The sequence below is a fragment of the Monodon monoceros genome, unplaced genomic scaffold, assembly GCF_005190385.1.
Source record: "Monodon monoceros isolate NGI ecotype Baffin Bay Population unplaced genomic scaffold, NGI_Narwhal_1 Super_Scaffold_11, whole genome shotgun sequence".
Lineage (NCBI taxonomy): Eukaryota > Metazoa > Chordata > Mammalia > Artiodactyla > Monodontidae > Monodon > Monodon monoceros.
In genome coordinates this window covers 137081696-137153784 of record NW_021703767.1, presented here as the reverse complement: position 1 = coordinate 137153784, position 72089 = coordinate 137081696, and positions in this window count along the sequence as shown.

Sequence of the window (72089 nt, the reverse complement as noted above, 5' to 3'; positions counted from 1 at the left end):
CTCCCTAAAGGGAGCTGAAAGGCATTGGTGTTATGTTCTTCCAAAGTTCACCTATAAATTATACAACTCTGTAAAAATTCACAATTCTGTTAAAGAATACTCTTTCATCAAGATGGCAACCCAAATATGTTTGTTTTTTTTTTTAATCATTTTTCTCTCCTAATAGCAAAGATTCTTTTAGAGAGAAGCTCCAGTGTTGACATCCATCCAATCAAGGAATAAAGGATGCATGAACTGCTATTCCACACACACACACACATCCAGGGTTCCTTTTCCTTCCTCCGTTCAACAGGCAAAGCCAATTTGGTCTGCATCTGATGCCTCGTTCACATTTCTTTGGAAGGCATAAGCGAAGACATTACTACCAAATGTTCTGAGCAGCTGTAGAAAATCATTAACCCAAATTGCTCATTACACCTTTATAGACACTGAGCCAAGTCAGCCTGCTAAACACATATATAAATATAATGGGTAATAATGGTGATGGGACAAGATAAAACTAAGTGAGGCTGAAGGGGTGGAAAATAGCTGCAGAAGGAAACTCTCCCTATTTCACATTCCTTGGCCATAAACGGTACAAAGCTTCAATTAAAGGAAAAAAAAAAAGGTTTGGAGCAAACTTACCTCACCACACCTCAATCAGAAGCTTGGCTTCTTTTCACAGACTGCATTATTGTACACTATAAAGAGGAAAAATCTTATTTGGGGCAAAAGAACAGATTAAAGAGAAGCTTTTTTGCAAGCATTCAGAAAAATTGAAAGTAGCTGCCTTTTTATGGCTGCGAAGTTATCTCCAGCAAACAGGACAGACGTCAGCAAGGGTGAGGGGCCCTGCTAGCGTTGCCTTTCTGCAGAAGGACCTTGAACGAAGGATTTGCTGCCAGTTAGAACGCAATTTGATCCAGGCTAGCTTTCCATCTCTGGAGCTGCTCTGAGCGGCAGTTTGAATTGCCCTGCCAAATCCCTCTGCTTTGCTCTTTCTAAAAAAGAAAATGGAGAAAGATGTGGCAAGTCAGAGCAACTCCACGCCTCAACAGATTGCTCTGCCACTGCAAATGTTAATATTTTTTAATGTCAATGTGGAGGCTCCTGTTTGAAATTCAATGGGGAGCTAAAATTAATGTAAGCCTGCTTAGGAATGTCAAATGAGTGTTCATCATATTCCAGAGAGTGTTTGTGCAACAGGAAAATGATGGCAACGGAAAGTGGAGGGCTTATTTTGATAATCATAGTAAAATTTTTTTTGAGAAATGAAAGCAAGTACTTGAAGTTCTTTGTGAAAAAAATATAATTTGTGGGAGAAATTGTTAGAAGAATAGGTGTGCTTCTTGCTGGGAAAACCGACAGCTTATGAAAAAAGTAAAGAACACATGCAAAGACCTTATCCAATATTGGGAAGTTTGATTTGGGGACAAGAGTATTTTTGAGGAAAAAAAAAAAAGTACCCCAATTCTCCACCCCTTCCTGTCTGCACATCCCTTGAAATATAACGTGTATCTCTTCCCATCAAGATTTGGAGTCTTTTTTCCCCATCCTTTGAATTGGACTGGCTCTGTAACTGGCTTTGGCCAATAGAAGCAGTAGAAGTGACCCTATGCCAATTGCAAGCCCAGGCCTCAAGAGACCTTGTGTGTTTTCACAATATCTCTTGGAATCTCTCAACTGGCACCGGAAAAAGCTTAGGCTGCCTGCTGGATGACACCAGAGCTGAGTCACCCCAATTCCTAGACCAGCCAGCTCTCAGCCAAGTGACTGCAAGCACAGGACTGAGGAAGGTCTGTATCAGTCAAGCCCAGCCCGCATCAGTGGAACTGCCCAGTTGTGCCATAGATTTTGAGAAATAACCCTAGACTTTGAGAAATAATGAACAGTTGAGGTTTTTAAGAAACTAAGTTTGGGAACATTTTGTTTTACAACGACTCTAACTGAAACAGTATCTACCTATAAAATACTAAACTCAGCCTTAGGTAAATTCCTGAGGAAAAACTAGACCCCAGGGGTACAGGAATAGAAACAACCCCTCTTACATAACAATTCTGTGGTTATTTCTTGGCAATTGGAGAGGGACATGAATGTCTATAAAAGGTTATGCCATATAGTCAACACTAATCTATGTCCTTTTGCAACACACAGTCTATCTTCTTCCTTCCGTAGTTAAAAGTTCAAATCTAATTTAAAGAGTAGGTTTTCTCCTAGAAACCCAGCCGAGGCCTGAACAGGACTTAAACTGAAATGAGGTCTCACTTGGCATTTTAAGGTTATAATTTGACATAATTAGCCATTCTTCTTGATGTCACGTGTCATTGCATCCAGATCTTGAGTAACTGGTAAAAGAGAATTTATGAGGTTCTTCAATGTTCTAAATAGGGCAGGGGTGGGAGGGAAACAAAATGAGGAGTGAATACTAACAATGAAAACCAGAGCTTACTTTGCTCTGTTGAAATTAGCTGTGAAAATTTATTTGCCTTCTGGCCTTCTTAAACTTCTTAAAGACAACAAGCCCTCAGTTTCCTTAATTTACCTTCTTTAAGGAGAACCTTAGAATTCTTACCTACTAAGAGCTAAATGAATGGAAATCTAAGTCATTGTTTCCTTATGAAAAACCCAACCCCTGATATAAGCACACTCTTCCTCTTTCTTCCTCCTTAAGTTCTAAATCATCCATTATATGTAAAACAGATGTATATTTAGCGTCATAAGAAAATGTGAAGTCTGGTTTTGTCACTTGGTTAATAAAGTGATGTGGGTCATGCCTCAGAATGTGAATTGAAAATTATATATATGAAATTATAATTCAGTTCATCTATTTCCCAGCTATCAAATATGGTTTTCATCTTAAGAGACAGAAATTCCTTTAAAACAAATTGTGGAATAAGAAATTGCTCTTATGGGAAATTTCAGTTCACAACAATAGCGTTGGGTTTTGTGCTCACATGTTTTGCAGTTGAATGATATCTTCCAATTACACTGCATTTTAAAATTTACAAAATAGAGAGTGTTTTCCTTCTGGTGGGCTAGCACCCTCCCAGGTGCAAGGTCAGCAAATTCCGTCTCATCTCTGATGCTTCCTTCCAGTCCCCATAAGCAATCAGTCAGCTGTCAAGTTGTTAGGGGCTATAGATTTTTTAAAAATGTATGATGGCAGGTATCCATCATTATGGTATGATGGCAGGTATCCATCATTATGGTATCATACAGAACATTTTCACTGCCCTAAAATTCTTCTCTGCTCTGCCTACTCATCCCTGTCTCCCCACAACCCCTTTCAACCACCGATTTTTTATTGTCTTATGTACCACAGTCTAAGAGTAAATAACCCATTCACCAACTGAAGGACATCTTGGTTGTGTCCAAGTTTTGGTAATTATGAATAAAGCTTCTATAAACATTCTTGTGTAGTTTGTATAGACATGAGTTTTCAAGTCCTTTGGGTAAATACCAAGGTGAACAACTGCTGGACTGAATGGTAATAGAATGTTCAGTTTTGTAAGAAACTGTCAAACCATCTTCCAAAGTGGCTGCACCATTTTGCATCCCACGGTGATGAGTGAGAATTCCACTTGCTCCACATTCATTTGGTGTTGTCAGTGTTTTGGATTTTGGTCAATCTAATAGGTGTGTAATATTATCTCACTGTTGGTTTAATTTGCATCTCCTTGATGACATGAAGTGGAGCATCTTTTCATATGCTTATTTGCCATCTGTATATCATCTTTGGTGAGGTGTCTGTTAAGGGTTTTGGCCTAAATTGAGTTGTGTGTTTTCTTACTGTTGTGTTTTAAGAGTTCTTTGCATATTTCAGTCCTTTATCAGTTGTGTCTTTTGCAAATATTTTCTCCCAGTCTGTGGCTTGTCTTCTCATTCTCTTGATGGTCTATAGATTTTGCCTCCACAATATCTGTCATTTGGGGGGCTTTTTCTTTCTAGTCCCACTGTCTTTGTTCAGCTCCTAATTTCTCTCCTCTTGTACAGACAGGAATTCTGTAAAAATGGGAAACACATAATGCAGAAATATTATCTTAGAACAGCAGGACAGACTCTGATTTCTCCTCAAGATAATGAGGTGGCCTTGCTCATAGTTAAGTTTAGCTCAAGAACTGGTCTGAATTGATGAATGCGAACATCCTCTCAAACAAAAGCACCTAGAGAGTATGGTCCTCAGAACCCATGAATTAGAATTAGACCAATACAGGATCTTAGGCAACATATCACATTGTCAGATTCTCTGGGAGGAAGGGCTCAAGAATCTGAAGTTTTGCAAGTCCCTACCTGCCTCTCTCCATGACTCTGAAACACACTGCAATTTGAGACCCATTCACCTAGATTGTGAGTAATAAATTCCTAAGGAAAAGCAATGTTAGCCCCATCGTATGAGGGCAGTGGGACAGCAGTGCCAGCTTTACTCAGTGGGGCAGGCTCCTACCCAGATGGAGACTTACCTATTTATAAACCACCCCCCACCTCAGCAGCACAGTCTTTAGGGAACCAGCAGCCAATCAAAAATCTGCCAAAGCCTAGCACATCTTGTCTTTCTTGTACATATTTTACTTCAATAAACTTTCTGTCTTGTCGTAGCCTAAGCAATTACAAACTTAAAGCATTTCTGGGTGCTTTTCTCTTGGTTAGAAAACTGACTTATAGCTCCATATATCTAGAACTCAGATTTTAAAATTGATTCCTAACTGGTCTCTCTCCTTCCTGATCAACTGAACACTCGATCCAAATTTATCTTAGAAAAAAGACAAATTAAAAGTTATATGAATGGGAAAGGAAGAAGTAAAATTCTCTTAATACACAGATGATATGTAGAAATAATATAACAACATGCATGGAAATTAAAATCACCTTTGTTATAGTGATGATTTACAGGGAGAGCAATGATATCTAGGAGTCAGGGAAGAGATTCTGGAGATTCCATAACAGTAATATTTTATTTCTAAAAATAAAACAATCTTAACAATGTATATAGCAAAATATAAAAAATTGCTTTGTCTGGCATTATATAATTTTTTAGAATTTATCTATATTTTGAAATAGTTTCACAATAAAAAGTGAAAAATAATTGTGTGCTTTTATATACATATTATTTTTCTAAGTAGATTATTTTTATTAAAATACAGTTGATGTACAATACTAACAATATGTTAGTTTCAGGTGTACTACATGGTGAGTTGACATTTGCATACATTACAAAATGATATCCACGGTAAGTCTAGTAACTATCTGTCTCCATACAAAGTTATTATGGTATTAAAATAAGCCATGGTATTTATTTTATAACTAATAAGCCATGACATTTATTTTATAACTAGATGTTTGCACCTCTTAATCCCCTCCACCTATTTAGCCCCTCACAGTACAAGCCTTCCCTCCTCTGTATCTACGAGTCTGCTTTCATTTTGTTTTGTTTTTTAGATTCCACATCCAAGTGAAATCATTCAGTTTTTGTCTTTCTCTATCTGACTTATTTCACCTAGCATAATACTCTCTAGATCCATCCATGTTGTCAGAAACAGCAAGATTCTTTTTCTTTAATGGTAAGTAATATTTGATTGTATATATATATCACATCTTCTTTATCCATTCATTTTTCTGACAGGCACTTTGATTGCTTCCGTATCTTAGCTATTGTAAATAATGGTGTAATGAACTTAGAGCTGTATATATCTTTTCAAATTAATGTTTTTGTTTTCTTCCAGTAGATACCCAGAAGTGAAATTGCTGGATCATATAGCAGGTCTATTTTTAATTTTTTAAGGGACTCTCATGCTCTTTTCCATAGTGGCTGCACCAATTTATAATTCCACCAAGAGTGCACAAGGACTTGTTTCTCTCCACATCCTTGCCAACACTTATTATTTGTTGTCTTTTTGATGATAGCCATTCTGACAAGTATAAGGTGGTATCTCATTGCAGTTATGATTAGCATTTTCCTGATAATTAATGATGTTGATTATCTTTTCATACATATGTTGGCCATCTGTATGTCTTCCTTGGAAAATGTCTACTCAGATCCTCTGCTCATTTTTAAATCAGGTCGTTTTTTGATATTGAGTTTGGGTGAGTTATTTGTATATTTTGGATATTAATCTCTTATTGGATATGCAATTTAGAAAAGTTTTCTCTCATAAATAGGCTGCCTATTCACTTTGTTGATGGTTTCCTTTGCTGTACAAAAGCTATTTAGTTTGATGTGGTCCCATTTGTTTTTGCTTTTGTTTCCCTTTTCCTAGAGAAACAGAGACAAAAAATGTATTGCTTAGACCAATGTCAAAAGAGTTTGATGTCCATGATTTCTTCTTGGAATTTTATGGTTTCAGGTCATACATTGAAGTCTTTAACTCATTTTGAGTTTAGTTTTGTATATAGTGTGAGAAAGTAGTCCAGTTTGATTCTTTTGCATGTAGGTGTCTAGTTTTCCCAGCACCATTTATTGAAGAGGCTGTCTTTCCCCATTGTTATTTTTGTTCCATTGTCATAGATTAATTGACCATATATGCATAGAGTTATTTCTAGGCCCTCTACTCTGTTTCATTGATTTATGTGTCTGTTTTTGTGTCAGTACCACACTGTTTTGATTACTACAGCTTTGTAGTATAGTTTAAGATCAGGGAGTGTGACACCTCCAGTGTTGTTCTTCTTTCTCAAGATTGCTTTGGCTATTTAGAGTCTTTTGTGTTTCTATGCACACTTTAGATTTGTTCCAGTCTGTGAAAAATACCACTGGTGCTTTGATAGGCTTGCATAAATCTGTAGATTGCCTTGGGTAGTATGGTAAGTTTTAACAATATTTATTCTTCCAATCCATAAATGTGGTATACCTTGGGCTTCCCTGGTGGTGCAGTGGTTGAGAATCTGCCTGCCAATGCAGGGAACATGGGTTTGAGCCCTGGTCTGGGAAGACCCCACATGCCACGGAGCAACTATGCCCGTGAGCCACAACTACTGAGCCTGCACGTCTGGAGCCTGTGCTCTGCAACAAGAAAGGCTGCAATAGTGAGAGGCCCCCACACCATGATGAAGAGTGGCCCCCGCTTGCCGCAACTAGAGAAAGCCCTCGCACAGAAACAAAGACCCAACACAGCCAAAAATAAATAAATAAATAAATAAATTTAAAAAATAAAATAAAAGCATCTTTAAAAAAAAAGTGTGATATATCTTTTCATTTGTTTGTGTCATCCTCAATTTTTTTCATCAAAGTCTTATAGTTTTCCGAGTACAGGACTTTTACCTCCTTGGCTAAATTTATTCCTAGATTTTTTTTTTTTTTGATGAATTTGTAAGTGGATTGTTTTCTTAACTTCACTTTCTGATCGTCTTTTGTTAGTATATAGAAACACAGAAGATTTCTGTATATTAATTTTGTCTCCTGCAACTTTATTGAATTTATTTATTAGTTCTAACAGTTTTTTGGTGGCATCTTTAGGATTTTATATAACGTTATGTCAATGGGAAACAGTGACAATTTTACTTCTTCCTTTACAATTTTGATACCTTCTCTCTCTCTCGTTTAATTACTGTGGCTCATACTATGTTGAAGAAAAGTGGAGAGAGTGAGCATTTTTGTCTTCTTCCTGTTCTTTGAAGAAATGCTTTCATTTTTTCACCATTGAGTATGATTTTAGCTGTCATGTATGGTCTTTATTTTTGAGGTATGTTCTTTCTATGCCCACTTTGTTGAGAGTTTTATCATAAATGGATGTTAAATTTTATGAAAAGTTTTTTTCTTCATTTATAGAGATAATCATATGATTTTTATTCAATTTATTAATGATTGATTGGTGGATATTGAACCATCCTTGCATCACTGGGATAAGTCCCACAATCATGGGGTATGATCCTTTCAATGTATTATTTAATTTGCTTTGCTACTATACTGTTGAGAATTTTTACATCTATTTTCATCAGTAATATTGGCCTGTAATTTTATTTTTTGTGGTGTCTTTCTCTGGTTTTATTATCAAAGAGATGCTGGCCTCTTAGAATAGGTTTGGAAGCATTCCTTCTCCTTAATTTCTTGGACTAGTGTGAGAGATAGGTGTTAACTCTTTTTTTTAATGCATGGCAGAATTCACCTATGAAGCTGTCTGGTCCTGAACTCCCATGTCTTTTGGGAGTTATTTTTATTGCACATTCAATTTCATTACTTATAATAGGTCAGTTTATATTTCCTATTTCTTCCTGATTCACTATTAGGAGATTGCACATTTCATGAAATTATCCATTTCTTATAGATTGTCCACTTTATTGGTGTATAATCATTCATAGTAAACAGTTATAATCCTTTGTATTTCTGTGGTGTTGGTTGTAACATCTCTTTCATTTCTGATTTCATTGATTGGGCCCTCTCTCCTTTTTTCTTGATGAGTATGGTTAAAGGTTTATCAATTTTGTTTGTCTCTTCAAAGAACCAGCTGTTAGTTTCATTCATCTTTTCAATTTTTTGTTTCTATTTCATTTATGTCTGCTCTTATCTTTCTGATTTCTTTCCTTCTATTAACTTTTGGTTTTATTTGTTCTTTTTCTAGTTCCTTTAGGTATAAGGTGAGATTGTTTGATATTTTTCTTGTTTCCTGAGTTAGGCTTGTAGCACTATAGACTTCTCACTTAGTATTGCTTTTGCTATGTCCAATAGATTTTGGATTGCTGTACTTCCATTTTCATTTGTCTCCAGGTATTTTTTTAATTTCCTCTTTGATTTCTTCAGTGACCCATTGGTCATTTTGTAGCATGATGTTTAACTTCTATGTTTTTGCATTTTTTGGAGCTTTTTCCTTGTAGTTGATTTCTGGTTTCATATCATCTTGGTTGAAAAGATGCTTGCTATGATTTCAACCTCCTTAAATTTATTGAGCCTTATTTCATGGCCTAGCATGTGATCTCTCCTGGAAAATGTTTCATGTTCATTGGAAAAGAATGTGTATTCTGCTGCTTTGTGATGAAATTTACTGTATATTATTATATTAATTCCATCTGGTCTCATGTGTCATTTGAGAGCAGTGTTTCCTTATTGATTTTCTGTCTGGATGTCCTGTTCATTGATATAAGTGGGGTGAAAAGTCCCTTACTACTATTATATTACTCCAAATTTCTTCCTATATGTTTATGAATACTGCTTTATGTATTTAGGCACTCCTATATTTAGTGCATACACACACACACACACACACACACACACACATATATATATATATATACAATTGTTATTATATCCTGTTGTTAGATTGATCTCATGATCAGTCAATAATACTGTTCTTTGTCCCTTGGGACAGTCTTTGTTTTAAAGTCTATTTTGTCTGATATGAGCATTGCTACCCCAGTTTTTTTTTTTTAATTTCTATTTGCGTGGAATACCTTTTTCCATTCCCTCACTTTCAGTCTGTGTGTGTCTTAGATCTGAAGTGAGTCTCTTGTAAGTAGCATGTATATTGACCTTGTTTTTTGATCCATTCAGCCACTCTGTCTTTTCATTGGAGCATTTAGTTCATTTACATTTAAAGTAATTATTAATAAGTATGTACTTACTGCCATTTTGCTCATTGTTTTCAAGTTAGAGAAGTCCACTTAGAGAAGTCCCTTTAGCATTTCTTGTAAAACAGGTTTAGTGTTGCTGAATTCTTTTAGTTTTCCTTTGTGTGTAAAACTCTATCTCTCCTTCACACCTGAGTGATAACCTTGCTGGCTAGAGTATTCTTGGCTGTAAGGTTTTCCCTTTCATTACTTTGAATATATAGTGCCACTTCCTTCTGGCCTGCAGAGTCTCTGCTGAAATGTCAGCTGACAGTCTTATGAAATTTCTCTTTTACATAACTAGTTGCTTTTCTCTTTCTGCTTTAAGATTCTCTATCTTTAATTTTTTGACATTTTAATTATAATGTGTCTTGGTGTGGACCCCTTTGAGTTCATCTTTGGGACTTTGGGACAATCTATAAGAAATGGATAATTTCATGAAATGTGCAATCTCCTAATAGTGAATCAGGAAGAAATAGGAAATATAAACTGACCTATTATCAGTAATTTGGGACTCTCAGTGCTGTATGGACCTAGATTTCTGTTTTCTTCTGCAGGTTAAGGAAGTTTTCAGCTATTATTTCTTCAAATAAATTCTCTGCCCCTTTCTCTCCATCTTCTTTTGAAACCCATATAATGCAAATGTTAGTAGACTTGATGTTGTTCCAGAGGTCTCTTAAACTATTATCATTTCTTTTCTTTCTTTTTATCTTTTTTCTGAAAAGCTTTGAATGATTTCTACTACTTTTTCCTCCAAATTGTTTTGTATCATCTAATCTACTATTGATTCCTTCTAGTGTATTTTTAATTTCAATTATTGTATCCTTCAACTCTGGTTCTTCTTTATAGTTTCTGATTCTGCTGAAATTCTCACTGTGTTCATCCATTTTCTTCCAATTTTAATGAACATCTTTTATGGTCATTACTTTGGATTTATTGAGTAGATTGCTTCTCTCAGTCATTTAGTTATTTTTCTGAAGTTTTATCTTGCTTCTTCATTTGGAACATGTCCCTCTGTCTTATCATTTTTCCCAATTATTTGCATTTACTTCTATATGTGTTAGGTAGGTTGATTACATTTCCTGATCCTGGAGAAGTGGCCTTATGAGGAAATGTTCTATTGGGCCCAGTAGCATGCCTGTCCTTCAGTCACCAGAGGTATATACTCTAGGGTGTCCCAAATGCTGCATGCACCCTTCTGTTGGGCAGGACCAACTATTGTGGGTGGGTGGTAGGTGGGTCTGACCGCCAGCCCAGTTGGCTACAAGGCCATGCCTTGTGCAGTGGCTATGGGCCTGCTGGATGGTGGGGTAGACCCCTTGCATGGTTGGCTGTGCAGCCCAAGTGTGTGGGGTGCAGACCTGCTGCCAGCCCACTGGTGGGTGGGGTGGGTCCCTGACTGGCTGTCTGCATGCCTCAGGTGGTGGGGGTGGACTTGGGGATGGATCACTGCACAGCTGTGTTCATGTTCCAGGACATGGGTGCTCAGGGCTGGGTCCCTGCATGGTTGTTTGTGCAGCTTGGGTGGAGGTGGAGGGTGAGATCTTGGAGCCAATGCTGACCCATTGCTGGGCAGGGCTGTGTCTCCAGCACTGATAGGCTAGAGGACAGATTCCAAAATTATACTCACCTGCACTTGTGTTATTGCAGTAGAAGAAGCTCTCAAAAATGGCTTCCACCAGTCTCTCTGTCCCCAGGGGGAGTCTCAATTGGCCCCTGCCTCTCTGGGAAGCTCTCCAACATCAGCAAGTGGGTCTGAACAGGCTCCTTTCAAACTACTGCCTCTGTGCTGGAACTCAGAGCATGTGAGATTTTGTGCATGCCCTTTAAGAACTGAGTCTCTATTTCCTATTGATCTCTGGCTCTCCTGATCATACGTCTCTCTGGCTTTCAAAGCCGGATGTTCTGGGGGCTCCACTTCCTGGTGCAGAACCCTCAGACTGGGAAGCCCAATGTGGGGCTTGGAGACTTCACTCCTTGGAGAGAAGCTGTATGATTGTGATATTTCTCTGGTTTGTGGGCTGCAACCCTGGGGTGTGGATACTGACTATACCAAGTGTCTACCCTTCCCACCCATCTCATTTTGGTTCTTTGTTATTGTCTTTAGTTGTGGACAAAGCTTCTCTTCTTGTCTTCAGGTCATTCATATAGATAGTTGCTCTGTAAATAGTTATAATTTTGGTGTGTCCCTAGGAGAAGGTGAGCTCAGAGTCTTCCTACTCTGCCATGTTGGCCAGCTCTCTAAGTAGATTATTGTTATGTTGTAAGCTTCTTGGGAAATGGAAGAAATAAATTTGTGTTGAGCACCATTTTGTGATAGCCTCACACTAAGTGCTTTATATAAATTATCTCATTTTCGGAGTCAACATTTGGCTCCTGAGGGCAAAGATTTCAGTAGAGACTGACTCTTAAGGAATTGAAGAATAACTGCCCACTCCTTAAGTGTGGGTGGCAGGTAATAACTTCCTTCCAAAGAAGAGAGTATGGAAAGGAGGATAAAAGAGTAACCTTACAGAGGAGAAACCTGACAAACAATACCCCAGCCAGGTGATCAAGCTTAACTTCATCATAATAAGTCATGTTAATAAGAATGGCACTTTACCATCTGTGGTCTTCCTCCCCTGAGAACCTATTATTCCAGTCTAGTCATGACAAAGCCATCAGATAAATCCAAAGTGAGGGACTTTCCACAAAATACCTGACCAGGGTTCCTCAAAAAGTGTCATCAAAAATAAAGAGAGTCCAAAAAACTGTCCCAGAATAGAGAAGTTGTAGGGAACATAATGACTAAGAGTAATGTGATATCCTGGGACAGAAAAAAAACGTTAGGTAAAGCTAAAAAAATCCTAGAAAAGTATAGACTTTAGTTAATAACAGTGCCTCAGTACTTGTTCCTTAGTGGTGACAAATGAATGCTACTAGAGTAAGGTGTTAACAGTGGGGGAGCTGGATGTGAAGTATATGACTATTACTTTTGTCATTTTTCTGTAAATCTAAAGTCATTCTAAAAATTTAAAGCTTCTCTTTAAAAAGTAGGGAGTAAAAGATACACAAAAAAGTAAACATGCAACTTATAACTGTTGAGTAAACGAACAAATGAATGAATGAATAGAAGAACAAATTAGTGAATAGTGGCCAGAGCCAAATTTTAGCTAATGTCGCCAGTAGTTTAAAATCATTTTGTGATCAATTTTGTGACAAATAAACAGAAACACTTCTGCTTCTTTAACTGAGTTTTGGGAGCTTTAACTAAACAATGGAATAAAAAAAATAACTCCTGAGTTTTAAAGATTTCTGCTTATTTTTTCAAGGTGTGATATTAGCTGAATATTTATAGCTATGTCAACACAGAGTTTCAATGATACATAAATACATGGGTAATGTATATCTTGTATATGCAAATTTTGAAGGTTTTTATAAAAGTGAAACAGAATTTAAAGTTAGAAAAGGAACTCAACGTTGTTGAAGAAGTTAGAACAATACTTTTTATGAGAGAGGGATTTGATTGTCTTTCATGTGCACATCTGTTCACATATAAGGACCACACAGGCTAATCACAAGCATCACTTTTATTTTTGACACTGCCAGAGCCTACAGAGAAGCCACAGAAATACTATTTACCCTTCCCATGCCCCATCTGTCAATTGGATGTGGTAGTCATTTCTACTTGCTATACTAAGAGTTTGTAGTTTAATTTCTTAAAAACTGCTTGAGAGATATTTTAAGATGCTTGATTCAAAGCCTGAGTGTGCAGTCAGTTTCCAAAGGCAGACTCAAATCAGCTGTTCCAATTGTGAAGGATACTGAAATCCTTTACTATTCTCTGCATCTCCTTCATATCAGATTCCAATAAATGTTAAGTTTTTCTTTATTTTAATTATAAAATTAATCTGTGCTCAAGTGGCATCTCTCTCTTCGTACTCACATGGCAACCTCCATTAGCCTGGGTCTTCCTCTCACCTGGTACCATTATTAAAGTCCCAATAATGGTCTTAAAACAGGTCCACAAATATTGACACCCCTCTAGTAATGAGGTGAGGCCCAGGCCCTCTCCCTTGAAATCTGAGCAGGCTTGTGACTCATTTGTAACCAACAGAATGTGGTGACTTGCAAGACCAGGCCAGAAAAGGTACAGCTTCTGCCTTGCTTTCTGCAAACATAGAACTTGGAGCTCTGAATCACCATGTAAAATATCTCTTTACCTACAATGTGAGGAAACCAAGCCAAGCTACAAGGAGAGGGCATGTGTGGTCACTGGCATTAGCTGACCCAGTATCCCAGTCCCCCTGCTCAAGCAACAGATATGTTAGTGCACAAACTTGCAGACAATTCCAGGCTCCAGCCATGGAGTCACCCCAAGCCTCAAGTCATTTCAGCAGAGTCCCAGACAAGCTGGACCAGAGGCCAACAGACCCCCTGTGCCTCATCTGAATTCCTAGCCCTCAGAATCCAGCATCATAATACAATTGTGGGTTTATGCATTATTAATGGTCACCAATGTCTCTAAATTCCAAGAACAGTTTTTCAGTCCCCATCTTTACTTGACCTCTCAGCAACATACCACAAGGTTAACCCCCTCCCCTTTTGGAATATTTCCTTCTCTTGACTTTAGGAAAAATCAATTTTCCAAGTTTTCATCTCTTCTCTCTAGTCCCTTCTTCAGGTCTCTTTCCTACCTCTTCCATCTTTATCCAATGGCTATATGTTTGAGTTCCCAATGGGTAAATTAGTTCTGTTGTTACTTTAAATTCTCTTAAGCATCTCATCTATGGTTATGTTTCTATGAATCATGTATACTCCAGTGATATATTTTCAAAGTGATGCCTCCAGCCAAACCTAATTTCCAGAGATCCAGCCTCACACATTCCAGCTATCCAATGGACATTTCCACATGGCAACCTTAAAGCTATTTTAAACTGAACATGAACCAAACTGAATCTTTGGTCTTCTCCTTCCCCAGCCTGTACCTGGTACAGTGATTCCCACCTCAGCCCCTTGGTTGCCCATGTTAGAATCCCCAAAACCATTCCCACCACCTCCCAATCCTCATTAACCACAACCAAACTATCACTAATTTTTGTAAACTCTTCCTCCAAAATATGGTCCAATCCATCAGCGTTTCTCCATCCCCACAACCCGTTCTTAATCCAAGCCACCATAATCTTTTGACTGGATACCTTTAATATCTTCCTGACTCAATTTTTTCCTTTCATTCTTGCACTCCCATAATCTCCTACACCCAGAATGTTCTCCGTAAAATACACATCTGACTCTGTCTCCACCCATTTTTATAATCATGCCACGGTTTTCCATTTTATTTAGGGTAGAATCCAAAGTATTTGCCATGGGCTATAGGCCTCTGAATTGCCTTTGGTCTAGGTTTTCCACTAGCTTAGTATCACTCTTACTTCCTGGGCCCCAGTATCTCTGACCTTCTTTCTCTTTCTTGAAATAATCGAACACTTTCCCACATCAGAGCCTTTTGTCATGCTGGTTCACCTGTGAGAAATGCATTTCTTTTACATTTCTTCACCTGGGGAGACTCTACCTATCCTTCTGAATTCAACTTAAGTACCATTTCCTCAAGGAAGCCTTTTATGATCACCTCCCCAGACTCCACACACACCACATAAATCAATTCCCTGTGCTATAACATGCATCCCACACATCATTTTCCCTTTTAGCTTTATCATAATGTGTAATTTTATATTGATTTTTGTGATTGTTTTTCTCCTTCTTTAAACTGTAAGCTCTATGAGAGCAAGAATAGTGACTTTCATTCACAATTGTGATCCTTACACTTAGAATATTTCCTAACACATTTTAGATATTCAGCAGATATTGTTTGAATGAATTAATCCATGAATAGGTCAATAAGACTGGCTACTTGCAGAGTAGCTAAGTTATTAGATTTTAGGATAGCATCATATTAGTGCCTGAATATGAGAGACAAAGTCAATTAGAAGAATCAAGAAGAAATGCAAAGAAGTCCAAAATGTCTTGTTAAATTCATATGCCTTATTTGAATATTATTTTAAAGTATTTTGAAGAGAAAGAACACAAATTATCAAATTTAATTGGACCACATTATAAGAAGAAATTTTGGTTAAAAAATCAAATATGAAATGTGTTGGTAAAAGGCTGACCAAAATGCATTTTAATAAGACATCTAAGCCTTTGAAGAATCGAGTCCCAGGAGCGGGGGTGGTGAGAAACATTGAGGTCTTCTGCCCTGGGTCATGGATAACTCTTTTCTAGAGTATTTAAAACTATAAATATTTCACCACCAAAAGGATTAGTTTTCTCATCCTCTACTAATGATTTATCATTAGCTCTCTTTTCATTTCTTATATCCTGATAATCTTTCTCTACTTTTATTTTCAAGTTTTCTAAACATTTTTTATTGTTTGTCTCATGTTGACAACATATTTTAGGGGTCCTTTTTTTTTTTTTTTTTTGCGGTACGCGGGCCTCTCACTGCTGTGGCCTCTCCCGTTGCGGAGCACAGGCTCCGGACGCGCAGGCTCAGCGGCCATGGCTCACGGGCGCAGCCGCTCTGCGGCATGTGGGATCTTCCCGGACCTGGGCACGAGCCCGTGTCCCCAGCATCAGCAGGCGGACTCTCAACCACTGCGCCACCAGGGAAACCCGGGGGTCCTGTTTTATTTAAGCTAATAAGAAAAATCTTTATCTCTGAGTTGATTAGTTTAATCCATTGTTATTTATTGGAACTACTGTTATATTAGGACATGTAAATAATTTTAATATCTAATTTCACATTTTCCACTTACTGTACTTGTATCTTTTAGGGACAGATTTTTTTTTTAATCTAACTAAAAAGTTACACACTGTTTCTTTGTTCTTATGGCAGTTGCACTTAAATGCTTGCACTTATGTTTATGGACCCCCACAGAATTTTGAACTTTTTAATATGTATCTTCTCTAACACAAATGCTAATATGATCTCATGGACATGTGATCACTGCTTTCATGTTGATCATGTCTAGAGTCAATTCTGTATCTATTTCTGCCTTTTTCTCCTTGCCATTATATCATTATTTATGCATATTTATTTGTGACTTGATCATCTCTACTGCCCAATCTCTTGCAGAATCATTTGGACTACGTTTCCTTCTTATTCAAGTTTTTCTTTCCAGAGTTCTTTCAATGTGGTATTCAGAGCAGCAAACAGCCTGAAGTATGGCACATTCAAGGATATTTTTATTATCCCCACAGATTTAAGTGAAAATTTGACTTGTTGTTAAGATCTAAATCAAAGTTCTTTCCTTCAGTACTTTATTTATTTATTTATTTTAATTAATTCAATATATTTATTTTTGGCTGTGTTGGGTCTTCATTGCTGTGCAGGCTTTCCAGTTGCAGTGAGCAGGAGCTACTCTTCCTTAAGGTGCATGGTAGTCTCATTGCAATGGCTTCTCTTGTTGCAGAGCATGGGCTCTAGACACATGGGCTTCATTAGTTGTGGCGCATGGGCTTAGTTGCTCCACTGCATGTGGGATCTTCCCAGACCAGGGCTCGAACCCGTGTCCCCTGCATTGGCAGGTGGATTGGCACCACCAGGGGAGCCCCATTCCTTCAGTACTTTAAAAACAACATTTTTCTTGCATCCAGGGCTCTTGTTGAAACGTTTAACAGATATATAATTTTTGCTTTTTTAGTCAATATTCTCCTTCTCTGGCAATGTTTCAGGACATTCTCTTTATCTTTGATAGCCTTGCATTTCAGTATAATGTGTCTAGGTATAGGTTTTCATTATATCCCCACTGGGTCTGTTAATTTCTTCCAATTTATGATCTTCATTTACCTTTATTTCTGAAAAATTTTTTGCCACTTTCCATTTAAAAAAAAATTCTTTCAAAACTTATACAGATGTTGAATAATTATTTAAATCCTCCATATTTTTAGCATTTCTCTTATGTTTTATATGATTTTCTTCTTTTTGTGCTGTTTTCTGAGATACTTTTCAATGTTATCTTCCAATTCATTAACTCATTCTTTAGCTATACCTATTTTAATATTTATCCTAATTACAGCATTATTTCTCCTCTTAGAGTTTTCATACCAAAAACATTATCTACTTTATACTTTTTCCTGGAGATGCTTATAATATTTATTTACCTCTTTAAATACATCATTTTAAATCCTCTGCCAGCCTGTTCAGTTGTGCTTCTGATTAAATATGTTGTTCAATACGTTGTCTTTCTTTGTAGAGGTCTAAATAGTTTAGCTTCTGGGCTCCTGTTCATGGGGAGCTATCAGGTACTTGGTTTAGTGACATGTATTATGACATACAATGAGAAAAGCCCCAGCCTACATCAGCCTTTTGTGTTTATAGAAAGAGGAAGGACACCATGGAAACCTTGGTGATTCCTTATGCTTGCTGTCTCCTTGCCAGGCAATCTTACAGTTTACCTTTTAAATGCTTACCAAGAAGTATCTTTGAAAGGAGAAGGTAGACTCTCATTCTGAAGCTAAAAAGGAAAAAAAAAAAAGGAAGTAAATGTTTGAGGGTGGCTTGTCAATTCACACCTGTTTTCATCATGTCTTTGCCACCACTTTCATCAGTAAATGGACAAGCAAAGTTGTTCAGGGCAATGCAAGGAAGATGTCAAAAGCAGAAGATATAAAGCTTTCCTCCACTCTACCTTCTTCCTGCTGTCCCTGGCCATTCTGTGTTCCAGACTTCACCTACCCACAGCTCCCAACACACACACACACACACACACACACACACACACACACACACACTTCACCAGTTCAAGGCAGCCTTCAGCTTTATCATGATCTCTGCTTGTTCTGTGTCCATGGCCCTCTCTTTCTTCAATAGACTTTCCTGAGCTATTGTGGAGCAGAGAGAAAGCAGCCGGCTCTAATATATCATCTTGACAAGACACTGAATTTGCTGTTTTATTTCTCTAACCTAATATTCACTCCCTCCCGTATTGGTTTATATTGGAAACTTCTTCACATTAAGGTGGAAAAAGAAGAACTTTTTCCTATGCTCCAGAGTAGGTAGAGAATTGTTCAACTTATCACATATAATTCTAAGCCTAAGTGAAATGTCTCTTTTATAAGTGAACTTCAAGATATAGGTTTAACAGAAAGCTTCTGATGAGGAACAAGATGGTTTCTCCAATGTCTTTTGTTGGTTGTGTAGTGACTGGTCTCTGAATCACTGTCTGCCCTCCTCCTCCATGCGCTGCATCCTGGAAAGCTGACTTCTGTGGACAGTATCAGTGATGTTCCCTTGTCTGCTGACATCTGGCTGAGTTTTGCTAATGGAGACACTTATAAGAAGTCAGAGCAGAAGGAAAGAAAGAGGTTTTTTATTTCCTTTTTTCCTTATTGGCAGTGGCTGTGTTCTTCTACCAAAGGCCACAGCTGCCCGGACAAACTGCCCTACTGCTACAGCTTTCATTATTCTTAGTAATGACTCCTCTCTTTGGCCCTCACCCTTGGGGTGGTAACAGCATCCTACTAGTACCCACAGTGGATTATTCCATTCTGTTTTGTGGGTTTTCCTTCACCCTGCCCACACTTGCAAATAGTCCATTCATTAAATTAACCACCCTTTTTGAATTGCCCTCTGCTTTTGGCTGGGCAGGCAGGTGTACAGCATCTTTTTGTTCCCTCTAAGAGTGTGGATAATTAGAGAATCATGAAGAAAATCTTCAGTGCCCAAAGGTATGAAGACAAAAGTTAAATGCTTATAGAAAAACCAACTGAGGTAATAAAGCATCCTCAAAATAACTTATCCCAAAATGGTACAACAGACAGTCTAAGGAAGACTTTTAGTTAGGTTAGGATTCTGGCTCACATCTAAGCTAAAAAACCTGGTGACAACCTGATATATCTCTTCTACCTTATCCCAAGATGATTTTTTTTTTTTTTTTACTTTTGGTGGCAATCTCTTTCAGTTCTGTCGTGTACTTCTTTTTCATCCATGATCAAAGGCCCAGAAGTCTACTCCTCAGTGCAGATTTCAGGAATTCCACAACATCCTCAGTTATTTTTTTTCTGTATTCAGACAATTCTGAAAAAGATTGCACCTCTCCCATATACCCAAGCTGATCTAAAAAGAAATAAGGCAGCCACATGAGGGAATTGAAATAGGGGGTGTGGGGAGATGGGGCTCTCTAGTATGAGGAAAATTCAGAGAAAAACCACAAGTTTCAAAATTCCTTCCAAATACTGGACCATATAGGGAAGTAAAGAACATGGAAATCAGTCCAACTCTGAGGAGGTGGAGGTGAAACGTCCATACCCTCCAAATCATCAACCTTTCAGGTGGTGACTCCACTCAGGGAAAGAAAGGTGGTGGGGGAAATAAATTAAAAGCAAATATTTAGAAGCACAAACAAAAATTTACAAAAGCAAGTTCTCCTCAGTAATAAACAAAAATGCTCTCCATAGCGTGCCACATACTTCTGAATCCTTTCTAAAAATGGGTGTTTCTATATCGTAGAGACTGCTTTGTTACTGTGATGTCCTTGTCTTGAAAACTTAGACAACCCAGACTGGGCAGAGGGCAGGTTTTGGTGAAGAGACGAAAGAGAAAGAGATGTTTCTGTAACCGAGCAGGACCCTATGAGGCCTTCCCAGAATAGACCACCACCCATGTCGTCCACCTGCCTTTTGTCTGTAGAAAAGCTTTAGTCAAAGAATAAATTTAATCAGAGAAGTGGGAAAATGCAGAAAGAAAGGAAATCAGTCAAGCAAGACAAAATATTAATAGTTTAGCGATTTAAACAGAGTCAAGGACCTTCCTCAAGGACTATAGAGAATATTCTGAGCCACGTCTTTTGAGTTGTTTTGCAGGTACTAAACCCCCACCAGGTGGGAGAAGTTAACTGTCTGCTGCCCACAAGCATGTAGACCCCAGACCAGTTGGAACCAGAAGGTTGACGATGCCAACTCCCCATTACCTCACCACCAGCCAATCAGAAGAATGTCCACGAGCTGACCACGCCCTGCTCTTGAACATTATAAGACTCCTCACTACCCCCTCCAGGGCGGGGCACACAGCTTTGAGGGTATTAGCCCGCTGTGTTCCCCTTTGCCTGGCAAAGCGATAAAGCTATTCTTTTCTACCTCACCCAAAACTCTGTCTCCACCTTTCTATTTGGCACCAGTGAACACAGGCCGAGCCTCAGCAGCAGTTCTCCATAAGGTTGGAAAGTTGTCTTCCAGCATCTCTACAGAGATTCCTGGATCTCTGTGTGGTTATGTTTCTGGTGTTGAAGGGAGTAACTGCTAGCCACACAGGAGAGAAAGGAGGGTAAAGAAGAGGAAAAGAGAACTAATGACGTGGTAGCAGCCAGGCTGGCACTCAGCTCTGGAGCAGACCCTGAGGGGAGCATACCAAAGCCTTCCTCAATAGAATCAGAAACACACAGAACACAACACCGCTGATTACTTTTTCATTTACTTTGCTCAAAAGATATGGCCCATGGAGACTCTTTTCCTCTAAAAGGGCCTTCCGTATTCTTCAGAGATGTTAGTAACAGCCCACAAGAACAGCTGCTCAGAGAATTTCTCTTCACTGCTGACCCTCAGAATAATGAGAGAGAATAGAACCAAGAGGGAGGGAAGACATGGAAGAAAATAGTGAGAAAAGAAGAAAGGGAGAGGGAGAGATGGTAAGGAAGAAGGGGGAAAGCTCTAGAAGGAAAAGAGAGGGAGAGGCAGCAGAAGAGGCCCCAAGAAACAGAGCAAGTCTGACCTTCCCGATGTCACTGCTGTTGCAGCTGTTGACATGTATTCAGCTCAGGACACATAATCTAGTGTCTTCATCCAACTTGGCTCTTTCAGAAGCACCTTGGATTTTCAGTGATCCCCAAGCATTCCATAAATAAAAAGCTAATGAACATTATGAAAGTAGTTTTTAATATTTAGTGCATATATACTTCTGCCACTATTTCTTTTTGCCTTTCCCTAACTATGGGTAGAGATTCATCCTGAGAGATGGTACAAAATGAGAGCTGAACTAAGAGAATGGGGACAGGTGGTGGCCGGGCAGGCTATGCCACCTCCACAGGACCTTGTGGAGTTCCTGGGTAAGGTGACCAACTGGTCCCTGTTTGCTGAGCACATTACTGTTTTTAGCACTGAAAGTCCCACATTCTGGGAACCTCCTCAGTCCTGGGCATATTGGGAAGGCTGGTCATCCAACCTGAAGAAAAGCTAACTTTCTTCCTCCTTTAGATGAGACAAGAAAAGTGAAGAAATGTAAGACCTGAATGTCCTTCAAGGAGCACCAAGAACATATTGCCCCCAGTGAGAATAGAACCTCAGAGATACCAGAACATCTGCCTAAGCTGAAGTTCAAAGAGATCTCTTCCTTCCCAAGCATAAATCTGAGTGAGATCTAATCATGCTGTGAGGAAAGGCTAATACCCAAGGAAGTAGAGTAAGGCAGAATTTTTGCCTTCCAGGAAAGTCAGGTCAGGGCCAGTGGGAAAGGGGATGGGAAAGGGGGTGGGAGGCTTCCAAATGTGAACCTGCTACAGCTGTATCTTCACTCTGAACTAGGTCTCTCCCATGTGTACCAGACCAGGGGTTCCTAACAGCCTGCCCTGAATGACAGCCAGTTTGTCCTATATTTTGATGTTATATCCTTCCTACATTTGGTGCTAAATTGCCCTTAATTTATGAAATAAATGTGATGCCAGTAAGTTATTATGCCCATAACTGCACTGAAAAACAGGAAGAGGCCACAGTAAACTAGAGAGAGGAAGCTATGAAAAAGGGAAAATAGAAAAAAATCCTATTGGAGGAAACCACTGCCTAGAAGATGACTGCTACAAAAGATGAACGTAGCATCCAGATAGTTATGGGCCTCACTCGAGGTGGCCAAGAGCAAGTGAGAGGGACCAATTAGGGTGTCTCATCAGGAGCAGCCAGGGGCTCAACCCTTCCCTGTCTCTCCCCACCTTGGTTAGGTCCACAGCAAACAGGAGTTGCCTCTAGGCATTTGCATCTGAGGACAGAAACGATTTGGAGAAGCTTCGCAGTGCTCCTGGCTAAAGAAATCTGAATGAAGTATTACCTTAGTTAATAATTATGTATCTTTGTTTTTTCTTTAGTTGTGACAATGTGTCACACTAACAAAAGATGTTAACAATAGGGGGAACTGGATGCAGGGTAGACTGGAACCCTCTGTATTATCCTTGCAACCTTTCTGAAAATATAAAACTCTTCTAAAATAAAAAGTTTGTTTTAAAAAATACCCTCCACTTACTCCAGTACAATCTTAAAATCATTAAATGATATGCCTCATTTCCAGATAACGCTTGGGTCAAAGCAGGAAAAAAAAAAGAATAAAAGAGAAAAAACACTATCTTACAATTTAGAAACGATGAACACTAGAACCAAGTACAAAATACTGCAGGATACAGCAAACCAGTTTTCAGGGGAAAATGCAGAGGCTTAAGTGTTTTTCCTAATTTCTTTCCTTCCAGGTTTATTGAGATACAATTGACATACAGCACTGTATAAATTTAAGGTATACAGCATAATAACTTGACTTACATTCATCATGACATTAGTATCACAATAAGTTTAGTGAATATCTATCATCTCATACAGATACAAAATTAAAGAAGTAGAAAAAAAATTTCCTTGTGATGAGAACACTAGTATTTACTCTCTTAACAATTTTCATATATAACATACAGCAGTGTTAATTATATCTATCATGTTGCACATTACAACCCTAGTACTAATTTATGTTACAACTGGAAGTTTGCACCTTTTGACCACCTTCATCCAGTTCCCTCTCCACTAGCCCCCCACCTCTGGTAACCACAAATCTGATCTCTTTTTCTATGAGTTTGAGTGGTTTTTTGGTTGGTTTTGAAGTATAAATGACCTACAGCAGTATGTTAGTTCCTGTTACACAACATAGTGATTTGATATTTCTATACATTTCAAAATGACCACCATAACAAGTCTAGTTATGATATGTCACCATACAAAGATATTACCTATGTATTGACTATATTCCCCACATTATACGTTTCACTATGTCATTTGTTTTGCAAATGGAAATTTGCACATCTTAATCTCCCTCACATACTTTTTTCCTCCACCCACATCCCTCCCTCTGACAACAACCTGTTTGTTCTCTGTACAGATAACTGTGTTTCAGTTTTGTTATGTGTGTTCATTTGTATTATTTTTTAAATTCCACATAGGGTGAAATAATACAATATTTATCTTCCCCTGCCTGACTATTTCACTAAGAATAATACCCTCTAGGTCCATCCATGTTGTCACAAATGGCAAGATTTCATTTGTTTTTATTGCTGAGTAATATTCCATTATAGGTATACCACATCTTCTTTATCCATTCACCTATTGGTGGAATCTCAGGTTGCTCCCATATCTTGGTTATTGTAAATAATGCTGCAATGAATATTGGGGTGCATGTATCTTTCAAATTAGTACTTGATCATGGTGTATGATCCTTTTAATGTATTGTTAGATTCTGTTTGCTAATATTTTGTTGGGGATTTTTGCATCTATGTTCATCAATTTTCTTTTTTTGTGGTGTCTCTGCCTGGTTTTAGTATCAGGATGATGCTGGCCTCCTAGAATGAGTTCAGGAACATTCCTTCCTCTGCAATTTTTTGGAATAGTTTGAGAAGGATAGGGGTTAATTCTTCTCCAAATGTTTAGTAGAATTCATTTGTGAAGCCCTTTTGTCCAGGACTTCTGTTTGTTGGGAGTTCTTTTTGTTACTGATTCAATACTATTACTGGCAATTTGGCTGCTCATATTTCCTATTTCTTCCTGGTTCAGTCTTGGGAGATTGTACTTTTCTAGGAATTTGTCCATTTCTTCTAGATTGTCCATTTTATTGCATACAATTGTTCACAGTAATCTCTTAGCATCCTTTGTATTTCTGTGGTGTTGGTTTTAGCGTCTCCTTTTTGTTTCGGCTCTTATTGATTTGGGTCCTCTTTTTTTCTTGATGAGTCTGGCTAAAATTTTATCAATTTTGTTTATCTTTTCAAAGAATCAGCTCTTAGTTTCATTAATTTTTCCTTTTTTTGTCGCTATTTCATTTATGTCTGCTCTGATCTTATGATTTATTTTTTTCTGCTAACTTTGGGTTTTGTTTTTAATTTTTTCTTTTTCTAGTTCCTTTAGGATTATTTATTTGAGATTTTTCTTATTTCCTAAAGTAGACTTGTATCACTATAAATTTTCCTCTTAGAACTGCTGCTGCTGTTTCCCATAGATTTTGAATTGTGTTTTTGTTTTCATTTGTCTCCAGGTAATTTTTTTAACTTCCTCTTTGATTTCTTCAGTGATCTACTGGTTGTTTAGCAGCATATTGTTTAACTTCCACATGTTTGTGTTTTTTGCAGTTTTTGTCTTGTAGATCTCATAGGCTTGTGGTCAGAAAAGATGCTTAATATGATTTCATTCTTCTTAAATCTACTGAGACTTGTTTTGTGACCTAGCATGTGTTCTATCCTAGAGTATGTAGGTATATAAAACAAATATACAGAGGGAAAAACTCTTAAGTTCAGATGCATTTTAATCACCCTTCATTTTTACTCTCCCCACCACGTTTATCTTTTCTGACATCATATATTTTTGCTTTGTGTATCACTTTACTACTTACTGTGGTTATAGATGATTTTACAACTTTTGTTTATTAATCTTCCTTCTAGCTTTACATGTGGTTGTGGTTGATTTACTGCTTTTACTGTATATTTGCCTTTACCAATGACATTTTTCCTTTTGTAATTTTTATATTTCTAGTTGCAGCTTTTTTTTTCTGCTTAGGGAAGTCCCTTTAACATTTCTTATAAAACTGGTTTGGTGGTGCTGAACTGTTTTTGCTTTTGCTTGTCTGAAATTTTGACGTTCCCAACAAATCTGAATGAAAGCCTTGTCAGGTAGAGTGTTCTTGGTTGTAAGTTTTTCCCTTTCGTCACTTTAACTATATAGTGCCACTCTTTTCTGACCTTCAGAATTTCTGCTAAAATGTCAGCTGATGGCTTTGTGGGGGTTCCCTTGTACATAATGTGATGTTTTTCCCTTGCTGCTTTTAATATTCTCTCTTTATCTTTTATTTTTGCCATTTTAATTACAATATGTCTTACTGGGGGTCTCTTTGGGTTGATCCTCTTTGTGACTTTATGTGCTTCCTGAAACTGGATGTCTGTTTCTTTTCCCAGGTTAGAGAAGTTTTCAGCTATTATGTCTTCAAATATGTTCTTTGCCTCATTCTCTCTCTCGTCTCTTTCTGGGACCCCTATAACGTGAATGCTAGTACACTCGATGTTTCAAAGGTCTCTAAAATTGTCCTCATTTCTTTTCATTCTTTTTTCTCTGTTTTACTTCATTAATTTCCACTACTCTGTCTTCTAGCTCATTGATCCATTCTTCTGTATCATTTAGTCTACTGTTGATTCCTTCTAGTGTAATTTTCATTTTAGTTATTGTATTCTTCATCTCTGTTTGATTCGTCTTTATATTTCCTTTGTCATAAAAGTCTAACTTTTCATTCTGTTCATCCAATCTTTTCCCAAGTTCTTTCATCATCTTTATGATCATTATCTTGAACTCTTTATTGGGTAGATTACCTATCTCCAATTCACTTAGTTCTTCTTTTAGGATTTTACCTTGTTCTTTGTTTGGAACATCTTCCTCTGTTGCCTCATTTTGCCTAATTTGCTGGTTTTATTTCTATGTATTTGGTAGGTTGGTTCAGTTCCCCAACCTTAGAGAAGTGGCCTTTTGTAGGAGATGTCCTATGAGTCTCAGTAGTGCACTCCCCTCTGGTCACCAGTTCTATATACTCTAGGGGTGCACCCTATGTGGGTTGACTGGGTCTTTTTGTGTGATGGGTTGACTATTGTGGGCAGTCTTTTAGATGTGGTTGGTTGCCAGGCTCCGCCTGTGCAGAGGCTGCTAGTGGGTGGGGCCAGGTCACAAGACATCTGGTTGTGAAGCCCTGGGGGATGCCAGAGCTAGTGCTGGCTCACTGGTAGGTGGAGCCTGGTTCCAGCTTGGGATCCTGAATCAGGTGTTGGCCTGTTGGTGGTGAATCCAGTTCCTGACACAGCTGGTTGCAGGATCTGGGGTGTCCCAAAGCTGGTGTCAGCCCACTGGCAAATGGGGTTGGATGCTAGAGCTGCTGGCTGAGGAGTCCAAGATGTCTCTCAGTTGGTGTTGGCCTACTGGTGGGCAGGATTGAGGCCTACTCTCTCTGGCTGCAGGACCCAGGAACTCCCACAGTTTGTGTGTCAGCCCACTGGTAGGCAGGGCTGAGACACAGGAGGTTCTGGGGCAGTCCCTGTGCACTGGTGGTGAGTCTGGTCTTGGGGTTAGTGCTGACCCACTGGTAGTGGAGCTGGATCCTGGGGTCTCTGGTTTCTGGGCCCAGGGGTGTCCCCAGGCTTAGTGCCAGTGTACTGGTGTGCACAGCCAAGTTCTAGGCCCTGTGGTGGACAGGGTCCTATCCTGTGGTGGCTGTGGTTTAAGGGGAGTCTTAATGCAGCCAGCCTGCTGGTTAATGGGAATGTGTACCTACTCAGCTACTTCCTTGGCCTGAGGTGTCCCAGTACTGGTGCTGACAGTCTGGTGGTTGGGGTTGAGTTCTGACACTAAGAAGCTGGAGGGAGGATTCCACAATGGCACCTGCTAGCTCCAATGTCCACGTGGTAGAACAAGCTCCACAAATGCCTGCTGCCTGTGTCTGTGCTCCCAGGGTGAGCTCTGTTTGCCTCTTGCCTCTCTGGGAGGCTAAGATCAGCAGGTGGATCTGACCCAGGCTCCTGTCAATTTACTGCTTCTGCCCTGGGTTCTGGAGTGTGTGAGATTTTGTGTGTGCTTTTTGAGAGTGGAGTCTCTGTTTCCCACAGCACTCTGGGTCTTCTGAAATTAAGTTCTGCAGCCCTTCAGTGCCAAACATTCTGGGGGCTTGTCTTCCTGGTACAGGATCCCCTGGTTGGGGAGCCCAACATGGGGTTCAGACCCCTTGCTCCTTGGGGAGAACCTCTGTAATTGTAATCATCCTCCCATTTGTGAGTTGCCTGCCTGGGGGTATGGGTCTTGACTATACTGCATCTCGCCCCTACTACCCACCTCACTGTGGCTCCTTTTTATTTAAATTTTTTTAACCACAAAAATGGACAAGATGGTCAAGACTAAGTCAACAAAGGAAATTTATAAGACAATGTCATTTCTGAAGATAGATGGAAAACCTCAAACTAATGATAAGCAAATGAATTAAGCAATAATAAACATTAATAATAGCAATACATAATATATATGCATATATAATGTAATAATAAAATTTACAGAGTTTAAATTAGTATATCTATCAATGTAATCACTTTTAATGTATTAAAGTAGATAAAGCTTCTCATTGCCCTAATAGATACTGTGAAATCTTTAAATAAACTAGAATAGCAGCATGGTTTTGGTAAATAAATAGCAAATAGATGAATAGACCAAGATAAAGAGTACACATAAAAAGAAAACTGATGTGTCTATGGAGAACTTGGTATATAATAAATGCCATTATAAGTCAGTGGGGAAAAACAGCCTATTCCATAAATGGTATTGGGACAATGTTACCCATGTGAGGAGTATTCAAATCTCTGCCTCATACTGTAATTTCCAGAGAGATTAGAGACCATCTGGAGATCCATCAGAAGAAATTGGAGGTGAATACATTGTTACTTTATGTTGCAAATATTTTCTTAAACAAGGTTTTAAAAAAAAAACTAGTAAATAATAAAGTTAAAAATAGGGGAAAGAAAGACAAGTTTCACTACATAAAATCTGAAATTCCTAAATGATAAAACAAACAATAAAGTTATAAGGCAAATGATGGTTTGTGTAACCTATTGGGAAAATTATGGTAGATGGACACTATGAAGCACATGTGACACCAGGTAGATGAACACATAGTAACATGAATGGATCTGAGAAATATATTCCTGAGTGAAAAAGATGAGAAATAGAATGATATGTGTAACTCATCTCTATCAGTTCAACTGGGAAAACTGAAAATAGACTCATCTACGTGGCAGAATCTCTCAAACGCTCAGGAACTGGTAATGTGTACTTCTGGAGGTGGTGGTTGCTAAAATAAAGATTGGCTACAAGTTCTTTAAGAGATAATTTGTTCCACATATCACCTCTTCTTCAGCAGCCAAGCCACAGAGTATGATCCCATACTCTGACAAAAATAGCAAGTTTAGTCTCTGGAGAAGATAAAATCAGAGGGTGGCTGAGCTAGAAGACACTATAATAGTGTTAAGGTGACTATCATATTGAAAACAGAGGCATTAGTAAATATGTCAATAAGCAACGCTTCCTAGAGCCTTCCCTCACTCAGCTCCTGGAGGGCTGGAGAGCAGGCCTTATGATACTCTGGCTAAGAGCCAGGAGCTCTCTTTTCTGCAGAGTCTGGGCATCCCAAGAGGAAAGACCAAAAGATGTTGCCCTTGGAGACTGCACCACAAAAGAGCCAGAGCAGGCTCAAGGTTGGCAAGCCCCTGCTCTCAGCGAACTAGGGGTTTACAATTGCCTTTTTCATTGGCACATTCTCAAATACACAATTTCTGAGAAATTTTTTTTAACATGGAAGATCCAAGCAAGCAAGTAGCCAGAGACTGTTCAGCTTAAGGAAAACTTAACAGCGTGTGTGTGTGTCTGTAATTTTATGTGTTGAGAGAGGTATTTTAACCATGAAACAGACAAGCTGCCATATGTTTTTAAAAATGTGGAGGGCAAATATCTGTTAGATATTAAAATATGATAAAATATATAAACTCAAAAGAAAGTTTGGAAAATAAGATGAGGAACTGTCAAGAAAGGAAAGCAAAAAGTACAAAGATGGAATATAGAGGAGAAACAACAAGAAAACTGGTAAATATCCAATCAGTAAGAGTTCTAGAAATTGAGAACATTGAAAACCAAACGGGAAGTAAAAATAAAACAAATCACAAACAATCAGGTATCAAAATGCCTTGTAATTCTCAACAGCAACAATGAAAGCTCAAAGACAGTGAGGTAATGCCTTCCAATTACTGAAGAAAACTAGTTTTCCAACAGGAATTCTGTACTCTACAAAATTATCAAATGTCAATACAAATAAGATATTTTCAGTTTTCAAGTTTTCTAAAATGTTTCCTTCCATTCACCATTTCTTAAGAAGCCAGTGTGCTCAAGGAAAATGAAAGAATAAGGCAAGAAATGGGAAGGAACTAGGAAAAGGAAGTTTCAACAGGGTAGCAAAGCAAAAGAAATCCCCCAGGATGCTAGCTAATCGCCTGACACAGGGGAGAGTCATTCGATATCAGAGTAGGTCAAAAGACTGTAGGAAAGATTTCTCAAAAAATGAGTTTGATAAAATTCCTGATGCAGCCAAAGTCTTACTATCTAGACAACTTTTGGAGAGTATAAATTGAATTAATGCTAAGTATGGAAATTTAAAATCAGTGAAAAAAGAAGCCAGTATTTAATTTTATGCAGCAAAGGAAAGTGTACAGGGAAAAAAAGGTTTTGTACTATTACATGATTCACCCTTTAAAAAGTGCTTACAGAATAATAAAAAATGCAAGCGCTGAATACGGATGTATTCAAAATTACTACATTGGGAGAATGGAAAAATGTGAAAGATTTAAGTGTGACATGGGAGTGAAGTTGGGGGAAAGGAGAACTAAATCCTCATTACTGTAAGAGGTTAATTCAAACATGTTGTTTAAGTATGTGAAAGTAAATACCAAAATAAATGGTCAAGGACTTGGATGCGGTTTCTGGCAGGGAGGGAACCACGGGGAAAGGAAAGCAGAAGTTTGACTTCCTTAAAGATTACACACAAGGATATGTGTAACCCTCCTTATATAGCCCTTTATGATTATGTATAGTTCAATAAAACGCTTAAAATAAGAGTAAAGAAAAGTTGGTCTAACCTCATTTGTAAGGAGAGAAATGGCAATTAAAATAAGATACTATTCTACCAATCAGATTTTCAGAGTGAAAAATCTTTGAAATTATCAAGTGCTGGTGAAGATTTATGGAAACATACATTCTCATAAACTGCTGTTGAAGGGATAAATACAGGCACATCGGAGAGCATTTGGTGATATTAAAACAAAACTGAAGGGCTTCGCTGGTGGTGCAGTGGTTAAGAATCTGCCTGACAATGCAGGGGACATGGGTTCAAGCTCTGGTCCGGGAAGATCCCACATGCTGTGGAGTAACAAAGCCCGTATGCCACAACTACTGAGCCTGCACTCTAGAGCCCGCGAGCCACAACTATCGAGCTCGTGTGCCACAACTACTGAAGCCTGCTCACCTAGAGCCCATGCTCTGCAACAAGAGAAGCCACCACAGTGAGAAGCCCACACACCACAGTGAAGAGTAGCCCCCACTCGCCACAACTAGAGAAAGCTCACGTGCAACAGCAAAGAGCCAACGCAGCCAAAATAATAATAATAATAATAATAATAAATAAAATAAAATTTTAAAAAACCTGAAAATCTACTACTCTAACATTTAATACAGCAATTCTACTTTTAAGTATATATAAATACCTAAAATACTTTTCAGTATTTACTCCAACAAAATCGTTAGGACAAATATACAAGAAGACGTTTGTTGCAGTATTTTCCATAAAAGAGAAAAAGGATAAACAGTTTAAATATTTGTCAGTAGGGAAATATTCAATAGATAAATAGAATATAGCATGTCGATATTATGGAATAATCTGTCAAGGACAAAATTAGATTGCTACAGAGAGAAGGCTTTCAAACTTTTAAATTGTGATTTACAGTAAGAAACACATTTTACATCATGACTTCTGACACACACACACACTTTTAAACAAATGCCTCTTTATATTTTCCATTCTATATTATTCTATTCTAATTTACTTGTTTCTCTTTAATAAAAATAGTGTTGGTATGACTCACCAAACTGATTTCCTAATAGAATTGAGAACAGGTTTAAAGATGATCCAGGTCAAAATATACACTGAGGTAGCCACTAGTCACCTAAGGTTATTGAATCCTTGAAATGTCAGTTAACCTAACATTTCAGCTAATCTGTTTGAGATGTGCTGTAAATGTAAAATATTCATCAAATTTCAAAGACGTCATTTAAAAAAGAGAGAGATATAAAATATCTCAATTATTTTATATTGATTATAGGCTGAACTATTTTAACTATATTGAGTTAAATAAAATATATTAGTACATTTTATTCACCTATTTCTTTTTACTTCTTTAACATGCCTATTAGAAAATTTTAAATTATATATATGGCTTGCATTATATTTCTATTGGACAATGAGGGTCTGGGGTGATATGGATACTGTCTCCCCAGTTTCCTTTGCATTATATGATTGTAAATTTACCAACTTTAGTAGCCACAAAGGAATAAAATATTTAGACTTACAGTCCAGAAACATGGAACTAGAAAATGCTACCCAAGCTACATTCTGATCATTTGGTTTCCCATAAAATTGTCCCCAGGGAAAGAATGTCCTGATTAGAATGACATGAATTTTTAGTTTGCCTGAACATTTCTGGTTTTGATTCTAAATCACTTAAATAAATTTTTTTGGTCAGCTCTTTGTGAGATTTGTTAGCATGAGTCATCATCTCTGAATTAACTCTAAGACAGACTTTATGGGCTTGTGGAGCTCACGTCAAGAACATGGGTCACAGTAAAATCATCAAAAACTGACTCTCAAGCTTTAACATGTATAAAAATTACCTGAAGGGCTTGCTGAAACAGATTTCTAGGCCCAATTTCCAGTAGGTCTGGGGTAGGGCCTGAGAACTTGTGTTTCTAATAAAATATTCAGGTGATCATTTTGGTCCAATCAATACAAGTTAAGAACTACTGATCAAGGTAAATGTCATTTTTTAAGAGGGACTACGTGGCCAGTCAACCTTACTCACATGTTGACACCTCTGCAGTATAGTATATCTTATTTAAATTTCTGTATCACTAATTTCTGTGAGTTTTTGTTTGCTTTTTTTTTTCTAAGTCATTTAAAATCACCAGGACTAATTTTCCTCACAAAATGTGGGATTTCTTCTATATGCAGAAAGTTGTCTCTCCCAAAGATCCATTTTCCTCTTCCTCCTCAGTAAAAGAAACCCATTTCAACTGGGTACATTGCCAATAGTAGTACTAGTCTCTCTTGCCTGACCCCAGACCTACTGAATCACAGGCAAACAGAAATGTTGCATGGGACCCCCAGGCAGGCACATACAGCTGGCGAGCGACTTTCTTTTTGTTTCTCTGACATTTTTTTTTTTTCTTAATCATGAAGTGATTTGGAGGATTGAAGCCATGCACAGGAATGGTACAGAAAAATAGACTGCTGTCTGAACATGCTGTAGAGACAAAGCTCATCTCTGGAATGCACCTCTTCAGATTTACCTTACATTAGAGAGAAAAGTGTCTCAATCTAATCTAATTTAAATTATTGTTTTTCCTCCTTTAGGCAGCTAAACCAATTCAGGAAAACATGCTATGAACAGGTCAGCCAATGCTTTCAAATACAATTCTCCTATTACAGAATGTCCATTAAACCTGGTAACATTGATAATTCTAATTTTTTCCTACTGATTAAAGGTGTTCTTGATGGCATTATGTATTCACTTGTGTTTCCAGAGTTTTTAGACATCCTCTATTTTACGAGGCATTCCCAATACACTTTGTGTGCTTTGGCTACAGAGGAAAGTGAGCCAAAAAATGTGGGCGTTTAACCCAGCTGAATTAAGATCCGGGAAAGGGCTGAATTTCTGCACAGATTCTATTTTTTTTTTAAACATCTTTATTGGAGTATAACTGCTTTACAGTGGTGTGTTAGTTTCTGCTGTCTAAAAATGTGAATCAGCTATATATACACATATATCCCCATATCACCACCTTCTTGCGTATCCCTTCCACCCTCCCTACCCCACCCCTTTAGGTGGCCACAAAGCACTGAGATGATCTCCCTGTGCTATGTGGCTGCTTTCCACTAGCTATTTATTTTACATTTGGTAGTATATATATGTCCATACAACTCTCTCACTTTGTCCCAGCTTACCTTTCCCCCTCCCTGTATCCTCAAGTACATTCTCTACTTCTGCGTATTTATTCCTGCCCTGCCCCTAGGTACCTCCGAACTTTTTTTTTTTTTTAAGATTCCATATATATGTGTTAGCATACGGTATTTGTTTTTCTCTTTCTGACTTACTTCACTCTGTATGACAGACTCTAGGTCCATCCACCTCACTACAAATAACTGAATTTCGTTTCTTTTCATGGCTGAGTAATATCCCATGTAAATATGTGCCACATCTTCTTTATCCATTCATCTGTCGATGGACACTTAGGTTGCTTCCTGTCCTGGCTATTGTAAATAGAGCTGCAATGAAAATTGTGGTACATGACTCTTTTTGAATTATGATTTTCTCAGGGTATATGCCCAGTAGTTGGATTGCTGGGTCATATGGTAGTTCTATTTGTAGTTTTTTAAAGAACCTCCATAATGTTCTCCATAGGGCAGTGTCAATTTACCTTCCCACAAACAGTGCAAGAGGGTTCCCTTTTCTCCACACCCTCTACAGCATTGTTTGTGGATTTTTTGATGATGGCCATTCTGACAGGTGTAAGGTGATACCTCATTGTAGTTTTGATTTGCATTTCTCTAATGATTAGTGATGTTGAGCATCCTTTCATGTGTATATTGGCAATCTGTATATCTTAATTGGAGAAATGTCTTTTTAGGTCCTCCACCCATTTTTGGATTGGGTTGTTTGTTTTTTGATATTGAGCTGCATGAGCTGCTTGTGAATTTTGGAGATTAATCCTTTGTCAGTTGTTTCATTTGCAAACATTTTCTCCCATTCTGAGGGTTGTCTTTCCTTCTTGTTTATGGTTTCCTTTGCTGTGCAAAAGATTTTAATTTTCATTAGGTCCCATTTGTTTATTTTTGATTTTCTTTCCATTTCTCTAGGAAGTGGATCAAAAAGGATCTTGCTGTGATTTATGTCATAGATTGTTCTGCCTATATTTTCCTCTAAGAGTTTTAAAGTGTCTGGCCTTACATTTAGGTCTTTAATCCCGTTTGAGCTTATTTTTGTGTATGGTGTTAGGGAGTGTTCTAATTTCATTCTTTTCCATGTAACTGTCCAGTTTTCCCAGCACCACTTATTGAAGAGGTTGTCTTTTCTCCATTGTATATTCTTGCCTCCTTTATGAAAAATAAGGTGACCATATGTGCATGGTTTTATCTCTGAACTTTCTATCCTGTTCCACTGATCAATATTTCTGTTTTTGTGCCAGTACCATATTGTCTTGATTACTGTAGCTTTGTAGTATAGTCTGAAATCCAGGAACCTGATTCCTCCAGCTCCATTTTCCTTTCTCAAGATTGCTTTGGCTATTCGGAGCCTTTTGTGTTTCCATACAAATTGTAAAATTTTTTCTTCTATTTCGGTGAAAAATGTCATTGATAGTTTGATAGGGATTGCTTTTAATCTGTAGATTGCTTTGGTTACTATACTCATTTTCACAATGTTGATTCTTCCAATCCAGAAACATGGTATATCTCCCCATCTGTTTGTATCATCTTTAATTTCTTTCATCAGTATCTTATAGTTTGCTGCATACAGGTCTTTTGTCTCCTTAGGCAGGTTTATTCCTAGGTATTTTATTATTTTGTTGCAATGGTAAATGGGAGTGTTTCCTTAATTTCTCTTTCAGATTTTTCATTATTAGTGTATAGGAATGCAAGAGATTTCTGTGCATTCATTTTGTATCCTTCTACTTTACCAAATTCATTGATTAACTCTAGTAGTTTTCTGGTAGTGTCTTTTGGATTCTCTATGTATGGTATCATGTCATCTGTGAACAGTGACTGCTTTACTTCTTCTGTTCCAATTTGGATTCTTTTTATTTCTTTTTTTCTCTGATTGCTGTGGCTAAAACTTCCAAAACTATGTTGAATAATAGAGGTGAGAGTGAACATCCTTGTCTTGTTCCTGATCTTAGAGGAAATGATTTCACTTTTTCACCACTGAGAATGATGTAAGCTGTGGGTTTGTCATATATGGCCTTTATAATGTTGAGGTAAGTTTCCTCTATGCCTACATTCTGGAGGGCTTTTATTCTAAATGGGTGTTGAATTTTGTCAAAAGCTTTTTCTGCATCTGTTGAGATGATCATATGGTTTTTCTCCTTCAATTTGTTAATATGGTGTATCACATTGACTGATTTGTGTATATTGAAGAAGCCTTGCATTCCTGGATAAACCCCACTGATCATGTACTGTTGCATTTTGTTTGCTAGTATTTTGTTGAGAATTTTTGCATCTATGTTCATCAGTGATATTGGCCTGTAGTTTTCTCTTTTTGTGATATCTTTGTCTGGTTTTGGTATCAGGGTGATGTATGACCTCATAGAATGCATTTGGGAGGGTTCCTCCCTCTGTTATATTTTGGAAGAGTTTGTGAAGAATAGGTGTTCACTCTTCTCTAAATGTTTGATAGAATTTTCCTGTGAAGCCATCTTGTCCTGGGGTTGTTTGTTGGAAGATTTTTAATCACAGTGTCAATTTCAGTTCTTGTGATTGGTCTGTTTATATTTTCTATTTTTTCCTGGTTCAGTCTCAGAAGATTGTGCTTTTCTAAGAATTTGTCCATTTCTTCCGGTTGTCCATTTTATTAGCATGTAGTTGCTTGTAGTAATCTCACATGATCCTTTGTATTTCTGCAATGACAGTTGTTACTTCTCCTTTTTCACTTCTAATTCTATTGATTTGTGTCTTCTCCATTTTTCCTTCATGATTTGGTTAATGATTTATCAATTTTGTTTATTTTCTCAAAGAAACAGATTTTAATTTTATTGATCTTTGCTATCATTTCCTTCATTTATTTTTCATTTATTTCTGATCTGATCTTTATGATTTCTTTCCTTCTGCTAACTTTGGGGCTTTTATTTCTCCTTTCTCTAATTGCTTTAGGTGTTTGCTTAGGTTGTATATTTGAGATGTTTCTTGTTTCTTGATGTAGGATTCTATTGCTATAAACTTTCTTCTTTGAACTGCTTTTGCTGCATCCCATAGGTTTTGGGTCGTTGTGTTTTCATTGTCATTTGTTTTGAGGTATTTTTTTATTTCCTCTTTGATTTCTTCAGTGATCTCTTGGTTATTAAGTAGTGTATTGTTTAGCCTCCATGTGTTTGTATTTTTTACAGAACTTTTCCTGTAATTGATATCTAGTCTCATAGCGTTGTGGTCAGAAAAGATACTTGATATGATTTCACTTTTCTTAAATTTACCAAGGCTTGATTTGTGACCCAAGATATGATCTATCCTGGGGAATGTTCCATAAGCACTTGAGAATAATGTGTATTCTGTTGTTCTTGGATGGAATGTCCTATAAATATCAATTAAGTCCATCTTGTTTAATGTATCATTTAAAGCTTGTGTTTCCTTATTTATTTTCATTTTGGATGATCTGTCCATTGGTGAAAGTGGGGTGTTAAAGTCCCCTACTATGACTGTGTTACTGTCGATTTCCCCTTTTATGGCTGTTCACATTTGCCTTCTGTATTGAGGTGCTCCTATTTTGGGTGCATAAGTATTTACAATTGTTATATTTTCTTCTTGTATTACTCCCTTGATCATTTGGTAGTGTCTCTCTTTGTCTCTTTTAAGAGTCTTTATTTTAAATTCTATTTTGTCCGATATGAGAATTGCTACTCCAGCTGTCTTTTGATTTTCATTTGCATGGAATATCTTTTTCCATCCCCTTACTTTCAGTCTGTATGTGTCCCTAGGTCTGAATTAGGTCTTTTGTAGACAGCATATATACGGGTCTTGTGTTCATATCCATTCAGCCAGCCTATGTCTTTTGGTTGGAGCATTTAATCCATTTATATTTAAGGTAGTTATTGATATGTTTGTTCCTCTTACCATTTTCTCAATTGTTTTGGGTTTGTTATTGTAGGTCTTTTCCTTCTCTTGTGTTTCCTGCCTAGGGACTTTCCTTTAGCATTTGTTGTAAAGCTGGTTTGGTAGTGCTGCATTCTCTTAGCTCTTGTTTGTCTGTAAAGATTTTAATTTCTCTGTCCAACCCGAATGAGATCCTTGCTGGATAGAGTAATCTTGGTTGTAGGCTTTTCCCTTTCATCACTTTAAATATGTCCTGCCACTCCCTTCTGGTTTGCAGACTTTCTGCTGAAAGATCAGCTGTTAACTGTATGGGGATTCCCTTGCATGTTATGTGTTTTTTTTCCCTTGCTGCTTTAATTTTTTTCTTTGTATTTAATTTTTGATAGTTTGATTAATATGTGTCTTGGTGTGTTTCTCCTTGGATTTATCCTGTATGGGACTCTGCCCTTCCTGGATTTGATTATGTCCTTTGGCATATTAGAGAAGTTTTCAACTCTAGTCTCTTCAAATATTTTCTCAGTCCCTTTCTTTTTCTTTTCTTTTTCTTGCACCCCTATAATTCAAATGTTGGTGTGTTTAATGTTGTCCCAGAGGTCTCTAAGACTGTTCTCAAGTGTTTTCACTCTTTTTTCTTTATTCTGCTCTGTGGTAGTTATTTCGACTATTTTATCTTCCAAGTCACTTACTTGTTCTTCTGCCTCAGTTATTCTGTTTTTTATTCCTTCTAGAGAATTTTTAATTTCATTTATTCTGTTGTTCATCATTGTTTCTTTGCTGCTTAGTTCTTCTAAGTCTTTGTTAAACATTTCTTTTATTTTCTCCATTCTATTGCCAAGATTTTGCATCATCTTTACTATCATTACTCTGAATTCTTTTTCAAGTAGACTGCCTATTTCCTCTTTATTTGTTTGGTCTGGTTGGTTTTTACCTTGCTCCTTCATCTGCTGTGTGTTTCTCTGTCTTCTCATTTTGCTTGACTTACTGTGTTTGGAGTCTGTTTCACAGGCTGGAGGTTTGTAGTTCCTGTTGTTTTTGGTGTGTGCCACCAGTGACTAAGTTTGGTTCAGTGGGTTGTGTAGGCTTCCTAGTTAAGGGGACTAGTGCCTGTGATCTGGTGGTTGAGTCTGGATCTTGTCTTTGTGCTGGGCAGGATGACATCCGGTGGTGTGTTTTTGGGTGTCTGTGACCTTATTATGATTTTAAGCAGCCTCTCTGCTAATGGGTGGAGTTGTGTTCCTTTCTTGCTAGCTGTTTGGCATAGGGTGTCCGGCACTTTAGCTTGCTGTATTGAGTGGAGCTGGGTCTTAAAGCTGAGATGGAGATCTCTGGGAGAGCTTTTGCCATTTGATATTACATGGGGCCTGGAGGTCTCTGGTGGATCAATGTCCTGAACTCAGCCCTGCCACCTCAGAGGCACAGGCCTGACACCCGGCTGGAGCACCAAGACCCTGTCAGCCACATGGCTCAGAAGTAAAGGGAGAAAATAAGAAAGAAAGATAAAAATAAAGTAAAATAAAATAATTAATATAAATTTTTTTAATTATTAAAAATAAGATATTTTTTAAAATAATAAAAGAAGAGAGCAACCAAACTAAAAAACAAATCCACCAATGATAACAAGCACTAAAAACTATACTAAAGAAAAAAAAAAATAAACGGGCAGACAGAACTGTAGGACAAATGGTCAAAGAAAATCTATACAGACAAAATCACACAAAGATGCATACACATACACACTCACAAAAAGAGAAAAAGGAAAAATATATCTATATGTATAAAAATAAATTTAAAAAGGAAGAGAGCAACCAAATCAATAAACAAATCTACCAATGATAATAAATTCTAAATACTAAACTAAGATAAACATAAAACCAGAAACAAATTAGATGCAGAAAGCAAACCCCAAGTCTACAGTTGCTCTCAATGTCCACCGCCTCAATTTTTGGATAATTCATTGTTTATTCATATGTGTTTATTCCATAAATGAAGGGTACATCAAGTTTATTGTGGAGATTTAATCCACTGCTCCTGAGGCTGCTGGGCAAGATTTCCCTTTTCTTCTTTGTTTGCACAGCTCCTGGGGTTCAGCTTTGGATTTCACCCCGCCTCTGCATGTGGGTTGCCTGAGGGCATCTGTTCTTCACCCCGACAGGAGGGGTTTAAAGGAGCAGCTGATTAGGGGGTTCTGGCTCACTCAGGCCAGGGGGAGGGATGGGTATGGAATGCGGGGTAAGCCTGTGGCGGCAGAGGCCGGCATGACGTTACAGCAGGCTGAGGCGCACTGTGCTTTCTTCTGGGGAAGTTGTCCCTGGATCACAGGACCCTGACAGTGGAGGGCTGCACAGGCTCCTGGGAGGGGAGGTGTGGAGAGTGACCTGTGCTTGCACACAGGCTTCTTGCTGGAGGCAGCAGCAGCCTTAGCGTTTCATGCCTGTCTCTGGGGTCTGTGCTCATAGTCGCAGCTCACGCCCATCTCTGGAGCTCGTTTCGGTGGTGCTCTGAATCCCATCTCCTCACGCAACCTGAAATAATGGTCTCTTGCCTCTTAGGCAGTTCCAGACTTTTTCCTGGACTCCCACCCATCTAGCTGTGGTGCACTAAACCCCTTCAGACTGTGTGCACGCAGCCAACCCCAGACCTCTCCCTGCGACCCGACCAAAGCCTGAGCCTCAGCTCCCAGCCCCCGCCCGTCCCGGCAGGTGAGCAGACAAGCCTCTCAGGCTGGTGAGTGCTGGTCAGCTCCGATCCTCTGTGTGGAATCTCTTCACTTTTCCCTCCGCACCCCTGTTGCTGTGCTCTTCTCCGTGACTCCAAAGCTTCCCCCGCTCCGCCACCTGCAGTCTCCTCCCGGGAAGGGGCTTCCTAGTGTGTGGAAACCTTTCCACCTTCATGACTCCCTCCCACTGGTGCAGGTCCCGTCCCTATTCTTTTGTCTCTGTTTATTCTTTTTACTTTTGCCCTACCCAGGTACATGGGGAGTTTCTTGCCTTTTGGGAGGTCTGAGGTCTTTTGCCAGCATTCAGTAGGTGTTCTATAGGAGTTGTTCCACGTGTAGATGTATTTCTGATGTATCTGTGGGGAGGAAGGGGATCTCCACGTCTTACTCCTCCGCTATCTTGAAGGTCTCCTCCTATCTTGAAGGTCTCCTCCTGCACAGACACTTGCCAGCTGCTCTGCCTGAGGGCTGACCTCAAGTATTGACATTAGAATGGTAAAAACATCATGTAATCACTAACTAAGAAGCAATTAAAAATAGAATGAAACTTCCCCTTTGGGCAAGAGTCTGTGGAAGAGATAAGATAAAGCTGTACCATAAATGATAAGAGAAATATTTTGAATTATATGAAAAAGGATTAACTTGAAACTGTGCTCAAAAAAGCTTCTGGATTCAGTGCTCCTCTGTTGTTTCTTTTGTTGTTTTTGCTTTATATCATAAATCAGGAAGTGGTAAATCCAGATGGCCACATATATTACTCTGGGCCAATCCAACCCCCAAGGGAAAATGAAAAGAACATGGAGTCCATAGAAATACGTGTGAATTCTTTAAATTCTTGTAATTCAAAAATATTAGAAAAGTAATTTTAAAGTATTTTTTAAATCCCCTTCAATTTAAAGATGAGAAAGCTAAAGCCCAGACAGTGGTGGTTTGTCCGAAATAAAGTGAGAACTGGTACAGCACTGAGGTTTTCCATCTTTCAAAGCAATTTCACTTCTGCTATACCACTGACTTCCATTGCCCCCAAACTCAGTTCATCTGCATTTGACAAAGAGGAAATTCTGTCAGAATCATTCATGTTTTAATCTGAGGGTAAGAGTATCATCTTCCCCAGCATCCACTTATGTATTTGGTGCTCAGAAGATATTTTGTGGATAAAAATAGCTTTTCTGCCTAATTCACAGGCATATCACTTAATAGTGTTTTTCCCTTGGAGATGCAAACTGAACACTTGCTCCATCAAAGTTGTGGTTGATTCCCTTCCAATCTGGAATGTTCCTTGTCTAATTAAGTATTTAATACCCATTATCTGCTGCTTTTAGTGAAAATGACTGGGATTCAAGCTGCAATCTAGCCTCCCATCTGCTACCTATGACAAGGAGACATGGGCTGATGAAGGTCTAATACAGTTTTGCTAAAGGCTAAACTCAACATATCTGGTAAAGCCTCACAAAGGCCCTGGCCTCAAATTTCACTCAATTTCAATAGCCAGCCATGAAATCAAGGCAAGGATTGATATAATACACAAGCATCAACCTCTGAGGGAAAAAAATCGAATTATGAGCAACACTTGATGGAAAAAAAAATTTCAAAGCTACTAACTTTAAAGATTTCAATATGATTTGGATTTAAAAAAAAGATGAATCTTTTGAAGTTTCTTAAAGAGCTTCTTCAATTTGGCTTTAACAGCATACGACAGAACCATAGAAGTTGTTTGTGGTATGGAAAAATATAAGGTATCCTCTTTAATTGACCTTTAAACCAAACTGTTAAAAATAATTAAATGAGGGGCTTCCCTGGTGGGGCAGTGGTTGAGAGTCCGCCTGCCGATGCAGGGGACATGGGTTCGTGCCCCAGTCTGGGAAGATCCCACATGCCGCAGAGTGGCTGGGCCCGTGAGCCATGGCTGCTGAGCCTGCACGTCCCGAGCCCGTGCTCCACAATGGGAGAGGCCACAACAGTGAGAGGCCCGCGTACCACAAAAAATAATAATAATTAAATGAAACAAAAAATGAGACTTAAAACAGTGGGCTATCAGGCAGATGGAAGACAGGTAATTTTCTTCTTGTGTGAGTAACCACGTAGGTCTGACTAGTAGGGTTGGGAGGATGCAGCATTTATTATTGGAAGAAAAGTGTAAATGACATTTACAACTGTTGGCTGTGGAATTCCTTGGAGTGACGTAACAGCAGAATAAACAACAAAATATCAGAATTAACATTTTTTGTAGGAAAAGTGGCATTATTTGTGATATAGACATATACATCTACTTGATGCTATACACTCAAAGAATATTCCTAATATAAAATGGTTATTTGCCGAACATTACAATAGTTCCATTTTTGCAAAATGATTTCTCAAAGGCACTAATATCTAAATCAGCATTTCCTAAAATGTGTTCCACAGTTCTACATTTTTTGCATGATGCTATGATGTGTCCCACAAAAAATTAAAGTACAATGTTTCTCTGATCTAATACCCTTTGGTTATTAGACAAGTGTGTTGAGCAAAATTAGGGTTGTTAACTACAGGATCCTAGAACATGTTAATTTGTACTGTCTGTTTCCAAAAGAGGAAAATAACATGCAGAATCTTCCGACTATGTGGTCTGTTTTCTGTGGGCTGCAGCTGGGGTACAGCAGTCACTTTGTAAAAGTTGATTAAATATAAGTGCACCATTTTTTCCCAAAGAGGTGAATCTGGCTTTTGTCATTGGTTTACAAAATGCCTATCTTAGTGAGTATCCTTAAAATCTACACTGAAAAAAAAAAAAAGAAGAAAAAAAAGAATCCCTTAGCTCTTTCTGTATATCCATCACTGGACACATGAAAACAGCAAAAAAAAAATGTCACCTTGCCTTTTCCTCAAGCAGTGTTAATGAAAGGAAGACAGGAAGATACTTGGATAGAGGGTAAACCAAATATATTTTTAACTTACAATAACTGTGATGTTGGCAGGATAATAGCTCATTTGTCATATGGAGAAAGAGGACCAGGAATCTAGGATCTGTGCATTGGCTGGATGGATCAGGCACTGGGATTTCAGAGGAGTCCCATTGCAAATAATGCTTTATTAGGAGAAGTATATATATATATATATATATATATATATATATATATATATATATATATATATATATATATAATTCTCTCTACATTTCTTTTCTGTTTTCCTGATGCCACTACATTTGCCAGAGTCCTCAATATACAGCCATTAGAATTTGTTACAGAAAGAACGTTAGTGAATGGCTCAAAGAAAATTAAGCAGCTTGAGAAGGAATTTCCCAAACAGTTGCCTCCCCCTTCACCAGGTCATGGCATTCTCCCATAGTGTAAATGAGACATCCCTGCCCACTACTGAATCCTTTAATGCCCATGGCAAATAGATGTCAAGGCTGCTACCACAGACATGCAAGTGGTCGGGAGAAGAAAGGCCTGAGGCTTAGTTCTCTGAGTCCTTCTCACTTCCAGGGGCCATTGTCAGGCTCTATGGAGCTGCAGTGGGACCCTTCACAGCACACTGATCGATGGGCTGGAAGAAAGTCATGGAGGGGAACTTAGAGACCTAAATTTAATGGAAACCACGGTGAATCTGGAAGGCCAAGAGATAACAGATGTGAGCCAATGTTCACCGAAGGTCCAGAAGATCCAGGAGTAACATTCCCACCACGGGTATGCAAGTCCTCATACTGTTAGATGCTCATTAGTAAGAAAAGCAGACAGAGGGAGCAGCTGGCTGGACAACAGAGCAATTTTATCACAGAAAGACTACACCATCCATTACAGGATTGAACTAAAATATACACTGAAGAGGACTAAAATTTATTTTTCCCAACGAATTACCAAGTAGAGACTTAAAAATGAGAGTGAAAGATGAGATTTATTATAGACTAGAGAAAGACATTCTATTTTTCCTTCACTTCTGAGATGTAGTAGAAGTTGAATGTACAATCCTGTGTTTATCCTTCAGGGTATACAGCATATGTCGTCATTAAGAATGTGATACTTATTACCTTATGTGGGGTGGGGAAAAATAACACTGTCATCTCACATTAGAGATCAGAATCCATTTTTACCTCCAAGAATAAATTCATCATCTACGGAAAATGTATACTGGTCCAGTCAAAGCTCATCTCCTGTTTTATCACCACGTACTAAGGAAACTTGTTGCATTGAAGCAACCAAAGAAGGGAAATTCAGTTCTGTTCCCTGTTGTATGAAATGACTACAAAATAGCCCCAGATCATTCTAGCCATGTCATGGACCTGACAGAATCCAGATGTGTGTGAAATCTCCCTCAACTCTCTGACATTTAAATAAATATGGCAAGTAAAGAAAGGAACACAGTCTAGTTCAGGTGCCCAAGCATCTAGTTCTGTTAGAAATCTGCCCTGTGATGTTTGGCAATCTGGACTATCTTTTGATGTTTCTCCTCATGAAATGAAGCTAATAATTTTTTTTAATCTGTCAAGTGTTATAAGGATTACTAAGATGAAGAAGAAATGGATCCAAAAGAGATTCCTTGTGGCTATTTTCAACCAAAAATTTGTAACCTTGCCTTCAACAGGCCTCAGCAACCTGGCACAGTCCCTGCTAGACAATGAATCAACACACAGTCTGGAACACTTACTAAAGAAAGTAAATGATCTATTCTGTTTGGATACTCGCCCTGAATGGGAAGGGTGAGGGTCAATCATCATGGAAAGGAACTTTTCTTGGCGAAGACACATGGAAATTCTAAAATGATGTGAGTTCCTGTAATAACCACACACAATTTTGATAATCCAGTGAACATCAGAGAGCATTTCCTTCATCTAGAAAAACCACCAGAGAATAAGGAGAGGTCTTCATCTCACACCCTACAAAACTGGAGCTGCCAAATTCTACAATGAAAACATGACACATGGTAGAATCACACTGAAGTAAACCTTACGCTTGTACCATGAGTAAGAGGTTGTGGAAGAAACTGCTAACTAGATCTGATTACCTAAGGCTTATGGATGCCCAACTAGTACCTACATTCCTAGCCACGCTTTCAACTAGTGGCAGCCACGTGACAATGTGTGACCAAGCGGGTATGAAAGGAAATGATTTGTGCAACTTTCAAGTTTCGTCTTAAAGTGAACAAGCAAGCCCTCATCCCCCTTTTCCTTCTTCCCACAGGCAGGATTTCAGGTAATATGGTAAATTAAATTGCTCTAGCTAAACAAAGGCAACACCCTATGGATGGTGACAGAATACAATACAAGAACCTTTGGTCCCTGACATCATGAAATGACAAAAATAGACCTGAACTATTTATACCAGATTGTTGCATGAAAGAAAAAACTTCTATCTTGCTTACATCAACATTATTTTGGATATTTATTACAGTGTTCAAAGTGACCCCTGGCTGATGGAGGGGTGCTACTTCCCTGGGTTGCCCAAGGTAATTCATTCAACAAAATTTTCTAATTCTGTGTTAGGTTTGAGGTTCTAGAGATAAAAATTGTATAGCTATAGGACAAGAGGGAATACTTACCATTCCAGAGCACTGTCCACATGTTTGTGCTCAGATACAAAGAGAACAAAGTGGAAAGTCATCAATTTCACATGTAGGGCTAAGCAATGGAATTTCGAACAAGTGATATTCATTGGTCTGGTAACTCTTTAAGTTAATCACTTTTCCTGATAATACTTGAAGGGGCTCTTTTAACATAGTAACAAAACAAAACATAAAAGTATTACCTCTGAAGGTACACACACAGAACACACACACACACACACACACACACTATATATATATATATTTTTTTACACATATATATGTGTATATATACACATTATACATACATGTGTATATATGTGTATGTAGATATATACCTTATATGTATGTGTACACACTATATATATTTATATACACATTATGCATATTTGTGTATACACACCTCACATATGTGTGGAATACACACACATAAATATAGGCAGCATCTACAAATACACTGGGGTTAATATCTTACTCCCTCTTTTAACTCCAAAATACCTCTTAACACTTCCCATTATGGTAGCTCACATCATACTTATCTGCATACATCTTACTGCTGCTCAAAGACTGTAAATTCTTGACAGAAAAAATTATGACTCATATATATACTTTTGTGTCTGAATAGCAGCTTATACAGTGCTTGGAGCATAAAAGGATTTATCGTACAGTTGTGAATAAGTGACTGACCAACTGAATGAGTGAATGAGTAAGTGACTATTTGGAGAGTCATGCTAAGGGAAGAGAGAAGGGAGTTGAATACAGATTTCCTTCCTGAGTGGGTATTTATGGAATAAACTGACTTATAACTAGAAAACAGAAACCACTAGACATAAAAGGTAACAGCCACTTAATCACAAAATACTTATAAATCTACATTAAGCCTTTCCACGTCAGTAGGTTAAGTTCTTCAAACATAAAAATTTTTGTGTGTTTGTTTATTAATGGAAAGTACCTCCATTACAGAGAAAGAGTTCCTTGACCTGTACAAGTTAACCAAATGTGTGAAAGGCCAAAGTTATGTTTCTTTTCAACTCATAAATGCAAGTAAGCAGCTGCATTGGAGTCCACTCATTCTGCTGGAATTTTTTAATGTTCTGAGGGCCAATTTACCAAATTCACTCTGTAAAAATAATTGGCCCTGAAATCTTCGTAGAATGCCAAAGGAAATCATAGGCAATTCTTGATCAAACCAAGTTCATCTTAGCACTTAAAACTAGGTCTTCAATAACTTCTGCAAATATAAGTACCTGAGAACCATTTGGGACAAGCATACAAGGGACCATGCAAACACCAGTAGCCCAGGCAAGGACAACCTCAGAAAACCCCAAAGTCAATGACCTTAAAAACATTTACCTTCTACATCAATGATCAAGGGATAGTGACTCTTGTCTCTGAGATATCCTTTATATTGCAGACCAAATATTTCTAAAAATAGAAAATGGTATGCCTATCACTCTCCTCTACAGGTAACGTTCATATGAGATATTGTACCTTGAACTTTATTCTAATTGATATATAGTGCAGCGTGCACATGCTTTTATTAAATAAGGAACTTGTATTTGATGATCTCTGTAAATTCCTTTCCAACTCTAAAATGATTTCTCCACAATCTTTCATAAATCCTAATAAAAATGCCATCCCAAGGAAAGTCAATACAACCTTACTTAAATTTTTGCCCTCTTCTTTTTCATCTGCCTTTTCACAAAGTAAGTTATTGGTGGGGAGGGGTGTTTAGAAAGAAAATTTCAAAAAGTCAGCGGTTACAAGGACATGTAATAGCAGGACTAACTTGTAAGGGAAAGAACTGTGATTTCATACAGCATTAATTGAGAATATTTCAGTTAATGGGGGCAATTTTACACAAACAAAGGCCTTAACTTTTTCAAATCCCATACAATTATAATCTAAGCATTTACCAGAGTCAATCTTCAGTTTAACTAGTCTTCAATCTGCTGATATTTTTATATGCAGTTGCCCAGGATCCAAAATAATGGATATGTTGAACTCCACCACTCTGCCTGTTACCTCTGACCATGTACCATCCAGAGAAAATTCCTTTAAATAGTCCAGGATACCTAGAGTCTGTCATACAGAGTGAAGTAAGTCAGAAAGAGAAAGACAAATACCGTATGCTAACACATATATATGGAATTTAAGAAAAAAAAAATGTCATGAAGAACCTAGGGGTAAGACAGGAATAAAGACACAGACTTACTAGAGAATGGACTTGAGGATATGGGGAGGAGGAAGGGCAAGCTGGGACAAAGCGAGAGAGTGGCATGGACATATATACACTACCAAACGTAAAATAGATAGCTAGTGGGAAGCAGCCGCATAGCACAGGGAGATCAGCTCGGTGATTTGTGACCGCCTGGAGGGGTGGGATAGGGAGGGTGGGAGGGAGGGAGACGCAAGAGGGAAGAGATATGGAACATATGTATATGTATAACTGATTCACTTTGTTATAAAGCAGAAACTAACACACCATTGTAAAGCAATTTTACTCCAATAAAGATGTAAAAAAAAAAAATTCACATTCACTCATGGAAAGAAAAAAAAAAAAAAGTCCAGGATAGACAAGGTTCCAGGCATGTCTATTACTTTCCATGGTTTCTAAGCAATTGAAATTTTCCACCTATTCTGCCTGAGATCATTTAGGGCAGGAAACTTATTGCTAAAAGAGATTGGTGTGAGAAGCCATGTTCTACAGGATATTAAGCTCCCAGGCTGAATTTGGCATATCTGTAGTTTTCTGTGTGTCTGCTAAATCCTCAACCATTATTTTTCTAGAAGCAAATGCGTCAAGTTTCTCTGTTAATCACTCTCTAAATGCATATCTATTCCCACACAGTACATTATTAAATGGAAATGAGCCTAATTATTCACCTGTTAGTGGGTGGGGATTGAGGAAAAGAGAAAATGAAGAGAATAATATTTCCCTTTCAACAGTTTGGTGCAGAATCTCTATGCTACAGTCCTGTGAATAGCAATTTGGCCTTGTACGTCTGTGTGATGGGATAATAATTTTAGGTAATAACCAGAGTTTCTTTTCACCCACAATTCCTTGCTCCCATACCTATACCCCTATTCCCCACCCATGACCCATCTGACTGCACCTTGCAATCAGAAGTGTCTCTCCAACAAGGGAGGACTGTTTCAGCAGAAAAGCAAAGCAGGAGATTCCACATGGCCTCTGCTATGCTGAGATGGTATTTAGGTCTTCAGGAAATTAGACACGTTCAGAAAAAATGTTACATTTTCTTGTACACATGAAACTGGATGTGTGTGAAATGTGTACATATTTTCACCAGTAATGATGGAATCGTTGGTTTGTTTCCCCAATAACAATAATGAACTTTATTTCAAATGTCAGAACTACATATGCCGTAGTAGGAATCAGGCAAACTGTAGTGGGCTTACTCTTTAGTTTCTTGAGACACACTGACCAGCTTTCCCAAATCCTGACCCTTTTCCAGCATTTTTAATAAGTGGATGCCGCAATGTGAGGCAACAGAGTGGAGAATCAGTGCTACTAAGGGAGTGTCATTCACGCCTCCATCCTTTCACCAAGACATCAACAACATTTCCCCAAGCTTGAAAGAGAAATTGCACTATATATTAAAAAGATGGAACTTGCTAAAGAGTTACTGAGATCCTACACTGCAGATGGTGCTCACCTAAAAAAATAAGGGGCTTGGAATTTTATTTAGACAATTGAACGAATGACTTTATGCAACCTGTTTCTCTAGGTCTTGTTTTCTTTCTCTAATATTTGGCTGAGTCATAAGAGTCTGTGAAGTAAAATGAAGTAATTTGATAACTCTCCTAAAACATTCAAGCACACTGAATTATCTGAATCAGAAATTCAAGAACATTTTAAAGAAATCTCAAAACGACAAGGCATGGTCTCATGTTTACCAACTTGAACTTTATTTTTTTTTTAGTATTGCAGCTTCTTTTGTTTTTAAATTTCAAATATCTGGGCATTAAGATGAAGGCAATAAACCTGCTGAAGAAGGTAACAAAGCGTTGACTTTTGAGAAGACTGCTCTCTATTGTGGAAAGGGCCCTAGCATCCTAGTGTTTGATTAGTCCTCAAATCCTGATTTGAAATGCTTAACGACTCCTCCTCCTGAAACTTCCTCTGCCAAAATGCTGCCTTCTGAACCATGCAGATGAGCGGTAGCCAGAGTCTGGTGTCCAGAAAAGATTCAGGTGAAATTAACAACCTAAAAGTGGAATCATATCTTACCCTTGTAGAATGCCGGTGATGTTCTGTTTCTTGAGCTAGAAGGCAGACACATGGCTGCGCCCTCTTTGTCATAGTACCCAAGGTTTTAATTTATGATGTGTGCACTTCTTTGTGGGTATTACTTCAGCTAAACTTAAAAAAAAAAAAAACAAAACACTTTGCAGCTAGGAAAATCAAAAGACTCTCCACAAAAAGAAGCACTAACCCTGTGCTAGTGTTTGGACTTTGAAAACTGATTAGGGTGCAGCTAAATAAAATTATAGAGACCAACCTGATATTAAACATCACAGCCTAAAAACCACTTCCATGTCCATAGTATTAGTTCTGTGAGAGATTTAGTGCTTCCATTTTAAAGAAGAAACTAAATTTTAAAAGAGATAAATGACTTTGTACAGGGTGGTTAATTGAATAAGCTTCAGAACTCTATATTCCCAGCATTTTTTTCTATCTCTGAGTATCGTCCTCATTCCACGATTTCACAGCTAACTATGCTACATGAACCCTTATTAGAACTAATCCTGTCATTAGGTCAAAAGACAAAAGCTGTATGATTGTTAAGTGTCAAAAAGGGCATTTGGTAAAGCCCAACATCTATTCTATACTTTAAAAAGTGTATTGCTAACCCTTTTTAACATGATAAGTAATACTAATCTCAAACTAGCATTTGACATTTTAATAGAAGTGTGATCGTAAAAGTGAAAACAACCTGACAATGTCTGCTATCATCACTATTCGACCTTGTCCTTTAGTGTAAGCTACTGCAATAAAGGATAAAAGGTATTAAAAAGAGACACAGTTGGACATTCTTAACTACTTGGAAATCCTGAAGGGTCTAGAATAACACTTCTAAAACTAATAACTAATAAGGTAGTTTAATAAAGTGAAAAAATATATGTATATATATAAATACTACCCAAGTCCTATGCAAGTTATAAAACTTCATCGAGAAATGAAAAAGATGACTTGAATAAATGCAGAAATATACCAAGTTCCTGGTAAATAACTTGCTGTAGAAGTGTCCTCTGCAACACTATTTATCATAATAATAAAAATGGAAAGCAACGAAATATTTGACAATAGGGAATAGGTAAATAAAGTATGGTACAGTCATACAACAATATGGACAGCCACACAAATACATAAAAGAAAAGTATTTCATGGCTTGGAAAAATGTCCAAGGTGGACAGTAAACTTTTTAAGTCACTAAACAGTTTTTTGTGAAAGAAAAGGAGTATGTTTTGTGTATACACACATACAAACACGTACTCAAAATAAAACTGGGAGGCTATACCTCTAGATATGTTATGGATTATAGGTGATTTAAATTTTGTACTTTTTCTTTATCTGCATTTTTGTGTTTAACTGTATTTCCCTAATTTTATACAACATGTATTATATTTGTAATAGAAATTAAAACATAATTAGCTTAGGAAAAATATAAATTCTCCTATTGTGGCTGGGATAGATTTCATGCAGTTGTCTTTCCAAAAAGAAACAAGTAAAATGAAAAACAAAACCTCAGTAACATAAACTGGACTCTGTCTGTTGGAATTCTATTTATATAGTCAAAAGTCACCATTGTTGTAGTCCAAAGTCACCATTATAGTAAAGATTTAACCCCAAACTTCAAAGCACAGTAAGAAGCTATATAGTTTTACCGCACATCTGTATAGTGTTTTAGTCTTTCAAAGATAATTTCATATTTGCTGAATTATTCTATTGTCACCCCAACCCTCTGAGATAAGAAATTATCCCCATTTACAGATTAAGACTGTGAAACACAGAAAGTTCTGGATAGTTAAACACATGGGTAGTTGATGTTATTATTGCCTGCACCTAAATCCAGAACTGTAAGCACTAACTCCAGATGACTTCCAAACTAGATTTCACTTCAATTCAAATAATTATTAAGTTTCTCCAAGGTGCTAGGTCCTCTGTTTTGGAAATTGTGTATGGAAGTGATTAAAACATCATGCAAATTTAAAACAAATTCTGAGAGTATTTTAAATTCTTGAAAGACAAGAGCTAGGGTTAAATTGGGCTCTTATTTCAATAATGCACAAAAGTTGAAGTGCTGGTGTCAAATCATCCAAATATAGATTCAGTTCCTTAAAATGATTCACCAAAAGTATCCAGTCTCTGAAAAGAGCATCAAATGCAATCTAAAAATTATAATGTCTGGGTCCTAGAAAATTCATGGCAAAGGATTTTCTCTCCTTTAATAAACCCATCATCCTGACTTAGAGAGTTAACCTTCCTTTTAAAAAATTCATCTCATAAGTGATACATTTCATGCATACTTACTTAGTGACATACTTAAAACACAATCAATGTGCTTTCAAGAAACATACCCCAGCATGAGACATGATTCACTTTTTTTCTTTGTATGTAACATTTACTTTGGATTACAATAAGGAAGTGAGCAAAATATGATTTACAAAATCTGTCTCATGATACATTTAACAACCTTGCAAAAGCCTTACATGCATTATGCCTCACAATAAACATTGACATTTATAATCTAAAATTCTCATTTGTGCTAATGGCAGGCTCATTCTTTCACTTAGGTAATGAAATGTTAATATAGTATGTGTATGAGAAGGGAAGGGGAGTATAAAATATATTAAGTAATTCACTTGGTTATTACACTACCAGAAAGATGACATCATTTTTTGTCTCACATTTCTCAAGCAATAGATTTTGCAGGGCAATCATCAACTGGTGGGAGGGTTTTAGGACTACCTGACACATCAAATTTGCTCAGAAAAGACAGAGTTCTGTGAGCAATTCCAATATTCCATTTCCTCAATATTCAAAATATTCCAGTGGAACATCCAAAGTAAACACTTGTTTTTCCCCTATCTAGATAAAGAATGCCTTCTACCTGTGGCTCTTCTAATGTTCTCAAGGACAACCCCCACTGCTACTTACCTGGTGAGAAATGGAAAACCTGTCACCCAAACAGCAGCTCCCTTCATTTTTTTTTTTTCTTCTATACATCCAACCAAGAAACTGATAGCATATTATTTTCTAAGACAATTTTTCCAAATGAACCACAGCACTATGAGGCATGAACACATATGAAGAAAGTTAAATAAGAGGGAGTATTTGAGGTAAAATTGAGCAATTGACAGAAAGTGAATTTTCTGTCAAGAGTATGTATTACCTTAGTTCCAAAGAGCTCACCAATATGCAGAGGGGTAAGGCTGACGTCACCAATTTGTGCATATGCTATTCATTTAAGCGTTTGATTGCCGGCATGTTTCTCTGTGGATGTTCAAGTTCCGCCTGAGCTTATTGTTTTACATTGAAATAAATATGCACTTTAGGTGCAATGGAGCCTCACTGAAATATTGCCTCTGGGCACACGGTTTGAGGTTGCCTTACATCAAGATATCTGAGGTCTTCTAAAACATTCCTCCAACGACAGATTTTAAGACAGACTCTGCCTACTAGCGAATTTTAGACCACAAATTTTTAAAAAAGACCCTCCAAATTGTGATAAGTTAGATTATGTTCACCAAATACTTCCTCCCTTTTCCCCACACTGTGGGCAGAGTGTACTTTCCCATCCCCGTGATGTTGGGCTTGAATATGTGACTTGCTATGATTAATGGTACCACACCATGACACGGTATTTTAAGCCATGATAAAAACAAAGGTTTGAGACTTCTGACATTTCCCTGTGCTATGGTCTGAATGTTTGTATCCCCCTAAAATTTGTATGTTAAACTCCTAACCCCCAAAATTGATGGTATTAGGAGATAGGGCCTTTGGGAAGTGCCTGAGTCATGAAGGTAGAACTCTCATGAATGAGATTGCCTTATAAAAGAGGTCACAGAGAAATCCCTAGCCCCTTTGGTCATAAAAGCACACAATGAGAAGTCTGCAACCTTGAAGAGAGCCCTCACCTGGCCATGCTGGTATCCTGATCTCTGACTTCCAGGCTCCAGAACTTTAAGCAATAAGTTTTTACTGTTTATAAGCCACCCAGTCTGTAGTATCTTGTTCTAGCAACAGGAACAGAATAATATACCATGAAAAGAACATTCTTGGATACTTCACTGGTCCAGAGATGGTAAGAGACACATCAACGTGACTTAGAATCAGCCTGTGATTTGGAGTCAAGCCCAGCTGAACTCAGTCTAGATCAGCTGACCTAAGCCAATGTATGCATGTATAAGTAAAAGTAAATGCTTTGTTTTAAGCCACTGCATTTGGGGTGTTTTTTTGTCCAACATTATTGTGGCCATAGCTGACTGATATGCATCTGGCAACAAACACATTGTTAAAAGTAATTCTAACATATAGATAGGTCCATATACTGATTCTAAAGCAGTTGTAATATAGCAAAACTTTATTAATAACCACATCACCTGCATATAGCTATAAATGTGATATATGTCAATCAATTATCAAGATAATACTCTGTTACTTAAAGGAGAAATGACTGAACGTTTTGAGTTAGCTAGGTATGCCTGGCTAGCAGTCCTCTTTCTAAATATATGAATTAAATACCTTCTCAGCCCAATTCAAAATGAGAAAAAAATACCCTGATGGAAAATAAGGCAGGAAGTTTAATTGTGAATGACTATTCTGATGTGTTCTTATCCTGCTGCCTAGATAGCTAGTGGGGAGGATATTTTCTATATTGAATTAACAGAAAAATAATAGTGATAAATAAATACAAATTAAAGCTGTTAAAAATAATTTGTTCATCAGTTTAGATGACATATTAAGAATCAGATTATAAGTATAAATCTAGCATGATATGAACATATCCAAATGAAAATTCTCAAATCTTAATACACAGGAAAAAATTATGTTCCTTTACATTGATAAAGTTAAATGTACAGTATAAAGGAAAAAATTAAATAATTTTTGAAAATTTTCTTGTAATTACTACTATAGCACCTTGATTATAATGACAAGGATAACTTCATATAAACTATAAAAATACTAATTATTTATTTTACAGTATCTTCTAAAATGTTGTTTAGTTTTAAAATTCATGACAGAAGTGATGTCAACATCATGGTAGAATGAGATGCTCCCATTGTCTCTTCCCTTCAACATACAACCAGTAAAACATCCATAACTCAAGAAAAGTGCCTCTGCCCAACACACCAGGACACTGAAGAATTCCATACATCTATACATCTAATGGTGTACAAAACACATAGAGAAGGCAGAGCCAGAGGAGGAGCAGAGGTGGCACCTGTGACACCAAACCCCAGGCTGTGGTGGCAGAGCCTGCAGCCCCAGAGAACCCAGTAGCAGCAGGAGAGGCAGTGCACACAACTCTGGCATCCCAGCTACAGCAGCACCATTGCCACAGGGAACCTGGTAGCAGGGGTACCAAGGCCTGCTACCCTGTCCCTCTAGCCACGGAGGCACCAGCATAACTCTGCTAACCCAACACCTGTAACAGCAGCACCCATTAATCCAACAAACCTGGACAATGTAGAGACACCCCTGACTCTGGCCTCTCCCCCACTCACCCTGTGGTGGTGAAACAAAGGAAGCACCTGCCATTCCAGTGTCCCAGGGAGGAACAGCAGCAGCAAAGCACCAGCCACCTGGAGGCACAAGCAGCCTCAATGTAGACATTGAGCAAAACCTCTGCCAGAAGCAGTGGGGTGGAACATACTGATTCTCAAATACAACTAGAGGCAGTTCAGGTAAGAGAAACCAAAAACTTGTGCTATAGCACCACCTACTGAAAACAAAAAAGGCCTTTAATTACTAACTTGTTGAATGGTTAGAATCAAGAAAAAATAAAAGCTTTACCTAAAGAAGAAACTTTTCACTACTTTAAATATGCTGGCAGACTAACAATGCATCAAACACCAGGAAAAAAACACAGTAATATGGTTTCACAAAAAGAAAATGAAAATTCTCCAGAAATTAAAGTCATGGATTAATGCAATCTAACTGATAGAGAGTTCAAAATGGCTGTCATGAAGAAACACAATGAGCTATAAGACAACTCAGAAAGGCAGTGCAATGAGTTCAGGAACAAAATTAATGAACAGAGAGGAGATTGGTTCAAGATGGCAGAGTAGAAGTACATGCACTCACTCCCTCTTGCGAGAGCACTAGAATTACAACTAACTACTGAACAATCATCAAAGGGAAGACACTGGAACTCACCAAAAAAGATACCCCACATCAAAAGACAAAGGAGAAGCCACAATGAGATGGTAGGAGGGGCACAATCACAATAAAATCAAATCCCATTACCACTGGGTGGGTGACTCACAAACTGGAGAACAGTTATACCACAGAAATGCATCCACTGGAGTGAAGGTTCCGAGTTCCATATCAGGCTTCCCAACCTAGGTGTCTGGCAACAGGTGGAGGAATTCCCAGAGAATCAGACTTTGAAGTCTAGCAGGATCTGAATGCAGGACATTGACAGGACTGGGGGAAATAGGGACTCCACTCTTGGAGGGCACACACAAAGTAGGTGTGCATCAGGACCCAGGGGAACAAGCAGTGACACCATAGGAGACTGAAACAGACCTAACCGCTAGTTCTGGTAGGTCTCCTGCAGAGGCGTGGGGGGTGGAGTGTGTGGCTGTGGCTCACCATGGGAACAAGGACACTGACAGCAGAAGTTCTGGGATGTTTCTGGGATGTACTATTGGCGTGAGCCCTCCAAAGTCTACAATTAGCCTCACCAAAGAACAAGTAGGGTCCAGGGCTGGATTGCCTCAGGCCAAACAACCAAAGGGGAGGGAACTCAGGCCCACCCATCAGAAGACAAGCAGATTAAAGTTTTACTGAGTTCTGCCCACCAGAGCAACACCGGTCCTTCTCGTCAGGAAGTTTTCACAAGCCTCTTGGATGGCCTCATCCACCAGAGGGCAGACAGCAGAAGCAAGAAGAACTACAATCCTGCAGCCTGTGGAAGGAAAACCACATTCACAGAAAGATAGACAAAATGAAAAGGGAGAGGACTATGTACCAGACAAAGGAAAAAGATAAAGCCCCAGAAACACAAATGAAGTGGAAATAGGCAACCTACCAGAAAAATAATCCAGAATAATGATAGTGAAGATGATCCAGGACCTCGGAAAAAGAATGGAGGCAAAGATCGGGAAGTTGCAATAAATGTTTAATAAAAACCTAGAAGAATTAAAGAACAAACACCTAGAAGAATTATAGAACAAATAAACAGAGATGAACAATACAATAACTGAAATGAAAAATACACTAGAGGGCTTCCCTGGTGGTGCAGCGGTTGAGAGTCCGCCTGCCGATGCAGGGGACACGGGTTTGTGCCCCGGTCCGGGAGGATCCCACATGCCGCAGAGAAGCTGGGCCCGTGAGCCATGGCCGCTGGGCCTGCATGTCCGGAGCCTGTGCTCCGCAATGGCAGAGGCCACAACAGTGAGAGGCCCGCCTACTGCAAAAAAAAAGAAAACAAACAAACAAACAAAAAAATACACTAGAAACAATCAATAGCAGAATAACTGAGGCAGAAGAACGGATAAGTGACCTGGAAGACAGAATGGTGAAATCCACTGCTGCAGAACAGAATAAAGAAAAAAGAATTTAAAAAAATGAAGACTGCCTAAGAGACCCCTGGGACAACATTATACACACCAACATTCACATTATAGGAGTCCCAGAAGGAGAAGAGATAGGGAAAGGACACAAGAAAATACTGGTGAAGATTATAGTCGAAAATTTCCCTAACAGAGACTCCAGACTGACCCTCGCCCGCACTGCTGCGTTGGGTGTCTGGTCTCCAATTCCACAGGCTCAGCCGGCTGGGGCTGGGTGCCAGCAGCAGGTAGTGGCAGGTGCCTGCTAAGCAACAGGAGCCCAGAGAAAGTGGGAGCGGCAGAAGCAGCAGAGAGGATGCCAAGGTTGCTGAGGGAGAGAGGCTGGGAGTAAGGAAGGGTCCCTGAAGTCTGCCCCCTACCCAGCGCCAGACTCTGTGGGTGCACTGGGTGAGCATGGTCAGTGGGCAAGGTTGCAAAAGTGTGGATGAAAGGCCCTTGGTGCTCCAGCCAGGAGTCAGTGCTGTGCCTCTGAGGTGGAAGAGCCAACTTCAGGACACTGGACCACAAGAGACTTCCCAGCTCCACGTAATATCAAATGATGAAAATCTCCTACATATCTCCATCTCAACACCAAGAACCAGCTTCACTCAATGACCAGCAAGCTACAGTGCTGGACACCCTATGCCAAACAATTAGCAAGACAGGAACACAACACCACCCATTAGCAGAGAGGCTGCCTAAAATCAAAATAAGGCCACAGACACCCCAAAACACACCACCAGATGTGGACCTGCCCACCAGAAAGACAAGATCCAGGCTCATCCACCCGAACACAGGCACTAGTCCCCTCCAACAGGAGGCCTACAAAACCCACTGAACCAACATTACTCACTGGGGACAGACACCAAAAACAAGGGGAACTATGAACCTGCAGCCTGCAAAAAGGAGACCCCAAACAAAGGAAGATAAGCAAAATGAGAAGGCAGAAAAACACAAGGCAGATGAAGGAGCAAGGTAAAATGCCACCACCCCTAACAAATGAAGAGGAAATAGGCAGTCTACCTAAAAAAGAATTCAGAATAATGATAGCAAAGATGATCCAAAATCTTGGAAATAGAATAGACAAAATGCAAGAAACATTAACAAGGACCTAGAAGAACTAAAGAGGAAACAAGCAACGATGAACAACACAATAAATGAAATTAAAAACACTCTAGAAGGGGGCTTCCCTGGTGGCACAGTGTTTGAGAGTCTGCCTGCCAATGCAGGAGACGCAGGTTCGTGCCCCAGTCCGGGAAGATCCTACATGCCACAGAGCAGCTGGGCCCGTTAGCCATGGCCACTGAGCCTGCGCGTCCGGAGCCTGTGCTCCACAATGTGAGAGGCCACAATGGTGAGAGGCAGAAGAACGGTTGAGTGACCTGGAAGATAAAATAGTGAAAATAACTACTGTAGAGCAGAAAAAGAAAAAATAATGAAAAGAACTGAGGACAGTCTCACAGACCTCTGGGACAACATTAAATGCACCAACAATCGAATTATAGGGGTCCCAGAAGAAGAAGAGAAAAAGAAAGGGACTGAGAAAATATTTGAAGAGATTATAGTTGAAAACTTCCCTAATATGGGAAAGGAAATAATTAATCAAGTACAGGAAGCACAGAGAAACCCATACAGGATAAATCCAAGAAGAAACACACAAAGACACATATTAATCAAACTATCAAAAATTAAATACAAAGAAAACATTAAAAGCAGCAAGGGAAAAAAATAACACACAAGGGAACCCCCATAACGTGAACAGCGGATCTTTCAGCAGAAACTCTGCAAGCCAGAAGGGACTGGCAGGACATATTTAAAGTGAAGAACGAGAAAAACCTACAACCAAGATTACTCTACACAGCAAGGATCTCATTCAGATTTGATGGAAAAATTAAATCCTTTACAGACAAGCAAAAGCTGAGATAATTCAGCACCACCAAACAAGCTTTACAACAAATGCTAAAGGAACTTCTCTCAGCAAGAAACACAAGAGAAGGAAAAGACCTACAATAACAAACCCAAATCAATTAAGAAAATGAGAATAAGAACATACATATCGATAATTACCTTTAATGTAAATGGATTAAAGGCTCCCACCAAAAGGCACAGACTGGCTGAAAGGATACAAAAACAAGACCCATATATACGCTGTCTACAAGAGACCCACTTCAGACCTAGGGACACATACAGACTGAAATTGAGGGGATGGAAAAAGATATTCCATGCAAATGGAAATCAAAAGAAAGCTGGAATAGCAATTCTCATATCAGATAAAATAGATGTTAAAATAAAGACTATTACAAGAGACAAAGAAGGATACTACATAATGATCAAAGGATCGATCCAAGAAGAAGATATAACAATTGTAAATATTTATGAACCCAAAATAGGAGCACCTCAATACATAAGTCAAATACTAACAGCCATAAAAGGGGAAATTGACGGTAACACAATCATAGTAGGGTATTTTAACACCCCACTTCCACCAATGGACAGATCATCTAAAATGAAAATAAATAAGGAAACACAAGCTTGAAATGATACATTACACAAGATGGACTTAATTGATATTTATAGGACATTCCATCCAAAAACAACAGAATACATATTTTTCTCAAGTGCTCATGGGACACTCTCCAGGATAGATCATATATTGGGTCACAAATCAAACCTTGGTAAGTTTAAGAAAATTGAAATTGTATCAAGTATCTTTTCCGACCACAACACTATGAGACTAGATATCAATTAGAGGAAAAGATCTGTAAAAAATGCAAACACATGGAGGCTAAACAATACACTACTTAATACCGAAGTGATCACTGAAGAAATCAAAGAGGAAATAAAAAGATACCTAGTAACAAATGACAATGGAGACAGGACGACACAAAACTTATGGGATGCAGCAAAAGCAGTTCTAAGAGGGAAGTTTATAGCAATACAATCCTACCTTAAGAAACAGGAAACACCTCAAATAAACAACCTAACCTTGCACCTAAAGCAATTAGAGAAAGAAGAACAAAAAAACTCAAAGATAGCAGATTGAAAGAAATCATAAAGATCAGATCAGAAATAAATGAAAAAGAAATGAAGGAAATGATAGCAAAGATCAATAAAGCTAAAAGTTGGTTCTTTGAGAAGATAAACAAAATTGATAAACCATTAGCCAGACTTATCAAGAAAAAAAAGGGAGAGGACTCAAATCAATAGAATTAGAAATGAAACAGGAGAAGTAACAACTGACATTGCAGAAATACAAAAGATAATGAGAGATTACTACAAGCAGCTACATGCCAATAAAATGCACAACCTGGAAGAAATGGACAAATTCTTAGAAAAACACAACCTGCCAAGACTGAACCAGGAAGAAATAGAAAATATGAAGAGACCAATCACAAGCACTGAAATTAAAACTGTGATTAAAAATCTTTCAACAAACAAAAGCCCAGGACCAGATGTCTTCACAGGTGAATTCTATCAAACATTTAGGAAGAGCTTACACCTATCCTTCTCAAACCCTTCCAAAATATAGCAGAGGGAGGAACACACCCAAACGCATTCTACGACGTCACCATCACCCTGATACAAAAACCAAACAAAGTTGTCACAAAGAAAGAAAACTACAGGCTAATATCACTGATGAGCATAGATGTAAAAATGCTCAAAAAATACTAGCAAACAGATTCCAACAGCACATTAAAAGGATCACACACCATGATCAAGTGTGGTTTATTCCAGGAATGCAACGATTCTTCAATATACACAAATCAATCAATGTGATACACCATATTAACAAATTGAAGGAGAAAAACCATATGGTCCTCTCAATATACACAGAGAAAGCTTTCGACAAAATTCAGCACCCATTTATGATAAAAACCCTCCAGAAAGTAGGCATAGAGGGAACTTTCCTCAACATAATAAAGGCCATATATGACAAACCCACAGCCAACATCGTCCTCAATGGTGAAAAACTGAAACCATTTCCACCAAGATCAGGAACATCTTGATCAAGGTTGCATACTCTCACCACTGTTATTCAACATAGTTTTGGAAGTTTTAGCCACAGCAATCAGAGAAGAAAAGGAAATAAAAGGAATCCAAATCAGAAAAGAAGAAGTAAAGCAGTCACTCTTTGCAGATGACATGATACTATACACAGAGAATCCTAAAGATGCTAACAGAAAACTACTAGAGCTAATCAATGAATTTGGTAGGGTAGCAGGGTACAACATTAATGCACAGAAATCTCTGGCATTCCTATACAATAATGATGAAAACTCTGAAAGTGAAATCAAGAAAACACTCCCATTTACCATTGCAACAAAAAGAATAAAATATCTAGGAATAAACCTACCTAAGGAGACAAAAGACCTTTATACAGAAAATTATAAGACACTGATGAAAGTAATTAAAGATGGTACATATAGATGGAGAGATATACCATATTCTTGGATTGGAAGAACCAACATTGTGAAAATGACTCTACTACCCAAAGCAATCTACAGATTCAATGCAATCCCTATCAAACTACCACTGGCATTTTTCACAAAACAAGAACAAAAAATTTCACAATTTGTATGGAAACAAAAAAGACCCCAAATAGCCAAGGAATCTTGAGAGTGAAAAATAAATCTGGAGGAATCAGGCTCCCTGACTTCAGACTATACTACAAAGCTACAGTAAACTAGACAGTATGGTACTGGTAGAAAAACAGAAATATAGATCAATGGAACAGGATAGAAAGACCAGAGCTAAACCCACGCACATATGGTCACCTTATCTTTGATAAAGGAGGCAAGAATATACAATGGAGAAAAGACAGCCTCTTCAATAAGTGGTGCTGCAAAAATTAGACAGGTACATGTAAAGATAAAAAATTAGAACACACCTAACACCATACAGAATAATAAACTCAAAATGTATTAAGGACCTAAATGTAAGGCCAGACACTATAAAGCTCTTAGAGGAAAACATAGGCAGAACACTCTATGACATAAATCACAGCAAGATCTTATTTGACCCACCTCCTAGAGAAATGGAAATAAAAACAAAAATAAACAAATGGGACCTAATGAAACTTAAAAGCTTTTGCACAGCAAAGGAAACCATAAGCAAGACCAAAAGACAACCCTCAGAATGGGAGAAAATATTTTCAAATGAAGCAACTGATAGAGAATTAATCTGCAAGATTTACAAGCAACTCATGCAGCTCAATAACATAAAAAACAAACAACCCAATCCAAAAATGGGTAGAAGACCTAAATAGACATTTCTCCAAAGAAGATATACAGATTGCCAACAAACACATGAAAGAATGCTCAACATCATTAATCATTAGAGAAATGCAAATCAAAACTACAATGAGATATCATCTCACACCAGTCACAATGGCCATCATCAAGTGTAAGCTGTGACAAAGCGAGAGAGAGGCATGGACATATATACACTACCAAATGTAAGGTAGATAGCTAGTGGGAAGCAACCTCATAACACAGGGAGATCAGCTCAGTGCTTTTTGACCACCTGCAAGTGTGGGATAGGGAGGGTGAGAGGGAGGGAGATGCAAGACAGAAGAGATATGGGAACATATGTATATGTATAACTGATTCACTTTGTTATAAAGCAGAAACTAACACACCATTGTAAAGCAATTTTACTCCAATAAAGATGTAAAAACATAAATTAATTAATTAAAAAAAGAAAAAATAAAAAATCTGGAAACAATAAATGCTGGAGAGGGTGTGGAGAAAAGGGAACCCTCTTGCAGTGTTGGTGGGAATGTAAAGTGATACAGCCACTACGGAGAACAGTATGGAGGTTCCTTAAAAAACTAAAAATATATCTACCATGCGAACCAGCAATCCCACTACTGGGCATATACCCTGAGAAAACCATAATTCAAAAAGAGTCATGTACCAAAATATTCACTGCAGCTCTATTTACAATAGCCAGGACATTGAAGCAACCTAAGTGTCCATCATCAGATGAATGGATAAAGAAGATGTGGCACATATATACAATGAAATATTACTCAGCCACAACATGAAACAAAATTGCGATATTTGTAGTGAGGTGGATGGACCTAGAGTCTGTCCTACAGAGTGAAGTAAGTCAGAAAGAGAAAAACAAATACCGTATGCTAACACATATATATGGAATCTAAGAAAAAATGTCATGAAGGACCTAGGGGTAAGATGGGAATAAAGACACTGACCTACTAGAGAATGGACGTTAGGATATGGGGAGGGTGAAGGGTAAGCTGTGACAAAGTGAGAGAGTGGCATGGACATATATACACTACCAAACGTAAAAAAGATAGCTAGTGGGAAGCAGACGCAAAGCACAGGGAGATCAGCTCGGTGGTTTGTGACCACATAGACGGGTAGAATACGGAAGGTGGGAGGGAGGGAGATGAAAGATGGAAGAGATATGGGAACATATGTATATGTATCACTGATTCACTTTGTTATAAAGCAGAAACTAACACAATATTGTAAAGCAATTATACTCAAATAAAGATGTTTAAAAAATTAAAAAATGTCTCAACTTCATTTATTTTTATGGCTGAGTAATATTCCATTTTATATATGTGCCACATCTTCTTTATCCATTCATCTGTTGATGGACACTTAGGTTCTTCCATGTCCTGGCTATTGTAAATAGTGCTGCAATGAACATTGTGGTACATGACTCTCTTTGAATTATGGTTTTCTCAGGGGATATGCACAGCAGTGAGATTTCTGGGTCAAATGGTAATTCTATTCTTAGTTTTTTAGGGAACCTCCATACTGTTTTCCATAGTGGCTGTATCAATTTACATTCCCACCAACAGTGCAAGAGGGTTCCCTTTTCTCCATACCCTCTCCAGCATTTATTGTTTGTAGATTTTTTGATGATGGCCATTCTGACTGGTATGAGGTAATACCTCATTGTACTTTTGATTTGCTTTTCTCTAATGATTAGTGATGCTGAGCATGCTTTCATGTGTTTTTTGGCAATTCGCATATCTTCTTTGGAGAAATGTCTATCTAGGTCTTCCACCCATTTTTGGTTTGGGTTGTGTGATTTTTTGATATTGGGCTGCATGAGCTGCCTGTATATTTTGTAGATTAATCCTTTGTCAGTTGCTTCATTTGCAAATATTTTCTCCCATATTGAGGGTTGCCTTTTGTCTTGTTTTTGGTTTTCCTTGCTGTGAAAAAGCTTTTAAGTTTCATTAGATCCCATTTGTTTATTTTTGTTTTTATTTCCATATCACTAAGAGGTGGGTCAAAAAAGATCTTGCTGTGATTTATGTCAAAGAGTGTTCTTCCTACCTTTTCCTCTAAGAGTTTTATAGTGTCTGGCCTTACATTTAGGTCTTTAATCCATTTTGAGTTTACTTTTCTGTATGGTGTTAGGGCATGTTCTAATTTCATTCTTTTACATGTACCTGTCCAGTTTTCCCAGCACCACTTATTGAAGAGGCTGTCTTTTCTCCACTGTATATTTTTGCCTCCTTTATCAAAGATAAGGTGACCACCTGTGTGTGGGATTATCTCTGGGCTTTCTATCCTGTTCCATTGATCTATATTTCTGTTTTTGCACTAGTACCATACTGTTTTTATTTACTGTAGCTTTGTAGAATAGTCTGAAGTTAGGGAGCCTGATTCCTCCAGCTCCGTTTTTCTTTCTCAAGATTGCTTTGGCTAGTTTTTTTTTTTCCATACAATTTTGAAATTTTTTGTTCTAGTTCTGTGAAAAATGCTATTAGTAGTTTGATAGGGATTATATTGACTCTGTAGATTGCTTTGGGTAGTAGAGTCATTTTCACAATGTTAATTCTTCCAATCTAAGAACATGGTATATCTCTCCATCTGTTCATATCATCTTTAATTTCTCTCATCAGTGTCTTATAGTTTTATGCCTACATGTCTTTTGTCTCCTTAGGTAGGTTTATTCCTAGATATTTTATTCTTTTTGTTGCAATGGTAAATGGGAGTCAAAAAGAGTCATGTGTTGTGTTGTGTGTGTGTGTACATAATTGAAAGTTTTTTATAAAGGCAATATTAACTCAGATATACCCACATACCACGTTTTTTTTGTTTTCATATCTTTTCATAACTCAAATCTTCAGTATGAATAATTTTCCTCCTACCTAAATTGTATCATAAGAATTTCCTTTACAGGTCAGCTATGACAAGTTTTATGAGTACAGTCAGCAACCACCTTAAATCAGGTTTAATTCATAGGTTTTCAGGACCAGGAAGACTCTATGAACCTAGGCTGCAGAATCTCACAAGGGATGGTTTACTTCAGATTATAATTCACTGTGGAGAGAGTCTGCTACTTGATTCCCCTCACCAGGCAAGGTTTCTGCTTTAATTTCTATCTTTCTCATCCAGCAACTTCATCAAAAATAAAGTGCTATTTTCTCTAAATCAGCATATACTCTCAGGACAGAAGCAGTTTTCATGCCCAGTTTATTTACCTTTCTGGATTCCCATAATGACTTTGGTCTGGTGACTTCTACAATCTTATTTGTTCTTCCATGTCTTTAAATATTTTATTTTTATAGTTTATTGACCCTTTTGAGGTGTTTTCAGTGTAAGAGTTAGTCCAAATTATCTAACCAGCCATTATTAGAAATCAGAATCCCAGGCTAACAAACTTCTGAGAGGACTTAGTAACGCATTTGTGTAACAAAAGTTTATTGAGCACCAGGGATCCACCAAGCCTGGTGTTGGGCATGGAGAAATTTGATTGGACCCCTGGCAAGAAGTAGTTCATAACCAAAGGCTCATTGTGCAATTCAAACCTCTCTGTTGGAATCCATGATATGAATAGAGAAGACATCATAGGAAAAGTTCAGAGAAGCAGTAGAACAGTGTTTAAGACCACAGCCTCTGAAATGCTGTCCCTATCTTACTAGCCATTTGATCTTGGGAAAATTGCTTATTCTTTCCTTCCCTCAAGTTCCTCACTTATAAGATGGGGATAATTATAGTAACCATCTTACTAGGTTTCTGTGGAGATAAGTACACATATAAAGCTCTTAGAACATGTCTAAAACATTTAGGTCCTCAAAAAATATTAGAAATTGTATTCTGCACATTAGAAAGCCAACTAATTCTACAGTATTCTTGATTTTAGATCACCAACAATCTTAAAAAGATCAACAATTTTGTGTAACCTAAACTGGACATACATTCTGGGAAGTAATCAACATGTATTTTGTTTATTGCCCCCTCTTTGGCATCAGGCAGTGGAGTTCACCTGGTCCAAAACTAAATATGTTAAATGCATTTTATTATTCTCTTGTTTGGACCCCAGGTGGAGAGGGTTGAGTAATCATACTAATTATGTACAGGTGTCTGGGGTTGAGTAATTATACTAATTAGCTCATACATGCCATCCTCATTGGTCCATGCAAGTTCCCCCTTGTTTTGTTTATTTACATACCCCCTTTTCCAACCTTTCTTGTTTAAATTCTTCCTTCCCCAAGCAACTATTCTAGTGCTTCGTTAAAAATTTGTGTAAATACTTGTGCACTACTTGGTGTTCATGTGATGAGCTAAGTTTACAGCAATTCAAATCAACTCCAAAATGTATTTCCAAAGTCCTCTACAATGCCATGCACAACAAATGCTTAACAGCCATCTCATGAACACAAATGTCAGTTTATTGCACCTACCCAGCCAACCAAGGCAGAGAATTCAGAATGTTCTTTCTTTTCTCCATCTCTCTCAGCTCCCTCAACCAAACACTGCCAGTTTTACCTGTCTGCAAAATCCATTTCCTTCTCTCATCTCCATGGCTACAAAATTATTTCAAGCTATCACCAACTTGTTTCTTCACAACTGCATCAGCCTCATGTCTCTCCCCTGCCAAATCTAACCCCTGCACTGCCACGAGAGTACTTTTTCTAAGTAAAATTAATTAAAAGCAGGTTGTCTGTGATTCTAACTTAATCATATTCAATAATTCCCCATTGTTCACAGGATAAATTTTAAACTCTAAGGACAGCTTTAAAAATCCTTTAGATTCTGTCCCAGCCTTGAGACTCCCCTCCTTCCATGGTTCCTATACAACCTCATCTGAAATATCTGCAGAACTCAGTCACCGGGCACTTTTGCACATTGCTGATTGTTTTCATGCTGCATCCTCTACTTACAAGGCTTTCTTTCCTTGAACTGCAATAAATTATTTTCCTTATATTCTGCTTTAAATGGCATCTTCACTGAAACACTGAGCCTCCAACTGCCACCGACACTACCACCATCACTGTCCAGGAAATAGTGCTCTCACCTCTGTTTCCTCAGAATTGTGTGCAAGACATGGAAGCAACCTAAGTGTTCATCGACAGATGAAAGGATAAGATGCTGTGGTCCATGTATACAATGTAATATTAGTCATAAAAAGGAATGAACTAATGCCATTTGCAGCAACATGGATGGACCTATAGATGATCGAAAAATAAAAAGTGATACAAATGAACTTATATGCAAAACAGAAATAAACCCACAGACATAGAAAACAAACTTATGGTTACCAAAGAGGAAAGGGGGGGAGGGATAAATTAGAAGCATGGGATTAACACATATACACTACTATATATAAAATAGATAAACAACAAGGACCTATTGTATAGCACAGGAAACTATACTTAATATTTTGTAACCACCCATAAGGGGAAAGAATCTGAAAAAGAGTAGATACATATTTATGTATAACTGAATCACTTTGCTGTACATGTGAAACTAACACAACATTGTAAGTCAATTATACTTCAATTTTTTTTTAAGTTAAAAAAAAAAAAGGAAAAGAATTTTGTGCAGATCACCGGCACCACATCTGTCATATTACAGAGTTAGGATAATGTTATAGGCTGAATTGTGCCCCCCAAGAAATTCACATGTTGAAGTGCTAACCCCTGGTACCTCAGAGTGTGGCCATATTTGCAGAGAGGGTCTTGAAGACATAATTTAAATGAGATCATTAGGATGGGTCCTAATGCAATGTAACTGGTATCCTTATAAGAAGAGGAAATTTGAATATAGACACATACAAAGGGAGTTCTGCCTCCAGACTATAACGTCAGCTCTTCCACAGGGCTCCAGACTGTTGGCCTGCTCTGTGGATTTCGGACTTGCCAGCCCCACATATTGGTGATGCAATTCCTTAAAATCAATCTCTCTCTCTCTCTCTCTTTATATACATATATATATATACACGCACGTAGATATAGATACACACATCCTATATATAATGTGTATACACATCACATATGTGCATATATGCCTCCTAATATATATGTACACATATGCAAGCATACCTCAGAGATATTACAGGTTCTGTTCTAGACCACAAAGCTAACATCTCAGTACAGCAAGTCACACAAATATTTTGGTTTCCAATGCATGTGAAAGTCATGTTTATGCTATACTCTATTCTATTAAGTGTGCATCAGCAGTATGTCTTTAAAAAATACATAATGTAAAAATACAAAAAAGTAACATCAAAAATCACAGATCACCATAACATATATAATAATAATGAAAAGATTTGAAATATTGCAAGAATTACCAAAATGTGACACAGAGACATGAAGTGAGCAAATGCTGTTGGAAAAGTGCTACCTATACATGCTCGATGCAGAATTGCCACAAACTTTCAATTTGTAAAAAATACATTATCTGTGAAGCACAGTAAAGTGAACAACAATAAAATGAGGTATGCCTGTACACATCCTTGTGCATGTATGTATATATTATTGTATGTATATATAATATATAGGAGCTTATATATGTATGTGTATGTGTATATGTATATATGTGTGCATGCATACGTATGTGTGTATGTGTTTGTGTATATTTATATGTACACATATGTGTATGTATGAGATTTTTGAACACCAACGGCTTTTTAAAAAAATGACTTTGTGTAACCTGAACTGGACATACAGTGTGGGAAATGATCAAAATGAATTTCATTTATTACCCCCTACTTGCTCTCAGGCAGTGGAATTTACCTGGTCCAAAATTAAATATAAATACATGTAAATACGTAAAATATATCTACCTACATATACATACATATGTATATATACATATATATAATTCACATATATACATACATAAATAGGAATGTATGCATGTAGTCCTTAGTGCACACACTAAAGGCAGTACTTAAAACAGTACAGAGGGCAGACAGTTTCCAGGGATAATCAATCCACAGGTCTCTACCATTCCACTCTTGCCTAAACTGGGATAGGATATATGTGTATGTAATGTGTGTGTGTATATATATATACACCATACACATAGATGTTTTTATATATCTCTTTATGTATTTATAAATATGTTATACACACACACATGCAGATCCTACTGGTTCTGGTTTTCTGGAGAAACCTAACTAATACAGATGGCATCTGTTTCATCCACTCAATGCCAAGTTCTTAAGGTCAGAAGTACATCTAATGAAATAAGATAATATAGTTCAGTTATGCACAGGTGTAAACTTCATCTCAGGCACTACTCTAATTTCTTTATATCAACTAATTTAATCCTTACAAACCTCATGAGAGAAATATTATTTCTATTTTATTAATGACGTTAAGTACCGTGCCCAGGGTTATTGAGCTAGGAAGTGACAGGAGCAGACTTTGAAACCAGGCATCTGGCTTGCAACAGCCTTCTTACCACCATGCTAGACTATAAAACATTATGAGAAATTTTTTATTTTGTTAAAAAATAAATGGTATGTAACACAACACCTGGCACTGTATAGATATTCAATAATTGTTTATTGAATAAATATGAATAACATAAAATTTATAATAATTTAATAAATTATCAATTCATAATATATATACACACACATTTATGTTATAACTATATGTATTTACTTATTTACTCATAGTTGTAGATTAATCCATCTGGGAAGCATTGCTTCTGTTTCAAGGACCAAGGACCAGTGCTGGAATTCCCAGCATTATTTATTCATCTGCTCAATATCATATTGTGATGGATGGATAACAGGCCTGCAAAGTGCTTTATGAGACTTAAGTATCAAATGGTAACATTCTCTTCAAATAGTTTAAGAACAGAATGAGATTTCAAATTATTTTCTATACTCCTAGCCAATGAAGTAAATAAGGATTTTATAAAAGACTACTTTTTATTTTATCAAACAGAACTAAATTATACTAATATTCATAGCATAGTCACTATTGATTTTGTTCTGGAATGTTCCACAATTTTGTCTTTATGAACTTTAACCTGCTGTGAGTTTTATAAATGCCAACAGATGAATCTTTATTTTGTGCCAGGAGATTTGCTAAAAGGCAGAAAATGAAATTTTATCCAGATAGAGCTGTTATCTGAACTGTCTTAAATCCTAGCATAGTAATGTCTTAAGTCTTAGCATAGTAAAGATGTAATATACGATATCAAACTTTATAAAAACTAACATCTAAACAATTTAGTAGGTTAGTTAAACTTTTCCTGAAAAGTCCCTCACAAAAACAGGAAACAATACATTATTGATCCCTGTCATCCACTTTAAAGCTATCAGAGAGGTACATTGACCAATTCTGAATTGGAAAGAAACAAAAAAAAAACCTTGGGTATTTTGACTCACTTGATTCTCCTCTCTGATTTTCCAGACCCCTTATTGTCTGCACAATGATTGACCAGACCTTCTGGCAAGTTGTACAAATTGCCTTTTACTGTTCTTTTGATTTGTACAAAAACATGTTAATTGCAACCTTGAGCTCTTCTTCTGCCCTACTGATTACAAAATCACCTTTGCCAATTGATGCTTCCTAGAACGCCAGAAGACACCCAGTAAAATTAAGTACAAAATGAAATCTTTCTCCACCCACCCTTCTCCAAGTAAACATAGTCCCAAAGCGTCTGTAACCTCAAGATTGTTGATGGACCACAAAGTCTAGTTTTAAAACTATACTGAAAAATCAGGAAAACAACCTTTTTTTTAATTCCAGGAAGTACTCCCTCCACCACCTCCTGTGTTTCAGATCAGGTCTTTCTTTCCTAACCCAGTGATATCCAAGGGCTAGATTTGCCAGGCGGAATTAGTAGTGATCATTATAATACAGAAAGCAACAGCTGCACCTGTTCAGCTCTGTGTTAGCGATGCCCTTATGAAGAGCAAGGAGAAGCCAACCCAGACAGTAGGGTTTAGTAATATTGTCTCTCATCTTGAAACAAACATCTTGCTGTGTACTGTTTTCTGTAAAGATATGCACATAGCATGTTTGGCATTTATCTTAATACTGAAAACATCACTACCCATATTGAATCTGAATACACAGGACAATTTGTAGACATACGACAATGTTACTGTGTTTACTAAGGAGGTTGCAAAGTACAGTAATAGCTCAACTCTAAAAAACTCTCATCTGGCAAGATTACCCACCCAGGATCTACCAAGATCCAAGAATCAAACACATACAGGAAAGCCTCTGAAGAAACAAAACATACGTCACACCTTCTGTGTGTCTATTTGAGTCACTTACCAAATAGGAGTACCTTAGGCTTTCATGCAACATCTAACGCACTCAGTCATTAGATTTTT